The sequence below is a fragment of the Oncorhynchus masou genome, chromosome 11 (genome assembly GCF_036934945.1).
Source record: "Oncorhynchus masou masou isolate Uvic2021 chromosome 11, UVic_Omas_1.1, whole genome shotgun sequence".
In the NCBI taxonomy this organism is placed as follows: Eukaryota; Metazoa; Chordata; class Actinopteri; order Salmoniformes; family Salmonidae; genus Oncorhynchus; species Oncorhynchus masou.
In genome coordinates, this window is record NC_088222.1 from 43445466 (window position 1) to 43506413 (window position 60948).

Here is a 60948-nt window from a genome sequence, read left to right on the forward strand (position 1 = left end):
TACATACAAAGCATGTAGAGGTCTGTAATTTTTATCATAGTTACACTTCAACTGAAAATCACATTGTATGATTGTTAAGTAATTAATTTGCATGTTATTGCATGACATAAGTATTTGATACATCAGAAAAGCAGAACTTAATATTTGGTACAGAAACCTTTGTTTGCAATTACAGAGATCATACGTTTGCTGTAGTTCTTGACCAGGTTTGCACACACTGCAGCAGGGATTTTGGCCCACTTCTCCATACAGACCTTCTCCAGATCCTTCAGGTTTCGGGGCTGTCGCTGGGCAATACGGACTTTCAGCACCCTCCAAAGATTTTCTATTGGGTTCAGGTCTGGAGACTGGCTAGACCACTCCAGGACCTTGAGATGCTTCTTATGGAGCCACTCCTTAATTGCCCTGGCTGTGTGTTTCGGGCCGTTGTCATGCTGAAAGACCCAGCCACGACCCATCTTCAATGCTCTTACTGAGGGAAGGAGGTTGTTGGCCAAGATCTCGCGATACATGGCCCCATCCATCCTCCCCTCAATACGGTGCAGTCATCCTGTCCCCTTTGCAGAAAAGCATCCCAAAAGAATGATGTTTCCACCTCCATGCTTTACGGTTGGGATGGTGTTCTTGGGGTTGTACTCATCCGTCTTCTTCCTCCAAACACAGCGAGTGGAGTTTAGACCAAAAAGCTCTATTTTTGTCTCATCAGACCACATGACTTTCTCCCATTTCTCCTCTGGATCATACAGATGGTCATTGGCAAACTTCCGACGGGCCTGGACATGCGCTGGCTTGAGCATTGGGACCTTGTGTGCACTGCAGGATTTTAATCCATGACGGTGTAGTGTGTTACTAATGGTTTTCTTTGAGACTGTGGTCCCAGCTCTCTTCAGGTCATTGACCAGGTCCTGCCGTGTAGTTCTGGGCTGATCCCTCACCTTCTTCATGATCATTGATGCCCCACGAGGTGAGATCTTGCATGGAGCCCCAGACCGAGGGTGATTAACCGTCATCTTGAACTTCTTCCATTTTCTAATAATTGCGCCAACAGTTGTTGCCTTCTCACCAAGCTGCTTGCCTATTGTCCTGTAGCCCATCCCAGCCTTGTGCAGGTCTACAATTTATCCCTGATATCCTTACACAGCTCTCTGGTCTTGGCCATTATGGAGAGGTTGGAGTCTGTTTGATTGAGTTTGTGGACAGGTGTCCTTTATATGGGTAACGAGTTTAAACAGGTGCAGTAAATACAGGTAATGAGTGGAGAACTGGAGGGCTTCTTAAAGAAAAACGAACAGGTCTGTGAGAGCCGGAGTTCTTACTGTTTGGTAGGTGATCAAATACTTATGTCATGCAATAAAATGCAAATGAATTACTTAAAAATCATACAATGTGATTTTCTGGATTTTTGTTTTAGATACCGTCTCTCACAGTTGAAGTGTACCAATGATAAAAAGTACAGACCTCTACATGCTTTGTAAGTAGGAAAACCTGCAAAATCGGCAGTGTATCAAATACTTGTTCTCCCCACTGTACTTAAGATAGCCTATGTCCATAATGGAGGGAATGGTGAGTAACAAGGTTTTAAAATAGTTTTTTTACGATGGGACTTCCAGGTGTAAAAAAAGGTTTTGAAAGTGGTGATTTGATTGGTCATACACAGTCGTTGCTTTTAAAGAGAATATGCCCTCAGTCAATTTACCCAGCAAAGTAAGGGTGAAATAAAAAGTGGTGAATTTAACCTTTTAGTATTTATCTTGGAGGGCACAAAGCAGAAACAGTTTGAGGTCTGACTTTTTTAAAATAGCTAGCTGTTAAGGAGCCTCTAGCAGTCACATCTCTGTGAAGTCAAAAGCAATTCAGTCTCAATTGGATTGCAATTCCCAACACCTGTGTGACCTTCACATCCGGTTATGAATGCAAATAACTGTTTAGTCCAATAACCACTTCATGGCATTTGATGGCATTTGATGGAGTCTGCCATTTTCATCAAAATCTAATCATATTTTTGCTATCTTACCAAATGTCCCTATTTAATTTTTTCTATGTCAACATGGAGTTGGGTTTTTTCACAACTTGATCTTCCCTCTTTCCCTGCAGTCCCGAGTGCCCCTCCCAAAGCAGTCACCGTGGTTACAGTGAAGCTGAGCAACAGCTCCAGCATTAGTGTCTCCTGGGAGCCTCCCCCCGCCGAGATGCAGAATGGAATCATCCAGGAGTACAAGGTAGGATGACTGAACCAGAAACGACATATCATGATTGGATCAATCCAATGACAACCATCCATATGGGTGGTATTTACTTAGAAATAACATGGTAAAATAAAAAATATAATAATGATAGTTACATAATTACAATGATTTCTTTTGGATTCATTAAAACAAGTCATTGGAAATAAGGAGTAGCTATGAATTGTTTTACATTTTTTAAAGCAGGTACCAGAACGCACACATAGTTACCAAATATGTTTTTATTTACTAAATAACTAAATACCATGTAAACACCAGCTCAAACAGGACTGGAAAATAAATCGTGTCCATATTAGGACTGCCTCAAAGTCCCAACAGGCAGTGCTAAAATGGACACTGTAAATTTGACATCTTCCATCTCTTACACCAACTCACAATCCTCCAACCAACAATAACAGGTGTGGTGTGTAGGCAACGACACCCAGACCCGCTACCACATCAACACCACCGTAGATGGCACCTTCCTCTCCACTGTGCTCAAGGGGCTGCTGCCAGGCATTCTGTACCAGGTGGAGGTGGCAGCAGTGACCAGCGCCGGAGTGGGCACCCACAGCCAGCCTGTGTCCATCCTCATCAGTGAGTCCCCGCAGAACCACAAGCTAGCAGAATTAGTCATTTCAGTTCCGGCATATCAAGGATATAGTATAAGATTGAGCGGAACTGTAATAAGGGAAGCAAAAATGACTGAAATTATTGTTAAGTGTAACAGCAGCGTCATATTCACGTGTTAAGCATGCTTAGAGTCTGTGTACAACTTAGAATCAAATGTTGAGGCCAACAAGCATGATTCTAACTTTACATACAGTTCTGAGGTATGGAAGATTAAATGTTTTGCCATTCGTCATTTGGTTTATAACATATACCATTTTGTCATACACAGTACTCAAACCATGCAGTATTACTTGGAAAATGATGGTTATAATACAGTACTTACATGGCAAAAGTTGTCTGAAAATCGAAATATCTGAGAATCGAAATATCAATCAATCTCCTTACTTACTTGCCGCTCTCCCTCAGAGCTGCCAGCGGAGGCACCTTCAGTGCCCAGCGAGGACAGTGATGAAGGCAGCGTGAGCCTGGCCGAGCAGATCACTGATGTGGTGAAGCAGCCGGCGTTCATCGCTGGGATCGGCGGGGCCTGCTGGGTCATCCTCATGGGTTTCAGTGTGTGGATCTACTGCCGCCGCAAGAAGAGAAAGGAGCTGAGTCACTATACCGCATCGTTCAACTACACGCCTGCAGGTACTTAACACACTTTATTTTATGCACTCTTTATACAACACTTATCGTTACTTAACAGAGTCAGATGAACTTTTGGATACCAATTCTATGTCTCTGTGTCCAGTATGAAGGAAGGTCGAGGTTGTTTCCCGAACTAATGCCTGAACTTCTGTGGGTATCAGTGCAATGGAGCAGAATGTTCTCTTTTAAATTACACACAGTGAACGAGAATCACCTGCCTCCAACCAAATTCATTAGAATTCTTCTGAATTCTGAATAATTTAAGTCCAGGACATTTTTTATTTAATTTTACTTTGAAGTGAAGTTTCTTGGCCCTGTGCCATTATAAATCAATACACGTGTGAACACCAAAAGCTTTGTTAATAAATAAATAGTAACGTGCAAGGGTGCCAATATATTCGAGTGCAACTGTACCATATGACATTATGGCCACCACTCGTGCTTTACTGTATTTGACCTTTCCATTCACACCTGAATGCATATTTCCTTTTTTTTCTGCAGTTGGCTTTCCACATGGAGAGGCATCTGGACTCAATGGAAGGTAAGGATCCCTGTTTATGTTATTTCAAGGAGACTTTCCCATTCTTATTACTCGTCTTCTTTTAGTAAAGTGATGAGAACCAAGTTGTGGATTGGCATCAGGTATGATCATAGTGGTGTGTTTTTATTATGTTTAGGCCTGGCATGCTGGGTGGCAACATGGGCAACTACCCGTGGCTGGCAGACTCATGGCCCACCACCAACCTGGTCCATAGTGGCAAAGAGGCCGTCAACTGCTGCACCGCCAAACATGACACTGCAGAGAGATACTACAATGGTATGAGACACAGCATGATCCTGCTCACAGCAGTCAGTTTGTTTTGTACACATCCAGGGATTATCTCTACGATGCCTTTTGTGTAGTCTCAGGGAGAATTTCAATTGCATACTCCTCGCGTCCTCTCTTCTCTCTCCTTGCCTCCTTGTGAAAACCCATTGGAGAAGAAGGTCAGAGGGGAGGGACCTCTGGCTTTCTCGTCCAATAGGTTTGAGAAAACAATGTGGGAGGAGAGAGGACATGAGGAGTATGCAATTGAGATTTTCCTTCAGTCTTTGAAGAAGTCTCAAAGTATAGTTTCCATCATCTCATGTGATATCAACTTGTACGGCAGACTTGGGGCTGAATTCAAGCACTTCTGGAAAATCCAACAAGTTGAATTATTGTTAAATAAAATATATTTTGCCTTACCAAATAGTGTAACCTGCATATGTCATGGTAACTGTAGCTCACATAACAACTTTGACACTAACTCTGCAGTTAAATATCTAGAAATACCATAAATCAAATGACAAAATAGAATCTGACCTCGCACCTCTGACCCGCCCTCGGCACCAGAAGCGGGCATATCCAACTACCTGAACCAGACAGAGAAATACAGCACGGGCGATTCCACCGAAGGCCCTATCTACAGCACCATCGACCCCACCGCCGAGGACCTCCGCAGCTTTAACAGCCCCTACTCCTCCACCACGCCCTACGCCAGCACTCCAATCATGCCCTTCACCAACCAGGCACTCCAGGGGTCTCACAGCCCCACAGAGCAAGATGGCGGCCACTGGATCACCCAGCCCGCCGGACCTTCCTCCCAGTATGCCCAACCCGACCGCTGCAGGATGGACAGTGGTAAGACTACGTTTAAGATTGTGTTTCCCATGGTATGATTCAAGTTGGGGCACCACGAAACCCAAGCAACATTTACAAAAAAAGACCAAGTTAAATATAATAACTGGAGTCACTTTGACATTTTCGGAGCCATAGAACAGCATTAAGGTACCTACTAACTAGCAACGAGAGACGTAGCGGTAGCTAACCTACTGTAAATTGCTGTAACACTGATTCATCTGGAGGCGGAAGAAACGCATACCTGGTTAGCGGAGTAGAACACTTGAAAAAGAAAAGGAGAGCCGCACACTATAGGAGCTCAGATACAATAATTTAAAAACAACGTTTTCGACAGCCAAGCTGTCTTCAAATCAAATTGTGTTTATCACATGCGCCGAATACAATAGGTGTAGACCTTACAGTGAAATGCTTACTTACAAGCCCTTAACCAACAAGGCGAGGGTATAATGACAAACACTACGGGTCACTAGTTTATATAGAGTTTGAAAGGACACACACAGGTGTCTGTAATCATGGCCGGCTGTGGCGTTATTTCTTTGGTTGATTTACAAATGTTGTACAATGGATATCAAAAACAATAATCACAAGAATGGCTTCATATCAGACTTTACATTGAGACCAAAGGGAGCAAGGGTCTTTAAATTAAAGATTCAGACGACCACTCGTTTTCACAATATATTTTAAAGGTCAACCCCCTCTTCTAAGGAGGGTGACGTGTTCGATGCCGATATAGCGAAGGGATGAAATAGTGGTTTGCTTCCAAAAAGTGGGCTACAACTGGGTACCTTTTGTACCTTGTCAGGTCGGGGATTTGAACTTGCAACCTTTCGGTTACTAGTCCAATGCTCTAACCACTAGGCTACGCTGCCACCCCATGTAATGTTACTATGCCTATGTAGCCAAATTGTCTCTATGATTGCATGGAATAATGATTTTTTTACATGTTCTAATTATATCTGTAAATCAACCAATGAAATAAAGCCACAGCTGGCCATGATTACAGACACCTGTGTGTGTCCTTTCAAACTCTATGTAAATTAGTGACCCGCTGTGTTTGTCATTACACCCTGATGAAGACAGCTTGGCTGTCGAAACGTTGGTTATTACATTTTTGCATCTGAACTCTTTGAGTCTGTGGCTCTTCTTTTCTTTTTCAAGAACACTGATTCATGCCTCCAAAAATTACAAGGGAACCTTTAGTTATGTTTGTGACATACATGTATACCCTTTTCAAGTGTATTAACATGTATTTAGAGACCGTAGGACCAAGTAAAACATCTCTTTGTGTGTCTATGTGCAGGTAAACCCAAGCAGAAGTCCATGGGCAAGGCGGTGAAAACCCCCTCTATGAACTGGACTGAAGCACTGCCAGCGCCCCCCTCCTTTGGGGAGCTGGAGCAGTGTGTGGTGGAGGATTTGTCCATAGATGACCATGAGGACATGGAGCTAGGGTAAGCACACACACACACACACACACACACACACACACACACACACACACACACACACACACACACACACACACACACATACATATACATGACCATGTACACATGCACACACACACACTTATGCTGCTACCTGGCACAACACACACCGATGAGTACACCATCTTCTTGCTAACTTGAAGGAAATATTAATTGATTACGGTATGGTAGATCTCTTATATAACCTCTGAACACTCTTTGTAGGACCTGATGCGTCTCTGCTTGGCACTCAGGATTAAGGAGATAGATTAGGGGTAAGGCCCTGCAATAGACTAGTTTCCTGTCCAGAGGGTCTACTTGTAGATCAAGCAGCCTCATGCTACAGAAGCTGGAGCTCGTGCTCCTATGAGCCATTCAGGCTCGTGCAAGGCTACTTACTATACTGTCCTATAGACATATGGGCCTCTGACTTCCTCTTTTTCTCCTGGCCCTTGTTTCTGCACTCTCAGTCCCCACTAACACATAGTTCTAGGCCAGGGTTTTGTGTGGAGATTATTTATGTTAGCCTTACGTTGCCTCTCTGCCTGACAGGACAGACTCACCTTTGGTCTCTCTCTCTCTCTGTTGACCCCCTGCTAGCTCTGGACCTCAATGCACCTTTTCTTCCAGCTCCCTGCTCAACCACATTTCCGTCACACTGCAAAATGAATACACACCCACACTTTATAAACCACAATATTGTCGGTATTCATGGAGGTTTGGCAAGGGAACCATTCAGTTATCGCTCCTGCCAATCATTCCCCCAAATAGGCTAGGCTAGCAACTCAACTGAAGCAGGCATGAGGCTTACAAACTTCTATCTCTAACCATTTCTGAAAGCTACTGTGGATTATATTGGCTCTAGCCAAGACGCTAGCAAGCAGTTAGCAATTTAGCCACTATTCCCAAGTCTCAACCCTATCTCATTCATTGACCCTGTTAGCTAATAACATTAGCCTACTTTAGCCCGTTCCCCTTCTCATGTTCTACTCTCCGGGTCACCAGAACAAAATAATAATTCAGCAGTTTTCTCATGCACCACTCCACCTAGCCCCCTGCAGCTGTTAGAAGAGATTGGTGATGAACCTCAGTTAATGTCGTTAACCTTTGAGTTAGCCCCTGTGGCTAGCTGAGAGGAACGTTGGCCTTATAACAGCTAGCTAACTCCCTGGCCTTGCCCATTTCCTCCATGGTGTACACATACACACGTACACACACACACACACACACACACACACACACGACACGTACACATACACACACGACACGTACACATACACATACACACACACACACACACGCACACACCTATGACACATACACACACACATAGCACACCCACACAGGTGCAGGCACAGAGCCCTCTCTCCACACATACCTCTCTACCAAACACAAATGTATGAAAACACCCTTTAAGTGATTCCATGCACACCCTGCTCTTGCCAGACATGGCGCTCAGCAGACCCATAGGGAGGCTGTCTAACGGTGCTGTAGAGCAGTGGAAATCAATACGCTACAGACCAATGTTGTAAGCGTTATGAACTAAAGAGGGAGGGCCGCCATTGTGAATGTGTTATGATCGAGCTACCTACTGCTCCATAGCACCAACTGCACAAGCGGTGACTGTTTTATAATGCTCCAGGTAGAAGTTGCCCTTAGGCACAGATCTAGGAACAGTTTATCCTCCCCAATCCATTAAAAGGGATAATGCAAAACGGGCAATAGATCAGTGTTCCTAGGGGCCACGGCATCCTACTCTGTTTAAAGTGAACTCATGGAAAAAGTGACCCTCTCCTCCTTCCCAGGTCTGATGAGGAAGAGTGGTGCCCGCCCCTTCCAGACAGGACCTATCTGACCGAGGGTTGTGAGGATGGTCCCGCCCCTCCCCTCAGGGGTGGTGTCTCGTCCCCCACCACTTCCTACAGTCACCAGTCCACTGCTACTCTCACGCCATCGCCCCGAGAGGAGAGCCACCATCCACCCCACGACACAGCACACCTTCACCACCATGACGGGCAGCAGCTAGCACGGTATGACATGACAAATTCTAAAAGTCACATCATGTATGTACAGGTAGACACTGTAGCCATACTAATCGTGATAGCATTGAAGACTCTCTTTTTCAGATGAATGAGATGGTAATAACACAGATTAATAAAGCAATGAATGATTTGGTATGGTAATTGCCCAATGTCATTAACAACAGATAGCACAATACTTGCACAGTACTTGATATTTGCAGTAGAATCTCTCCCTCAAATGAACAAAACAATAGTTCAAACGTGTAACATAATAAAGGTATGGAATTGCTATTGCTAAGCACCCTCTCTTTTTTTGCCATTATGCAGTAGGTTACCTTGTGGTCCCGTCCCAGTGCCCCGGGCGCCCAGCCCTCCCCTCACCCAGTCCAACCCTAACCTCTCAGCCCAGCAGCACAGTGAGGACACCGAGGGGGGCACACCGCTCCGCAATGGCTCGAATCATCGCCGTGACTTCACTGAGGGGGAAACGCTGAGTGCCGACAATATCAGCTCCACCACACCTGGTCAGTGATGCTTACCGCTCTGCACAAACTCACACGAGTGAATGCACCACACACAGATGTGCTTTTACACATGGTAATCCTAATTGAATCACCTGTTGTTGCAGAAATGTTCCTTCACAGCAGGAAATGCAAACTTGTAGTGCAAACTTGTAGTGTATTCAAGGTTTAAAAAGGCTTCTAAACTGAGTAATTTCCACTTTAAAATATCATACTTGATTTGTCACAAAGAAAAATGTATCGACCCGTACAAAAAAATGCTATAATCCAGATAATAATTCACATTTCCTGTTGCTGCAGGATTATTTTCCTGGGTGAGATACTGGGTCAAATTAAGATACACTATCTGTACTTACATGCACGCACACACACATGCACGCGCGCACACACATCATTAACATAACATTATTTACATTTATGTTCAGTATGTAATTCTTAATACCTAAACAAAGAGCTGGAATTACATAAGACATTGCAATGTTGTTATTTGCAATGTTGTCCATGTACAGTGCTTCAAAGGACCCATAACCCCATGACCTATTAGTCATTTTTGATTTCTCTCTGGCTGACCTACAGTAAGAGCTCTGCCATCCCCAGCAGACATCACACAGGCTCCCCCTGGCCAGAAGCGAGTGAAAAAGAAGACCTCCAAGGGCGGCGCTTACAGAAGAGAGGTGCTGAACCAAGGAGGTTAGTGTTTCAAGTGTAATTAAATAAATGGCTCAGTAGAATAGAAGTATAACACAGGAAGACACCATTTATAGTCCAATATTTACACATGTATTGGGGAAGGGGTGATTGGCAGTCAAGTGTTTAAAATGTGGAGTTATTACCAATCAAAATAAGAGTGTGGTAGCAGCAGTTGTGAGGTGTGTGTAGCATGAATGTACACTACCGGTCAAAGGTTGTGACGCCTACTCATTCAAGGGTTTTTCTTTATTTTTTACTATTGTCTACTTTGTAGAATAATAGTGAAAACGTCAAAACTATGAAAAAACACATAGGGGATCATGTAGTAACCAAAAAAGTGTTCAACAAATCAAAATATATTTTAGATTTTAGATTCTTCAAATTATCCACCCTTTGTCTTGATAACAGCTTTGCACACTCTTCGCATTCTCTCAACCAGAAATATGAGGTAGTCACCTGGAATGCATTTAAATTAACAACTGTTCCTTGTTAAAAGTCCATTTCTTTCATTCTTAATGCGTTTGAGCCATGTGTTGTGACAAGGTAGGGGTGGTATACAACAGATATTTGGTAAAGACCAAGTCCATATTATGGCAAGAACAATACAAATAAGCAAAGAGAAACGACAGTCCATCATTACTTTTAAGACATGAAGGTCAGTCAATGCGGAAAATTTCAAACACTTTGAACTTTTCAAGTGCAGTCGCAAAAACCGTCAAGTGCAATGATGAAACTGGCTCTCATGAAGACCGCTGCAGAGGATAAGTTCATTAGAGTTATCTGCACTTCAGATTGCAGCCACATAACAGACACATGTCAGCAACAACTGTTCAGAGGAGACTGCGTGAATCAGGCCTTTATGGTTGAATTGCTGCAAAGAAACCACTACTAAACCACTACTAAGGACACCAATAAGAAGAGACTTGTTTAGGCCAAGAAACATGAGCAATGGACATTAGACCGGTGGAAATCTGAACTTTGGTCTGATGAGTCCAAATTTGAGATTTTTGGTTCCAACCGCTGGGTTTTTGTGAGACACAGAATAGATGAACGGATTATCTCTGCATGTATAGTTCCCACCGTGAAGCATGGAGGAGGTGTGGGGGTGCTTTGCTGGTGACACTGTCTGTGATTTATTTAGAATTCAAGGCACACTTAACCAGCTTGGCTAACACCGCATTCTGCAGCGATACACCATCCCATCTGGTTTGCGCTTAGTGGGACCATCATTTGTTTTTCAACAGGACAATGGCCCAAAACACACCTCCAGGCTGTGTAAGAGCTATTTGACCAAGTAGGAGAATTATGGAGTGCTGCATCAGATGACCTGGCCTCCACAATGACCCGACCTCAACCCAATTAAGATGGTTTGTGAAAAGTTGGACCGCAGAGTAAAGGAAAAGGAGCCAACAAGTGCTCAGTATATGTGGGAACTCCTTCAAGACTGTTAGAAAAGCATTCCTCATGAAGCTGGTTGAGAGAATGCCAAGAGTGTGCAAAGCTGTCATCAAGGCAAAAGGTGGCTACTTTGAAGAATCTAAAATCTAAAATATATTTTGATTTGTTTAACATTTTTTTGGTTGCTACATGATTCCATATGTGTTATTTCATGGTTTTATGTCTTCATTATTTTCCTACAATGTAGAAAATAGTAAAAATAAAGAAAAATCCTTGAATGAGTAGGTGTGTCCAAATGTTTGACTGGTACTTTATGTGTGTGTGTGGGGGGGTGGGGGTGGGTGTGTGTGTGAGTGAGTGCATGTTTGCTAAGGTGCAGTGGTCAGTCCAGTTTAGTGTTCAGCAATCTGATGGTATGTAGATAGAAGTGGTCTGGTATCAGACCTCATGCTCCGATACCGTCTGCCCCACGGTAAGGGAGTGAACATCTCGTGGTTGGGGTGTGTGTGCATATGTGTTTGGACGAATGAACAAACAAATCAATGAATGTGTGTTGGGCATGAGCATGTCTCTGTGTATGTAAAGCCTACATTATGTATGTTTGCCTATATGCTTATATGAACTGTTCTTCCATTGCAGTGTAACCCTAACCCTGTCTTCTCCTCCAGACCTCCCCCCTCCACCAGAGCCACCTCCTGAGAACGGAGCAGTTCGGGGCCCAGCAGGGACTGTAGAATGTGGCAACACGTCCTTGGAAAGAGAGGGGGGGCCCGGGACCTTGTCCTCCATGGAGAGGAAAGAAGGAGAGCGGAGCACTCCCAACAGGAAGGGATCGGGACAGCGACGCCTAGACGGTCAGTGGTGCAGATACTGAAATGTGGTGTTCACACACATGCTCAGTCTCATATTCACAACACACACACAAGCACAGCCAGAGCCTTTGCAGTAGACTATTAGTACTCGCACCCAAACACAGTCACTCATTCACCTGGAAAATACTCATTCACACAAATAATAATAATACATAAATCAATCATGCTCATGAACACGTTCTCTCACACACACTAACATATGAATACATTTCAATTCACAAATCCATCCATTCAAAACTCACGACTTAGTACTCCCTCCATCCTACAAGATCCTCTTATCAGTAGAATATAGCCATTTCTCTTTCTCTCCATTTCTAACATGTACATCTCTGATCCCTGACCCCCTAACTCTCCCCTCTCACCCAATCCCATCTCCTCCACAGATGAGGACCTGATCTCATATGGCAAACCCAGCTACCTGGCGGGGCGGGGGGGTCATATGTCCAGCAACTGCTCCACCACAGGAAGCTCCTCATCGCGGGGCTCCACAGGGTCACGAGGGGGTCACTGCCCGGGCCGGAAATGCAACGAGGAGCGGAGGTGATACAAGGTTTCTGGTTCTTGGCAGCCACAATATCTGCTGGTTTTCTCTTCTCTCTGGCATTTAGTTGAGCTATTCATAATCAGGGGTGCAAGAAGAGACACGACGGTTGTGGTAATAGTGGTAATAGATGGGGACCGTGGTGGGTTCTAGTTCTTGGGAGCTACAATGTCTACTGGTGTTCAGGGGTTATTTGGGGGCTGAGAAGAGATATACTACAGATGAGGTGACCTAGGGTAATGTCATGTTTTGTGTTTTAGCTAAGACCGGGATAGGCAACTCTTTAAAAAAAAATATATTGTAAATAGATTGTGGTTTCTGTCAATGTAATTGCCCGCATCATTTCCAATCCCCCATATATATATTTTTTTAAATATATTTTCCTTTATTATTGTCCCCTAACCCTATCATCCCTCAACTAATTGGAGTAAATGAATGGACAACAACACTTAGGCTTCTACTTCCAGCTTATACATACTATAGGCAACTCTTTGCCCACTGGTCTCTTTTTAAAAGTTAACGAGTGTCAGCTCAAGATCTTTCCCTGCAGCCACTGTATCTCACAAGGCCAAAAATGTTGCAGCCTTCGTAGACCATGTACTATGAAAATATATACATCAATTCATTCAAGTGTGCCCCTTTACCATGCGCTGGTCTTTGTCAATAAAACAAAGTACAGATCAGCATCCAGCAAATGAATTCCGTTTCTGTACACAGTTCAGAGCATATAACAGTATATAATAGCATATAATAGCATATAACAGTTCAATTGTTTATGGTTCAGTGCTCGTTTCATACGTGTGTAAATAATCATTCACTAGCATGGAAATGCTGACATGAGGGATAACTGAGCAAAACGACAAGCCCTGTCATGCTTATAGATATCTACTATTGCTGACAAATACTATATTTCGCTCTATAAAACACACACTCACAAATGATTTCTCTCGCCATAAAAAAACATGCATGCACGCACGCACACACACAGAACACAAAATCCCCTGCACAGTGTGGGATAATGTCAAACTCAGCCCCCCCTCCCCTCCCCACCCCACTCTCCCTCTGTAGTGCACTGAGGGTACAACTTCTTTGTGGGATCACTGCTTTAAGTGCACTCTGCGCAGGCTCCCTAGTGAAGGGGTAGAAGGCCTTTTAAGTGGGTACAAGCTGTGTAGTATGTCCCCCGGGCTAAAAAAGACTAGAAAAGAAACAACCACAACAACATTTTGACATCTTTTCAAAAATGACTTTAGTAGTCAAACTACTGTATAACCACTTACTGGTACATTACATTTACTCTGTGTGCCCATGGTGATTCCCAGTGGTAACTTACACTGTTCTACTCACTTTCAACTGCCACTGTTGCGACCATTGTACCTTGATCTAAACAGAAAATTGCTAATATTGTAGTATTAAGTATCTTAATGTTTGCCAAATACACAGCATCTACCAACCTATCACCACGTCTAGCTTTGTCATTCATTCAGCTGGGCTATGCTCAGTAGAGCTTCAGCCAATTTGTACTAGATGACCTCATTTATTAGGTGCAGAATTGGCTCTGTCGGTCCAGACACTGTCCTACAGATCTGCTGGTTCTCAGGCGATCGGTGACCCAACGATAGGTCGTTCCCCTTTGACCTGCACCCCCTGTGGACTACCCAGGAACTCACTCTGATGCCCCCCTCATCTCCACTTCCCTTCGTGCTCCACCAGGAACATTAAAGCCAGGGACTTACAATAGATGGGCTGTGTGTTTCACTGGGGAGACAGTTTCGTGTTACCCCTCTCCTGTCACGGTGCTGAGTGTTATCTTTCCATTTGGACAGAGCGGGTGAATTGGGGGCTTTGTTTGAATGGGGGGTAGGGGCAAGGGTCTTTACTTTCCTTTTGTGTTTTGTGTGACTCCCTCAGATCTTGACTTCCTTGTTTAACAGCCAATCCCTCAAATGATTAGTCAAGTAGTCTATGAAGGACGAACAAGAGCTGCTCCCATAGGGCGGTTGACTAGCGTTTTGGGTTACAGTGAGATAGAATGTTTCTAAAAAAAACTCTTCAGCTCTATGGTTATTAGTACACATTTGGGTTTTATTCCAACATTTTATAGTTTATAATTTAGCCACCTGGGTTGTTAAGCTCCTCTGATTTAGTTGTATAACTGGTTTCCGTTTTGAAAATGAATTGACAAATCAAATGTATTTTGTTGTATTTAAATCAAGTGATGTAGACGAACTTTGTGATTTATGAGAATCATCCTCAACACATGCTTTGTTAAGAGCTCCTACCTGTTATGGTTATGTGCAGATAATAAACAAGCCTTGTCTTTCGGCTTTTTGTTCCTTTTTTCACATCGTTTTCTTACATATTTGTCTGTCTTTTTCAGGAAATGAGATAAGTGGAGACAGGAACATTCTCACGTAGAAACAAAACACGTTCCTTTGATGCCTCCCATTTTATTTTTCTCCATCGACGCGAACAGCTACAAAATAAAGAATATGATCACATTCTAAGGAACAATGGAAGAAGAACGGACTTTCATTCTTTTTTTGCTATTATTATGATTATTTATGACTTGGGCTCATACCGCATTCATTTGTAAATAGCCATCTCTGTACTGTTTTTACGTGGGTTCTGGATACAGGGATAGAAAAAGTATATTGTATTTATAATGAAAAAAAGGTCCATTATTATAAACCGTTAATGTCTTGAATGTGCCAACCTCTTTTTGTAGAAATGCATACCGTTTCGAGAAGCATAAAGGCTATTGCACTTGTTGTGGCGGAGAAACAACAAAAAATATGGAGCACAATGTGTGTTGTCAGGCAGCCGGCCGGACAGATTAAACTGCAGGGTTTCGTCGTCCTCTCAGGACGCCTCTGCCTGTCTTCTCTGTCGTCTTTGGATCCCTATCGCCTGTCGTCCGATGAGAATGTCGTTCTTTTCTACGTTAGATTTTTTTTTTTTTTACAGAGAAAGCTTGTTGTGAAAAGATTGTAACCGTCACTTTTTGAGTGTTGCTGCAATTGTGCGATGACTTGCGTATTCTGTTAAAAAAAGACCTGTTCTGTCGACTAACTTTTTGGTAGTCTTGTTGTTTTGTAAAAATACAATAAAATAAATTTGTTGAACAATAAATACACTTTTTTACTTTACAGGGTGACTGCACTTCCTGATTTGGCCTCGTTTTGAAGATGGCGCAGTCATGTCTGCTAGCAGGAAAATGAGTCTTGTCATTGGGGGTGTGGTGTGACGTGGGTGGTTTGATGTGGGTGTGCTATGTCAGAGAGGAAGAGGCGAAGCGAGTGGGAGAACTGCTCCCAAAATGTAACACATACTGTAACAACAACTCAAATCAAATCAAATGTATTTGTCACATACACATGGTTAGCAGATGTTAATGCGAGTGTAGCGAAATGCTTGTGCTTCTAGTTCCGACAATGCAGTAATAACCAACAAGTAATCTAACTAACAATTCCTAAACTACTGTCTTATACACAGTGTAAGGGGATAAAGCATATGTACATAAGGATATATGAATGAGTGAGGGTACAGAGCGGCATAGGCAAGATACAGTAGATGGTATCGAGTACAGTATATACATATGAGATGAGTATGTAAACAATGTGGCATTTAAGTGGCTAGTGATACATGTATTACATAAAGATGCAGTAGATGATATAGAGTACAGTATATACATATACATATGAGATGAATGATGTAGGGTATGTAAACATTATATTAGGTAGCATTGTTTAAAGTGGCTAGTGATATATTTTACATAATTTCCATCAATTCCCATTATTAAAGTGGCTGGAGTTGAGTCAGTGTGTTGGCAGCAGCCACTCAATGTTATTGCCAATGTTGGCCTTGAGATAGAAGCTGTTTTTCAGTCTCTCGGTCCCAGCTTTGATGCACCTGTACTGACCTCGCCTTCTGGATGATAGCGGGGTGAACAGGCAGTGGCTCGTGTGGTTGTTGTCCTTGATGATCTTTATGGCCTTCCTGTGACATCGGGTGGTGTAGGTGTCCTGGAGGGCAGGTAGTTTACCCCCGGTGATGCGTTGTGCAGACCTCATTACCCTCTGGAGAGCCTTACGGTTGTGGGCGGAGCAGTTGCCGTACCAGGCGGTGATACAGCCCGCCAGGATGCTCTCGATTGTGCATCTGTAGAAGTTTGTGAGTGCTTTTGGTAACAAGCCAAATTTCTTCAGCCTCCTGAGGTTGAAGAGGCGCTGCTGCGCCTTCTTCACAATGCTGTCTGTGTGGGTGGACCAATTCAGTTTGTCTGTGATGTGTACGCCGAGGAACTTAAAACTTACTACCCTTTCCACTACTGTTCCATCGATGTGGATAGGGGGGTGTTCTCTCTGCTGTTTCCTGAAGTCCACAATCATCTCCTTAGTTTTGTTGACGTTGAGTGTAAGGTTATTTTCCTGACACCACACTCCGAGGGCCCTCACCTCCTCCCTGTAGGCCGTCTCGTTGTTGTTGGTAATCAAGCCTACCACTGTTGTGTCATCCGCAAACTTGATGATTGAGTTGGAGGCGTGCGTGGCCACGCAGTCGTGGGTGAACAGGGAGTACAGGAGATGGCACAGAACGCACCCTTGTGGGGCCCCAGTGTTGAGGATCAGCTGGGTGGAGATGTTGTTGCCTACCCTCACTACCTGGGGCGGCCCGTCAGGAAGTCCAGTACCCAGTTGCACAGGGCGGGGTCGAGACCCAGGGTCTCGAGCTTGGAGGGTACTATGGTATTAAATGCCGAGCTGTAGTCGATGAACAGCATTCTCACGTAGGTATTCCTCTTGTCCAGATGGGTTAGGGCAGTGTGCAGTGTGGTTGAGATTGCATCGTCTGTGGACCTATTTGGGCGGTAAGCAAATTGGAGTGGGTCTATGGTGTCAGGTAGGGTGGAGGTGATATGGTCCTTGACTAGTCTCTCAAAGCATTTCATGATGACGGAAGTGAGTGCTACGGGGAGGCGGTAGTCGTTTAGCTCAGTTACCTTAGCTTTCTTGGGAACAGGAACAATGGTGGCCCTCTTGAAGCATGTGGGAACAGCAGACTGGGATAGGGATTGGGATTGATTGAAAATGTCCGTAAACACAGCCACTTTAGCCACTTCATTAAAATAGTCAGAATTCATCTAAGATGAATCAGGAAATCTGTCATTTGTTTAGATGTTTCTTCTGAGGTCTTAGTCGCACAATTTCACATCCAGCTAAGGTCTTTAGTGCAGTATTTCTCAAGTAAAATGATTTGCCTGAAAAACTTGTCAGTGCACTTCATACAGTCTATCCAGTCAGGAAAGTCTGGCTGCACGCTTAGGACTGATTTATTGGCACAATAACATGTCTACATCTGCAAGCTGTCAAACTATCGCAAATACTGTAAAGCACAAGCTACATGCTGTTCATCAGTGCCGAAATCACTTTCTCGTTAGCTAACTTTGTGTTTGTCAATGAAGCTAGCAAGTGGTAGCTAGCAGGCACATTGAGCAGCTGGTCCACAATAAACTTACTAAGTCATTGGCGAGTGGCGACGTGTGTGCTTCAGTGCCATTTATTTGTTTACAACTTTCTCACTTTCTATTACCAGAGTGTGTCTGTCTGGCGGTGTTTCATAAGGAATCTGAGGTCTGAGGCACTGCTTAATGGGATGTCTGTCTCACTGTCTGCTGCTATGATTGAATAGAGCAAGCACAGCTGATAGAGCGCAATCAGCACAGCTGCTTCTCTTGTGTTAGTGGGCACTGCGCAAGTGGGCATGATCGTAATCCCAACCCTCCAGTAAATTGTGATAAACTCACAAAACTGTTTTGGATGAGACTGACTTATTATCCTATTTACACTTTGTTGTGAATTTTGACAGTATAATCTATGTTTTTGACTTATATTGATGCCGTATAAAACTACTATAAAACAGAAATTTTGGTTCTAATGGGCAGTTGAACTCTAAAGTGTTTCATAAGAATGTCTTCTAATACATGTTTACAGTGTACAACTATAATAAAACAAAATTAGACAGATCCAAATTTATAGTTAGTTAGATTTGGCACCAAGACCGAACAATTTCTCCAACTGCAGAAAAAGCTAGCTCTACACAACAGAGTATGTAGAATTGACACTCAACTTGAGGTAACTATGGAAACAAGTGACAAACTTTTGGTTAGGGGGAGAACTGTCAGGTGGAGTGAAAGTGTAAAAGCTGAAGTCGTGTTTTCATTATTTTCCTCCTGAAGCCTCTGACTATTCACAGTACATTCCACATGTTTGGCTCTGCACGGAGAAGCATGACATTGCCAATGTGAGAGGCCTTTGCCTAGAGTTCAGAGAGTGATTTTTTTTTAAACTCTCCTCTATCCACCTGAGACATCACCCACGACGCTGAGGTGCCTCATGTGCGCACACACACAAACACACACACACGCCATAGAGTGTCCTGCAAGTGCTACTGTCTTTGTGCCCCAGTAGTGAACTGAAAAAGGACAAAATGGGTTGTCTTTGCACTGTACTGTAGCCCACTGTTGTGCCCTTGAACAACGAGGCATGTTGCAGAGTTGACCAGTGTTTTGGGTCAAGCTGGATCAAGGAAAATTCATAAGGAAGTGGGGAAGGGACTACTCCCTGTGGAGCTCCAATGCATTCCTTTGTAGTTAATCAGGATGCACTACTACGTCACGTCACAAATACTACATGATACACATGCCCCGAATTAACATATTCAGACCAAATCATATACATATTACATCTGCACTCGACAGAGACAACACAAAATTGTGATGTACGACTGATATAAAAGTACTTCTACCTTACTAGTGTACTGACGTTCATGTACACCTAAACACTGCATCCACTGCGAGGACAAATATGCTGACATACTAGCTCACAGACCCTCTCGGCACCCTCGCACCTCACCCCACTTACCTCCCACCCTCATGGGCATCCTGGAAGACCCTTTACTCCCTTAAACTTCCAAGTCCTCCCCCCTCCCTCGCTCCTTTTCTCCCCTCTTGCCATAAATCATCCTGCTCATTCATTAGGCCAGTGTCAGGCTAGAAACGCCCACTAAAGAAAGAGAGGGGGAATAGTCTGAGAAAGAGAGGGAGATGGAGGGATGAGGAGGAGAATGGGGAGTTGGGGATGGGGTGGAGTGGGTCATTGAAATCCCTGTCCTGTCCAAAATGTCACATTCCAATTTCCATGTTAATGGCACAGCCGAGAAGAGATGTACGCTTTTGTCTTTTGGGAAGACGTTTTATATGCAAAAGGGGTCGCAAACAAAGCCGTATGCAGTCAAGAGGATATTTGAGCAGAGTTAAAGGTCAACTTTGTGAATGAAAAAACGGTCCAACTGTGCCTCTTTCTCAATTTTTACCATCCTGGTAATGCGTGCCGCAACTGACAAAGCTAGTTCATTTCCTAAGCTTGCCACAATAGCTAGCCAGTAACTCCTCCAGTATGTGTTGACTTAGTTTCACAGGATTTGTTTTTGGACAGAAGCTGTAGCGATCAGTAAGAAATGGCACTTTTGTAGCCAAATATCGCAATCACCCATTTTCTTTTAAGCATTTAATGGCCTGACATGATGGTGCACTGATCAGTTAAAACGTGATTTTTGTGTTTTTGCCCAAACCCGACTTAATAGAGATGGGTAGGTTGGACTGTCTTTGAAAACTGTGAGAATGTGGCAAGGTGTTAAGTCAAAACATAGTATATGAAAACTGGACGTATGTATGAATGTAAACGAGAAGAGATGAGAATAGTAGAAGAGAAGAGAAAGGGAGAAGAAAAGAGAAAATGAGAACAGAAGAGAAGAGAAAATGAGAAAGATGGAGGGACCCTTCTGTCTAATCTGGTCCAGACCAGATCTGGGTCACAGAGGGCCAACAGAAGGCAGGCTCTGATGGGGGGTCTGACCAATCCATTATAGGCTCTGATCACACAATGCATAGGAAAGACTACCAACCAAGGCCAAACACATCCAATATGACACCAGCCCACAGCACTGAGAGTATGTGTGTGAGTAAGAGAGAGAGTTATATATTATCTATCTCACTTGCTTTGGCAATGTTAACATATGTTTCCCATGCCAATAAAGCCCCTTGAATTTAATTGAATTGAGTGAGTATGTGTGTGAGATATATATATAGAGAGAACATGTGAGCTAGATATATATATAGAGAGAGAAAGAGACCATGTGAGTGAGATATATATATATAGAGAGAGAGAGAGAGAGAGAGAGAGAGCGTGTATGTGAGTGAGAGAGAACATGTGAGTGAGTGAGAGAGAGACTGAGGGTGTTTGAATAGTAAGGGGAAAGCAACCGACTGCAGAGGAAAGTCAAAGTGAATTTGGGGAAGGTGCATCTTTGACAGCCGAAAGTCAGACACTAAGGTGGTTTCCCAACAGCAAGGCTCAACTCAACATGGCAGTTGCCATTGTTAATATACGTTTGTCTTTATATTGTTGAAATAAACTGCTCCAACCGTTATATCACACGCCCAAACTGTAATCATATGTGTGTACAGTGCAAAGTATTCAGACCCCTTGACTTTTTCAACATTTTGTTACCTTACAGCCTTATTCTAAAATAGATTTTTTTTTTAAATCCCTCATCAATCTACACACAATACCCCATAATGACGAAGCAAAAACAGATTGTTAGAAACTGAAATATCACATTTACATAAGTATTCAGACCCTTTACGTAGTACTATCTTGCAGCACCATTGGCAGCAATTACAGCCTTGAGTCTTCTTGGGTATGACGCTACAAGCTTGGCACACCTGTATTTGGGCAGTGTCTCCCATCTTCTCTGCAGATCCTCTCAAGCTCTGTCAGGTTGGATGGGGAGCGTCGCTGCACAGTTATTTTCAGGTCTTTCCAGAAATGTACAATCTGGTTCAAGGCCTGGTTCTGGCTGAGCCACTCAAGGACATTCCGAGACTTGTCCCGAAGCCACTCCTGCGTTGTCTTGGCTGTGTGCTTAGGGTGGTTTTCATGTTGGAAGGTGAACGGTCGACCCAGTCTGAGGTCCTGAGTGCACTGGAGTAGGTGTTCATCAAGGATCTCTCTGTACCTTGCTTCGTTCATTTTCCCTCGATCCTGACTAGTCTCCCAGTCCCTGCCGCTAAAAAACATCCCCATAGCATGATTCTGCTACCACTATCATCGCCACACTGGCGGTCTTGAGTCATGAAGACAGTCAAATTCCACGTGACCATTTCGTCGTGGTAATTAGGCTTCTCCAAGCTCTGATGCTGCTGAAAGTCATTAGTAGCCTACCAAACTTGCTAACTGTCTGGTACTCAACACTCTATTGTCCCTCTAATCCTAATCAAAACACTCCAAGAGAGCTCATGTTGCTCAACATTTCAATAGGCTATGCAATTGTGCGAGAAAACAGAGTTATGGCCTCTACTGAAAAGAGGAGGATCAGCTTTCTGTAGGCTAAGCCTACAATATTTATTTTTCAACTTCCCTAATATTAAGCACATTGCTGATATTTACAACAGGAGTATAGTTTACCTGGCTGGCATGAGAAAAGAAACATGGGGAAAGCGTCCTTCATTCGCTATTTAAGTGCATAGATGACATGTATTTTTTCCGGCTGCCCTTGTTTCGATACAGGTGCATGATAATGGTCCATTCTAAATCAAAACAAATTTCACACTTATATAACTTAGTATATGTAAAGACAAGATGAAATCAAGTATAGTTTGATGGGTGACAATATTAGCCTATCACTTGTGAAGAATATATTATCACTTGTGAATGATGCCCAGCATAAGAAACGATGCCTTTTTTTCCTAAACTTTTTCAAATCATATTCGCACACCTCATGTAGCCTAGCCCATAGGCCTATATGTTTTAATAAGGTTTGTATCACAACAAAAGTGGCCAAATGCACATGAATCCGCTTTACAAGGGGTGTAGAGCCTAACTGGCACACATAAGCAGCATGTGAGTTTCAAGTTCGGGGAAGATCCTTTTCACCATAAAAATGTGCCTTTTATAATAAAAGCATTACATGCATAATCACATTTGTGGTCACTTTTGATAATGGTGTTTTCCCGCTAATGGAACATTTGCACTGATAGCCTACTGCCGTGTGGGCATTGCTGTGCTTATAATGTGAAGAAATAGTCTAATAGTTTATCAACATTTTAAGCTAAAGAGTCTGATCTGTTGCGTTAGCCTCATTTGCGTAAAAAAATGTTTGGATCTATCGCATCCCACAACTGTCCCAGACTATGTTTGGAATATTTATTTCTTGCACAGAATAGAATGTGTAAACTTCTGTACTATGGGGGATAGTAGATTGACATAGGTTAGTGCTTTTGTTGTTTGTTAGGCCTACTCATCTTGTTGGCTGACGAAAAGTAAATGTGGACAGTTCTTCCAAAATGTTCAATATGCACATCAGAATTGGATAAGGACACGCACAGTTTCGTCCCTGATGTGTCTGTCTTCACTTGTAGCCTGTGAGGAAGAGCCAATCAGGGGATGGAGGGCTGTGTGAGTGAGGTGAGAGGTGCAGGCAGCATTTTGGGAGAAAGGCTGCAAAAAGCATAGATGTATTATCAAGTGCTTCTCAAATTGTGTATGAGAGACTGGCGAAGTGTGTACAGCCAGCACAAAGAAAACTAAGCAGAGCTCATGCCTTTCAAGCGGCTTTTCTCAAATCATCATTAGAGTTGCATCATATAGCCTTACAATGTATTAAAAATCTAAACATATAGCCTAATGTTTGTAGAACAACTAACGTTACATTAATAACTCTAAATTAAGCATATAGTTCCTATTTCTTCGTTAACCACTCAACACAGAATAGTTGCATGTGTGCACTCTCTCAAGTCGTTTGGAGAAAATATCCTTTCTATTTTATTCAGCTTTGTTCAAATGTATTCTTCAAACTGTAAAATAATTTAAAACAATGCCACAGAATTGTAAGCAAATATTCTCTGTTAAATGAACTTGTGTAGCCCACAGCCAAGGACAACTCATAGTATGCTATTCTGTTCTTTCTTCATATCATGCTTCTTTAGACCTGTCTAAAATAAATCATGGATTTATTGTGAAGGTGTACGCAATATTACATGGATTTGTTAGACTTTTTAAAATGTAGATGTTCCAAAGGTCAGCATCAGTAACCTGTGTGGAAGACAAGAGATGCTAAATGTTTGTTTTTTAAAATGTTACCTTTATTTAACTAGACAAGTCAGTTAAGAACAAATTCTTATTTACAATGACAGCCTACCCCGGCAATGCTGGGCCAATTGTTCATGGATTTATTTATTTACTATGGGACTCCCAATCACAGCCGGATGTGATGCATCCTGGATTCAAACCAGGGACTGCAGTGACACCTCTATGCACTGAAATGCAGTGCCTTAGACCGCTGAGCCACTCAGGTGCCCAATTACAGTGAGACCGAACGTAATTTGCTTGACAATCACTGGCTGATGAAATTTCATGACCACCACAGCCCTAGCTGTCACCATGCATCCCCGTAGGGATGGTGCCAGGTTTCCTCCAGACATGACGCTTGGCATTCAGGCCAAAGATTTCAATCTTGGTTTGTTCAGACCAGATAATCTTGTTTCTCATGGTCTTAGAGTCCTTCAGGTGACTTTTGACAAACTCCAAGCGGGCTGTCATGTGCTTTTTACTGAGGAGTGGCTTCCGTCTGGCCACTCTACCATAAATGCCTGATTGGTGGAGTGCTGCAAACATGGTTGTCTTTCTGGAAGGTTCTCCTATCTCCACAGATGGAGCACTGTCAGAATGACCATCGGGTTCTTGGTCCCCTCCCTGACCAAGGCCCTATTCCACTGATTGCTCAGTTTGGCCGGGCGGACAGCTCTAGGAAAAGTCTTGTGGTGGTTCCAAACTTCTTCCATTTAAGAATGATGGAGGCCACTGTGTTCTTGGGGACCTTCAATGCTGCAGAACATTTTTGGCACCCTTCCTCAGATCTGTGCCTCGACACAATCCTGTCTTGGAGCTTAACAGACAATTCCTTCGACCTCATAGCTTGGTTTTTGCTCTGACAGGCACTATTAACTGTGGGAGCTTATATAGACAGTTGTGTGCCTTTCCAAATAATGTAACCTCTATGGGATCGGTGTCCCTAAACGGGACAATTGTTGCTCAATATATGATCATTTGACTAGAATGACGTAAACAACAGCCAACTTCCCGGGACACATCTTATATGGGCAAAAAGCTGAAATTCTTGTTAATCTAACTGCACTGTCCAATTTACAGTATTACCATAGCATTTTTGTATGTTCTCTATAGTTATGTACTTGAAAATGTATACATTGACCAATTCAGCACATTTGGGAAAACTCCTGGCAGACTTGATACAAAATATTGTGTAGTGATGTAAGACTTCACTGGATCAGCCGGAAACCTTGCACAGACACTGCTGCGATCTAGTGGATAACCTCTAAATGTAAGGCATTTCAAAGATGTTGAAAAAGAAATAGAAAAAGCATGTTTTGTTTTTTTGTATTATCTTTCACCAGATCTAATATGTTTTATTCTCCTACATTCATTTCACAATTCCACTAACTTCAAAGTGTTTCCTTTCAAATGGTATCAATAATATGCATATCCTTGCTTCAAGTCCTGAGCTACAGGCGGTTAGATATGCATATGTCATTTTAGGCAGAAATTGAAAAAAAAGGTTCAATCCTTAAGAGGAATTTACCACAGGTGGACTCCAATCAAGTTGTAGAAACATCTCAAGGATGATCAATGGAAACATGATGCACCTGAGCTCAATTTGTAGTGTCATAGCAAAGGTTCTGAATACTTATATAAATAAGGTATTTCAGTTTTTATTCAATACATTGGCAAAAATCTCTAAACCTGTTTTCGCTTTGTCATTATGGGGTATTGTGTGTAGATTGAGGGGAAAAATATCATTGAATCTATTTTAGAATATGGCTGTAACGTAACAACATGTGGACAAAGAGATGGGGTCTGAATACTTTCCGAGTACACTGTATGTACAGGTAACAGTCAAAATAATGGAAACACTTGAGTGAATGAGGAATACAACATATTTTGTAAGCAGGTGCTTCCACAAAGGTGTGGTTCCTGAGTTATATAAGCATTTAACATCCCATCATGTTTACGGCCCTACTACACTACACCCATCGGGGGTCCGGCATTCCCATCAGCCATTGAGGGAAAGCTTCCTTTGAAATCAGTGAACGTTGCTATACTCCCCGTGTTGCGTTCGTGTTGCGTCACTTCCAATGGCAAGAATTGCCAACAGTGCTTAATTTGAGCCGGATCCTGCAGATACTGGAACCAGCACCTCTAAGATTAGACTTAGTTCGTTCCAGCACCTATTTTCCCACTCTGGTACCTTTCGCGGCATAATTGTTTCACTGTTCGCACTAAACATTCGAATAAAAGCGATCAGCCTTAAATTAAGTTGCCTCATTATTTTTCCCGCTCACCAGAAAGGCCATGTAAAAGCGTGGTGATCTGTGTACTCATCCCATCATGCCACAATGATTCCAGACCTGCTCTCTTATTTGTACGTAGAGGTTATGGGGAGTGCCAGTGGGTTAAGTAACTGATCTTGACACATGTGTTGGTAGTGGTGGTCAGCTAATGAAGAGGTCCCTATGTAATCATGCCATGTAGCCTGAATTTGAAATGTGGTTAAACCAAATTAAAAATTGATAAAAGGCAATTGAGTTTGGGGGGGTGGGGGGCAGTGCATCCACCGACAAGCAGGTGCAATTTGCAGTTCAAAGAGAAAGCAAATGTATAAACCAATGGCTTGTCATACAGAATTCACAAGGCAAAAGACACCAAGGTTATAGTTAACAATACAAAAAATAGACTTTACAGCCAGTCTTATGAATAGCCTTAGGAGGCTAAATGTCACAGCCACTTGCTCGCTCATGGCTTTGAGCAAGAAATGGGCTGTCAGGAGTTAAATGGACTTGACATGGGGAGAGTCATTGTGGGAGGTTTTGAAAACGAAGGTGGGAACGTTTTCCTTTCACGAATTTGTTCTGTATTGTGAAGTTAATCTGAATATGTGCTTCATATGATCAAATAGGTGGCCTATATATTCTCATATGTGTTCTGCTGTATTACATTGATTTATTTTATTTGAAATTATATTTTGATATTTGTTCTACTGCTACATTGTCTTGAAAATGACATGAAATGCAGGTCTTGTAAGCCCCACAGCTGAGTATGTGTGTATATGCATATGACGGGTGTTCTCAGTGTCATCTAAAAGGCTTTCAATGAATCAGCACCTTGGCGAATACTGTCCATTTCCCCACAGTAGATAGTATGCTCCTTGGCTGTTTACTCTGTCTGCTACATTGTGGTTTGTCACAAATTAAGCACGTCAGCCATCGAGGTTCAACTCTCGATGGCTGACGCGCATTCATTCTATCTTGTGAATTGAAGTCATGAGACTAAAGTTGATTTTGGTTGCGGATGGCCTCGACTATACACCACTGGTTATTTTACTAAGATTTATGAAGTCAAGAGGCAGAAACTCTAGCTAGCTACATTGACTATGTTCAATGTAAACAAAAGCAAGTTGTGTCATTTGAGGATCGTTTAGTTCAACCACGAGCAACACTTGAATAAGTACTTGTGAAAAACTGGACCAAAGCTTTTGTACTTACACATAATGAATGAATATGATACAGTAGGGGGAAATAGAAAAATATGCTCTTCCCCTCTACTGCTCTCCACTCTCCACACGCTCTGTGTAGCTGGTCGACATCAAATCAAACTTTATTTGTCACGCGCCGAATACAACAAGTGTAGACCTTACCGTGAAACACTTACTGACAAGCCCTTAACCAACAGTGCAGTTCAAGAAGAGTTAAGAACATATTTACCAAATAAACCAAAGTAAAAATGAATAAAAAAGTAGCACAATAAAATAACAAGGCTATATACAGGGGGTACCGGTACTGAGTCAGTGTGCGGGGGTACAGCTGATGTCATGGGGCGGCAGGGTAGCCTAGTGGTTAGAGCATTGGGCTAGTAACCAGAAGGTTGAAAGTTCAAATCCCGAGCTGACAAGGTACAAATCTGTCGTTCTGCCCCTGAACAGGCAGTTAACCCACTGTTCCTAGGCCGTCATTGAAAATAAGAATTTGTTCTTAACTGACTTGCCTAGTTAAATAAAGGTAAAATAAAAATTTGTACATGTAGATAGGAGTGAATATCACATTGAAGCGTTGATGGTAACACAACGTGTATAGTGTTAGGGTCAGGTATAAAAATGCTGTGCATGCCATTGTTTTGGCTACCATGGCTATCCCCCATAGGATGACAATTCCCCCATCCACAGGGCATCAGTCACAAGATCTCAACCTAATGGAACCCTTATGGGAGATTCTGGAGCGGTGCAACGAGAAAGTGTTTTCCACCACCATCAACAAACCACCAAATTATAGAATTTCTTGAGGAAAAAATAGTGTTGCATCCCTCCAAGAGTTCCAGACACTTGGCAAATCTATGCCAAAGTGCATTGAAGCAGTTCTGGCTTATGGTGGCCCAAAGCCATATGTCGATGTTTCCTTTATTTTGGCAATTACCTGTACATTGTACATTTCATCAGTGTGAGAGGGAGAGAGACTCGAATATCACATTTATTTATATATATCCACAGTGTACATGGCAAAGTTGGTTCCTCTTTCAGTAATGTCTTTTGGTCACATTCGCGTTGGGTCAAGCAAACACTTTAGTAAAGTGTAGACTTTACTGTGAAATGATTACTTACAAGCACTTTCCCAACAAACAGAGTTAAAAAGTAAGACAAATTAGCCAAAAATAAAAAAAGGAAATAGTAACAAAATAACAATAACGAGACTACATACAAGGAGTACCGCTACCGAGTCAATGTACAGGGCTACGAGGTAGGTGAGGTAATTGAGATATGTAAAAGTGACTAGGCAATCAGGATAGATAATAAACTGAGGAGCAGCAGCGTATGTGAAAGAGTGTCTATATCGGAGTATGTGTGTGTGTAGAATCAATATGCATGTGTGTGTACGTTTTCTATGTGTGAGCGTATGTAGTGGGTGTGTGTCACAGGAGGTTGGTGGCACCTTAGTTGGGGAGGACATACTCATAGTAATGGCTGGAACAAAATAAATAAAAAATGGTATCTAACTCATCAAACGTGGTCTCCATGTGTTTGATACCATTCCATTAACTCCATTCCAGCCATTATTATGAGCCGTCCTCCCCTAAACAGCCTCCTGTGTTGTGTATGTTGGCGTGTCAGTATAGTGTGTGGGTAGATTTCAGTGAGTGTGCATAGAGCCGGTGCAAGAGAATCAGTGCAAATAAATAGGGGGTCAATGCAAATAGTCAGGGCAGCCATTTGATGAACCGTTCCGCAGTCGTATGTCTTGTGCGCTCCGTCACTGCTCGCCGTGCAGTAGCAGAGAGAACAGTCTATGGACTTGGGTGGCTGGAGACTTCTTCTGACACCGCCTGATACAGATGTCCTGGATGGCACGGAGCTCAGGTCCAGTAGCGTACTGGGCCATACGCACTAGCTTCTGTAGCGGCATGTGGTCAGATGCCAAACAGTTGCCATACCAGGCGGTGATGTCAAGATGCTCCACATGGTGTAGCTGTAGAACGTTTGAGGATCTGAGGGCCCATGCAAAATCTCCCACAAAATCTTCTCAGTAGGAAGATTCGTCGTCGTACCCTCTTCACAACTGTGTTGGTGTGTTTGGACCATGATGAGTCCTTAGCGATGTGGACGTCGAGGAACTTGAAGCTCTCGACCCACTCCCCTACACCCCTGTCGATATGAATGGAGGTAAAGAGCAACTGCAGAAACTTGCAATTGACTGCAGTCAAAACTTCATGACCTTTGATCACATGATTTTTGTGAAGTTCATGCATTGGACACCGCAAGGGGTTGGTGGCACCTTAATTGGGGAGGACAGGCTTGTGGTAATGGCTGGAGCGGAATAGGTGGAATGGTATCAAATACATCAAACACATGGTTTCAATGCTGGTTTCCATGCTCCGTTCCAGCCAGTTATGAGCCGTCCTCCCATCAGCAGCCTCCACTGGTGGACATGTAGGTGCAAGTTAGACCATTTTTAACCCAATAATGCGACACACTTTGAGTGATCCGCTCAAACCCTCACAGCGTGTGTGTGTGTCTGCGCGTGAATGTGGAAGGGTGTGTGATGAAGGGGGTAAGCTGGTAACTTACATCGTATTGACATACATGGCAGAGTGGATATGCCCATGTGGGCAAAATGGATTTCCAGGTTCCAGGTTAATGAAATAATTGTCACTGTTCAGTGTGCAATTTTCAATTGCAATTTTTACCTCTGCCAACATGGTTCTGGGCATACTTTGAAATCAAGGAATTCCACATAAAAGCTTTTCAGTTGAAACCTATTCAGCTAAGCAGCATTGCCTTTTCCAGAGAGGTGGAATGTAAGAAAATGGCTTGCCATTAAATATTATTGTCAAAAAATCCAGGCATATCTAAATGGCCAACCCAGTCCAAATACAGGAGGAAGCATTGAATTACTTCTCTCTAATTAAAAGCAAGTTCTACTCCCTAGAGATAGCAGCGACCAAAATGCATAATCCCCCTCGTGAAATGGCAGCTATGACGTTAAAAAAAAGAAACATTTAAAATAAAATAAAAGCTCTCGAGGGGGGTGAATAAAACACGGGTCAAAGCAGACCTGGGTTCAAATACTATTTGAAATAATTTCAGGCGGTGTTTGATTGAGCCGGAAGGGAAGCAACAGAATACACCCAAGTGTAAACCTCACATTTGTCACTCCAGGCAGGCTAAAGCAAATTAAGTATTTTAAAGATTTAAAATAGTATTTGAACCCAGGTCTACTTGGCAGATATTGGGGCATAGCTTCTGTTTCTGTGCTCTCTCTCCAGGCCAATGTGGGTCAGTGGATTACCAACAGGCTATAAAAAGCTGCCATCTTGGCATGGGTCTAACGTAGTGATACAGATCCCTCTAGTACTATTTATGTGTGTAGGGGGATGGTGTGTGTGTGTGTGGGAGCTGGTGTTGGCTTTTCATGTTGAGCATATGGCCGTGGGGTAGTGAACACTGTGAGATAAGGGCTAAATCTTCTGGACGTGTAGCCTACACAAACGAGGCAAGATGAGGACACTGTTGTGTAATGTCATTTCTATCTGTTTGTTCATGGTGAATGTGGAATAACACTATGTAACAACTCAATACAAACTAATGGAGTAACCTGTGGCCAAGGAAGCCATTGACCAAACTAACATTTACAGACACATATCCGCACACACACACACACACACACACACACACACACACACACACACACACACACACACACACACACACACACACACACACACACACACACTTGACCAAATATGAGGAGAGGCAATACAGTGATCCGAGACCAGAGTGGACATGACGCATCAAGAGATTGATTTCCTTTTGTTTGATTTTCTATGATTATAGAAGACTAACAGGTTGTCCTGCTGTTGTTCATCCTCTACAAGTACATGAATTGTTGAAAGTGCCACTGGATTACACATTTCATTAAAAAGGTTTAGTGTCACATTTGGATTGAGCGGGATGTAGTTGGAGTCAGATACCAGTTGGTTTATTTTTTGTGTGTGCAGGAGATCATCTTGAGCCACAGGATGAGATTAGTAGTCTCAAAGTATCAATAATTTAGTTTGGTTGCCAGTCTGTTTTTGCTTTAGAAAAATGTTGGTAGTCTTGCCAAACAACTCTCAGGAAAGGTACTGTACCTAGGCTAATGTCCACTGTTATTTTAGAAAGACCTCCTAGAATAAGAATTCATAACTAAGAACTTACCAGACTGAGACTTTATATGTTTTATTATCAATAAGGCCACAGTAGAAGATATTGGGTTAGTTAAGCTTCAAATGATAAGTAATGCATGAAAATGTATATAAAAGGAAGAATTATACCTCATCTCAGGTGAGACATATTAGTCCAGTCCTACTGAACCTATTCTTATAAAAGGAAGACCTTTACAGCGTGTGAAAAACATATTCTACTTATTGCTCAACGTGCACATTTCAGCAGGTACATAGGGCCAAATCCTAACTTCAGACACATAGGATATTTACACAAGTCATGTATTGATGACAAGGGGAGATTTGCGAAAACGTTTAGTCCAGCACACACATCTGAAGTTGATGATTCAGCCCTCAATGTTAAGTTTCATGTTAAAAGGACGAGAAATGAAACAAAATCTGAAACAAAACATAACTACATCTTCCAAATTCTAGTCAACCAACAAATGGTTAGCGCTCATAAAAAAAATGGTATAGAGACAAAAGCACATTCAATAATAAAATAATAAAAACAGAATAAAACGGTCTTGTGTGAACAAAGTATCATTAAAAGAAAAGAAGCAGAGAATGGGTTGGAAAGTCAGCGTTCATGGTTCTTTAAATTAAATCAGTCGTAGATATTTACATTCTTTTGCAAGTAAATGGTCTGTACAAATTCACTCCGGAAGTTTTCAATTTGCTGTAATTAATATGAAACCAGACTGAATGCTGCGCTCACCAGTGTGCATTCAGTCTGTTTTAACCAGGCTAGTAGGATCATAGCGCATGGAAGATTCTGGAAGACAAAAATAGTGCTGTAGTACAGTAACAGTGCCACTAAAAAGCACAACACTCTCTAAATATTTGTTTTGGAACAACCTATGACATGACAGATTTTTGACTGAAACTTGTTTTAGCACTGCGGTTCATCTCTTGGAAAGCCCAACCCAGGTCATATGAGAACACAAAACAGTGGACACACCATAGAAGATGTCCATTCTAGGAATTTTATTTTCATAGGCGAGACTGCCCTGAGGTATTGTGGGAAACCTAGTTGAGGTAACCAATAGTGGTCTGGACAGGAGATGTTGAATGGTCATTTCAACCCCAGTTACACTTCTACTGATGACTTGTAAAGCACTCACAGAGAAACAAAGACCACTTAAAAAATAATGAACAAAACCCATGTCGAAACGTAATCGTTTTTTCTCATGTTTTTCATACTTAACAAATCAAGAGTAAATACAATCCATGTCTTGGCATTGAAATGGATTTGACCAAAAATCATCATCAAACAGATCATCGGTGTGGGGTCGTCCTCACCCCCCCTCGTCCTTCACCCCTACTCCCTCCGGTGGCTCGGCGGTTGTCATAGTGAAGATCGTCACGGCAACGCCCCCAGGTGTTGCAAGCGGGGGCTGCTGCCTGAGAGGGGTACTGTGCACGGTACTGCGCCTCCATCTCCTCCACCCAAGCTGTGCTCCAGTCCCAAACGGGCATGGGGTCCAGCTCCCCGAAACACTCCTCTTCTTCCCCTCGAGATGGAGGGAACAGGGCACTGAGGGGCGATGCCGGGGGAGAGAAGTCTGGAGAGGAGACAATAGAACACAACTCGAGTTAACACACACACACTGATACATGACACCATGTCACACCATCGGACATCACGATAGAGATACTATATATTACAAAATACATGAGATATGACACCATGTTACAAAGAGAGATATGACAATTGACACCGTGACACAAAGAGATATGATATGACAACTGACGTCATGATAACAGAAGAAACACATTTTTACAGTGCCAGAAAGTCTCTTTGTACAATATCAACAGTAAAAAAAAAAAACAGATGCACAATCACCCTGCCAACTTCTTCATTGGAATTGTCCCCTTGGCCAGTAATTAAAGAGGAAAATGACTTTTAAAGTGGAAAATTACATTGACGTGAATGGCACCCTATTCCCAACAACAGATTCAGCCGTGGGCCGAATTTGTCTTATGCGGATGGTCGGGGGGCCCGGGAATATATTTACAAATACTTAGTAGACTGCAAATTGAGCACAATAAGCCCAAACAGATATAATATTTGACTAAAACAATTTCAAACCTTGCTTACATTTGGATATGATCATTTCTTCTCTCTATTATGCATGGGAATTCTTGGGAACAGATTTACAAAATTTAAATAATTTTGTAGCTGATTTCCTGGTGTTTTTACAGTCTTTTGTCCAAAAAAACCCCAAAAAACATTTTATATATTTTTTTCTCAGAAAACTTGGGAGGCCAAATAAAAGCACCCGCAGGCCGCCAGTTGGGGAACCCTGACCTACATAGTGCACTACTTTTAACCGGAGCTGTATGTGCCCTGGTCAAAAGCAGTGCACTATATAGGGAAGGGGTATCCAAATATTACCCTATGAGGTCTGGAGCCTACTGGTTTTCTGTTCTACCTGACAATCAATTGCATCCACCTGGGACAGTCCAATTCAGATTTTGTTTTTATCACTAATTGGTCATTTGACCAATCAGATCAGCTCTGAAAAAGGTCTGATGTGATTGGTCAAAAGAACAATAAATGGAAAAAATATCAGAATTGGGCTGCCTGTGTAAACACAGCCCTGATGTCCCAGGTCTAAATGAGTCCCTGATTTAGAGGGGAAGAATAAATAAATATGTCTGCATTTACACAGGCAGACCAATTGCAATACTTTTTCGACTAATTGGTATTTTTCAGCGCTGATCTGATTGGTCAACAGACCAAATACTGAAAATAAACAGACCAAATAAATCATAAGGAATAAGGTTTGAAGTGCGTGTCCTATATCTAGGAGATATAATACATCTCAGAAAATATATATTGTTTTGACATATTTTGGCACAAAAGTACTTCCATATTTCCATAAATTATTCAATCTGGTACCAGGTAACCGTCAGATGAGTCCCGGGACACTTGTGGGGGTCACAGAGCAAAACGGAGACACCATCGTGTTTCTGAGTCTTTCCATAGTGGTGTCATAATAGTTTGTAGCCCAAACCTTTCGGACGCAACAGACGTTTTCATGAGACCAATTTTATTGATTTTTTTGTTATTTTTTTAAGAACAATTGGGCAAATCGAGTAAAGTTGAATCGGACATCTGCACATTTGGAAAAAGGACAGAGTTATTGATTAAGTAACAGTCTGAGAATGCTGGCTCGCTAGCCCCTTTAATTTGCTGAGAGATCTTAAGTAATCACCTATTGCCATCCCCCGAATCCTGAGCTAACCCCCTGCCCAACACACGCACGCACGCACACACACACACACACACACACACACACACACACACACACACACACACACACACACACACACACACACACTTTCTCTTTACATTGTGTGTGTCTGTGAGATACACTCTCAACTCAATCACATTTAACTGTCCCATAGGTCAGCTTCAGGGGCCACACAAGCACGGACAATTCCCACATGTAGCCCATCTATGCATCCTCGAATACAAGACCACTGCTTAAATCTAGGTAAGGCTACATCCCCAATGGATACAGAGCATGCCGATAAGCCACACAAATGGAAACTGGTGACACCTGATTATGGGTCAACTCCATTTCTCCACCAGATACTGGAATACACTGTAATTCCATTTATTAGTTGTAAAATACTATGGACAACGTTAAATTAATGAATAATACCTAACCCTGACGTAGCCTGACACATCCATCCAGAAATCTTCATACACAAGTATGTGATGACCAAACTATAGAGGCTAGTGGAATCAGATTAAATGACTGATGTAAATCTGACTCCAAGGCACCATTTTAAGATTGTCTTGTAATAGTGCACCATCTAGTGCCAGTTGGTGGAAAGACATCTGAAGGAATAACATACATCAATAACCTGTCTAAAGTATGATGATTGGCTACATTTGGGCAACCATATTAAAACATGCATTAACATTTTAATGATGTTTATCCAGCAGCCTTGCCTGAGAAGGAAGCTTCACTCATGGACTCGGCGGCCACAGTGGCGAGCACGCGGGCAAAGTTGGAGTCGTTCATGAAGGAGCCATCCGACGAGCTGATGAAGCTGTTGCGGTTGCTGTACGCCATGTTTCCCTCTGACACCGAGCCCCAGCCGTTCCACAGCGAACCCTCCCATTCGCTGCAGAGCGACGAGGGCGTGCTCTGAAACCGGGCCCGCCGGGGGCCCATTGGCTCCTGTTCGTCAGTCATCCCGTCCTCCAGTTGGTCGGAGGGGAGGGGCCCATAGATATAGCCCAGGGTGGGAGTGGGGGAAAAGGTGCGAGATAGGGAGGAAGCGGGAGGATTCTCCATCGTGGTGCTGGAAACACGAAGTGAGGTAAGAAAGAGGTGAATAAAGTAAAAACTCACACCACCTGTAAAGCAATACTGTAGCAACAACATAATTATTATTGTTATATCAAATATTTTACTGATAAAGAGACTAGCTACTGGCTTTGGAAAAAAGTCAGATTAAATATTACTGACAATATTTTTGGTTGTCTAAGTTTAAAAGCCCTTATCAATTGACGTAGTGGAATAGATAGCGTGAAAGCCCTTCAATCAATGACTCTGACAGTAAACCTCTCGCCCTCCCTCAGTCGCCACCCCTAGGTTTCTATGGCAACCATACCTGTGCTTCTCAGCCCTGGGGCTGAGCTCCAGGTACTGGGTGACTTCCTGTGAGGTCATCGTTGCATCCTGCTCCTCATCCAATGACATGCAGTAGGAGGCAGTGGACAGGCGGCTATAGGAGGGGCAGCCAGTGGTGTTGGTGTTAGTGTTGGTGGGGGGGCCGTGGTGACCAGACGCAGCACACACAGACTGAAGAGACCCGGCATCTACAGTCAGCTTAGTGGACCTGCTGGACCTACTTGTGATGAATAAAAGTCCGATGGTAATTTCCAATAATTAAAAATAAATTCATGAGACATTGATAAGTGACATTCTTCAAGAATCAATAGGTATATCATTAGAGTGAGTGGGTCTTTAAGCCAAAAATATTAGCTTGATATTATTGATATTGTGGATCTGTCTCAGTCTGTACGTTCGTCACGCTTTGTTGCCTAAATGTACTATAGTTACAAGATATTCTAATTTTGTTTCTAACAAAGGTGCTATTCCTTGCAAGAGAATAGTCATACTGTAACTAGAATTGAGCCGTTTCCTTTGTTTAAACTGTGGTTACGTGTCATTCATGGGCAAGTAAATTGGCATTTGATTGCTGGGTGTTGGTTGCCGTTCTCTGAGCCGTGTCGAGGCCCTGTCGTCGGGGCTAAGAGCAGGGAGGAAGTACAATCATTTTCTCCAGCAGTAGACAGGAAACCATAGGGTTTTACTATAATGGCCAACCAAATGGAGGGAAGCAGAGCGCAGTGGCTCATTAGAGAGTGGGGAATGGGAGAAGTTATGGATAAATTGGTGTCAGGAAGTAGTCAACAGGATGTTCCTCACCCTTCCTCTGAGGTGAGGCTGTGTGTGTCAGTGGTGTCGCCCATGGGCAGCGGGAGTGGCAGCATGTCCACCAGCTGCGCTGAGGCAGAGTAGTGCAGGAGGCGGGGTGACTCCAGGTGCTTGAAGCACTCTGAGCGCCCACCTGGAGGAAAAATACACACAGGCACCAAGGTTAACACAACAAAAACAATACTGTCAAGGACAGTGGTTCTGACTGTACCATCCATTCCTGGAGGAACCCCCAGGGGTGCACATATTTGTTCTAGCCCAACACGAACACACCTGATTGAAGATAACTAATTACGAAGCCCTTGATAAGATCAATTAGGTGTGCTGGGGTAGAACAAAAAGGTAAACACCCTGCGGGGCAGTGAATACACTGGTTAATTGTTCCTGAGCATTAAACTCCTTTAGGGTATGAGTGGTATAAGAACACAGTACAGTACCTGGTGGGAGGTGGCTGAGCCTCTGTTTGTAAGGCATTCCCCTCATAGCCAACGCCTGGCTCCTCGACGACAACAGGGGGGCGCTGTTCACCGCATGGAGATCTGGGAAAAGAGACAAAGTCTGTGACTTAAAAGTAACTACAGATCGACATTCACCAATAGCAAGGACATCAAAACCATGCAAGGAAGACACCATATTGACAATCACCTTGCTTGTAATTATTTTCCCACGACTCCTTGAGCACGCCCATCTTGGGCTGCGAGGGCAAGGCCTGTTTCCATGGCAATGCCTGGCCACCCTGGACAAGCGTGGTCTTGACAACTGTGGCAGGCTGGGAGATGCACACCGTCGCTGCGCAGTCCTGCGAGGAGGTGGTGGTGTGGCAGTGGGGCCGCTTGGGGCATCGGGCAGGGCTGTTGAAGGTCTTGAGGCCATTACCCGTCAGGTCCACGTAGAACGTCCCGTAGACACCGCAGCTGTCGGGCACAATGGGGACAGCCACGTCCAGAGAGCTGGGGTCCTTCTTGGCTGTGATGGGCAACGCTGGGAATAAGAAGATGACCACTATTTGTCCCCCATGATGATGTTAAATGTTGTGCGTCCACTTGTGTGGCTGGAATTGTATTTTTAAGTTGTCAAATTATATCTATCGATCTAAGATTGGAGAAATTCTGAGGCAGAATGGATCAAGTGTATTGCTTACGTAGCAGAGGTTCTGAGCTTCCATGATGAATAGCAGAGTTAGTTGTATAATCAACTGGTCCAGAACCAGTCACAGTAAGAAATGCGGTAGGAGGAACTTAAATTTTTTTTTTTAACCTTTACTTAACTAGGCAAGTCAGTTAAGAACAAAGTCTTATTTACAATGACGGCCTATCAAAAGGCCTCCAAGGGGGCTGGGATTAAAAATAAAATATAAATATTAGACAAAACACACATCACGACGAGAGAGACACCACAACACTACATAAAGAGAGACCTAAGACAATAACACAGCACGGCAGCAACACATGACAACACTGCACGGTAGCAACACAACATGACAAAAACATGGTAGAACTTATTCTAGACCAGCTTTAAAGCAGAACTCACTAGTCCTTCTGAAGCCGGGGTTCTCCTGGCTCTGAGCCCACAGTCCCTGGTACTTCTCGTCACTCAGGGTTGGTCTCCACACACCCGAGATCCACGGAGAGTCTGGGGCCGCCATTCTGTAGAGACACAGATCAATCAATCAGTCAGCCAATAATGTAATTGGTGTGGTTAAAATATCAAAACTAGGAGGCACATATAGTGGATCAGATCATATTACACATGAGCAAACACAAAGTGTACAAAACATTAGGAATTACCTTCCTCCTTTTGCTCAGAACAGCCTCCTATGAAAAGCCAACTGACATTTACTCCTGAGGTGCTGACCTGTTGCACCCTCTACAACCACTGTGATTATTATTATCATCTGAACCTGTTATGAACATTTGAACATCTTGGCCATGTTCTGTTCTAATCTCCACCCGCCACAGCCAGAAGAGGACTGGCCGCCCCTCATAGCCTGGTTGGTTCCTCTCTAGGTTTCTTCCTAGGCTCCGGCCTTTCTAGGGAGTTTTTCCTAGCCACCGTGCTTCTCCACCTGAATTGCTTGCTCTTTGGGGTTTTAAGCTGGGTTTCTGTACAGCACTTTGTGACATCAGCTCATGTAAGGAGGCCTTTATGAATAAATGTAATTGAATTTGTTGAGGCATGGGCTCTACAAGCTGTCAAAAGTATTCCACAGGGATGCCCATGTTGACTCCAATGCTTCCCACAGTTGTCAAGTTGTCTGGATGTCCTCCGGGTGGTGGAACATTCTTGATACACAGGAAACTGTTGGCTGTAAAAAAAACAGCAGTATTGCAGTTCTTGACACAAAACGGTGCGCCTGGCACCTACTACCATACCCTGTTCAAAGGCACTTAAATATTTTGTCTTTCCCATTCTCCCTCTGAATGGCCCACATACACAATCCGTCTCAATTGTTTAAAGGCTTAAAAATCCTTATTTGACCTGTCTCCTCCCATTCATCTGGTTGAAGTGGATTTAACAAGTGACATCAATAAGGGATATAGCTTACACCTGGTCAGTCCGTCAGGGAAAAAGTGTTCCTAATGTTTTGTCCACTTTGGGTTTAACGAAACAAAAGGTAGTGAAATTGTCAATGAGCCACACTGTTCGTCTTCCACCTACCTGTGTTTTATGATGAGGTCCTCACTGGCCAACCTGTACAAACCTGCAAAATCCAGAGTCATAGTAACTTTATAGTCTCGTTGATTTCCCAATGAGGGAACACACCTTATACAGGAACACTGGAGATGACAATGTTAATTCCATCCTTGATATAATTTATCACATGAGAATTTGACCTTGAATGATGAGTCCAGATCAACCTATGGAATGCATGCCCACTACAATACAACCCTGTGAGGGGTGAAATCTTCAGTTACACATCAAATAACCAGAACCTCTTGTTTTAGCTAAACATAAAACCTGATTAGCTGCTAAAGCTAATTATGTACCCATAATGGCACAGTGGACTAGCGTACCATGACATATCCATGCTCCAAATATCCTATGCCAAGCTAATACTAAAGATACAACATATAAGCTATCTCCCAATTCCTGCCCAGACAGACCTTTAGCCTTGATGTGGCTTCGTCCCAGGTGGTCGCCAGGCCGGGTGTGGCGGCGGTACAGGCAGACGGCTGTTATCACCAGGATGCACCACAGGAGGGCGCCAACACTCCCAATGAACACTGGGCCCCTCAGCAAGGCCAGGACCTGAGTGAGGTCCCTACTGGGGCTGTCCGACTGGGGGGCCCCAGACCTCTGGGAGTCTGGAATAGGGAGAGACGGGAAAGTCAAAAACAAGACAAAAATGAACACATGAGAGAGAGAGAGAGAGAGAGAGAGGTTTCAGGCTCTGTTGTGTGGGGGTTTATATAATATTTTAGATTCTTCAAAGTAGCGACCCTTTGCCTTGATGACAGCTTTGCACACTCTTGGCATTCTCTTAACCAGCTTCACCTGGAATGCGTTTCAAACATGAAGAAACGTTCAAAGTTCTTTTCCGGATTTACTGACCTTCATGTCTTAAATTAATGATCGACTGTCATCTCTCTTTGCTTATTTGAGCTGTTCATGCTATAATATGTACTTGGTCTTTTACCAAATAGGGATATCTTCTGTATACCACCCTTACGATGTCACAACACAACTGGCTCAAAAGCAATATTGGCTCAAAAGCAATAAGAAGAAAAGAAATTCCACACATTAACTTTTAACAAGGCACACCTGTTAATTGAAATGCATTCCAGGTGACTACCTCATGAAGCTGGTAGAATGAGAGAATGCCAAGACTGTGCAAAGCTGTCATCAAGGCAAAGGGTCGCTAATTTGAAGAATATAAAATAGATTTTGATTTGTATAATTGTTTTTTGGTTACTACATGATTCCATATGTGTTATTTTGTAGTTTTGATGTCTTCACTATTATTCTACAATGTAGAAAATAATACAAATAAAGAAAAACCCTTGAATGAGTAGGTGTGTCCAAACTTTTGACAGGTACTGTGTCCAAATGTTCCCTTAAAAATCAACAAATAAAACACTGAAATATCACATTTACATAAGTATTCAGACCCTTTACTCAGTATTTGTTGAATCACCTTTACAACAATTACAGCCTTGAGTCTTCTTGGGTATGACTCTACTGTATTTGGGGAGTGTCTCCCATTCTTCTCTTCAGATCCCTTCAATCTCTGTCAGGTTGGATGTCAGGTTGGATGAGGAGCGTCGCTGCACACATCTCTCAGAGATGTTAAATCGGGTGCAAGTACAGGCTCTGGCGGGGCCACTCAAAGATATTCAGAGACTTGTCCCGAAGCCACTCCAGAGTTGTCTTGGCTGTGTGTTTAAGGTCATTGTTCTGTTGGAAGGTAAACTTTTGCCCCAGTCTGACGTCCTGAGTGCTCTGGAGCAGGTTTTCATCAAGGATCTCTGTACTTTGCTCCGTTCATCTTTCACTCGATCCTGACTAGTCCCCCAGTCCTTGCTGCTGAAAAACATCCCCACAGCATGATTCTGCCACCACCATGCTTCACCGTAGGGATGTTGCCAGGATTCCTTCAGATGTGACGATTGGCATTCTGATCAAAGAGTTCAATCTTGGTTTCATCAGATCAGTGCATCTTGTTTCTCATAGTATGAGAGTCCTTTAGGTGCCTTTTCAAACTCCAAGTGGGCTGTCATGTGCCTTTTACTGAGGAGTGGCTTCCGTCTGGCCATCCTACCATAAAGGCCTGATTAGTGGAGTGCTGCAGAGATGGGAGAACCTTCCAGAAGGACAACCACCTCCACAGAGGAACTCTGTCAGAGTGACCATTGGGTTCTTGGTCACCTCCCTGACCAAGGCCCTTCTCCCCCGAATGCTCAGTTTAGCCTGGAGGCCAGCTCTAGGAAGAGTCTTGTTGGTTCCAAACTTCTTCCATTTAAGAATGATGGCCACTGTGTTCTTGGGACCTTCAATGCTGCAGGCATTTTTTGGTACCCTTCCCCAGATCTGTGCCTCGACACAATCCTGTCTCGGACTCTACGAACAATTACTTCAACCTCTTGCTTGGTTTCAGAACCTTTTGCGTTCGGTTGACCATAGATAACCGTTGCATGTTGTCACTGACCTATGACCACTCTATGGGGGTCACTCTGCACCCCGACGCCAGCTCCATTGACCGTTGCCACCCGGACCCAGTACTGTTTCCCTGGGTACAGAGGGCTTATTTCCAGACTGTAGGTCCCACCGCCCACTGTCCAGTTCAGGTACTGCTGCTCTTCCGACTGCACACACCACACCTGGATAGGACACACGGACACACACCCAGAGATCAAAGAGGGAACCAGGGAAGCGTTACACTTTGTGTGTGTGTGTGCTTTCAGGTGATTGATTCATTCTTCAGCAGGAGTAATAGGCAACTCTGGTCCTGGAGAGCTGGCTTTTGTACCAGTTCAGCACAGCTTTGATTAAACTTATCATGGTCTTCTTCCAGAAGTTAAACCACTTCTATCAAGACTGATTAGTTGAATCAGGTATTTCACACTTGAACAAAAGCCTGCAGGCCAGGGTTGCATAGGACAACCTGTCAATACAATGTCTCATTAGAATATGTGAATGTATTATGTCAGGTACTGAATATAGAGAAAAAAACTCACACTGGAATTTCTTACATTCTCACAAATGTTTCATAAAACACATTGTGGAGCATACAAGAATGTCAGTGTGCTTGAGCAACTTCTTCAAGCACAGATACAAGAAGGTAAAAGGGATTTTTAGTCATCTTGTTCTTACCTGGTATCCCTTGATGATGCCGTTGTGAGATTCATGGGGGGGAGGCTTCCAGGTCACATGGACCGTGTCATTATGGTCAGGGGTCATCGTTATGGAGATGGCCTGAGGTGGGGCACTAGGCACTGTGGGAGGATGGAGTGTCATCAAAATAACAAGACGTAAAAACCACAGACACACAACCCATCTTGATTCAAAATATCGTTTTTAATCTTCATAGTACAAAATAGCACTAAAGTTGGACTACTCCTGAGCTACAGTATCCAAAGAAACACCTAGATTTTCATAAATGTTTCTTTTGAGTTGATAACAGCCAACTCTAACCGTTTTGAACCCTTACCTGTCTCAGGTACACCTAGGTGCCTGGTGTTGCTCTCCCGGCCGTACAGGCTGCTTCCGTAGGGACGCACTTTGAACTCATACTTGTAGCCCCTCTTGAGCGGGCCGACCAGTGTTTGGAAGTTTGGTAGTACAACCCTCTTAGCCGCCCAGTCCGAACTGGCGGGCAGGAGAGAGCGATAGAGGACCTCGAAACCATCCAGGTAGTGTGGCTGGGTTGGGAAAGACTGGAGCTGAAAGGAACAAAACAAAAGGAAAGCCACAGTTAAAAGATATGCCTTTCTGGAGTAGAAACTCAAAAAAGACATCCTTAAATCCGCATTATTTGAATGTTCTCTGTGACATGAAAATAATGTTCTGAACAAATGTGAAAAATGACACACCTCAATCTTAGTTCAGCAAAAGGTTAATACCTAACAGTTTTCATAATAATACATGCGCCTTCATGTGACGTCTGATCTCCGTACCTTCCACTGCACTTGGGACATGTTGGAGTTTGGAGTCAGCACCGTCACATTCTCCAGAGCCACGCGCAGGGCCGACAACTCTCTGTGAAGGTCCCTCTGTCTGGTACTTGAGGCTTCTGTGAAGTAGGGAGAAAAATCTTCAGAGAAAATAATATTTTCTGTTCATAAATAGAAGTTCCCTACTGGCACTGAAATTGACACAAAACTGGCACTGAAATTGACACTAAACTCCATATACATTTCCATAGTGATCCTAAAAACGGTTTACGTTAGAACCACACTCAATTCCGCCGCCAATTCACGGACGCCATAAAAAACTATTGTGCCTAATATGGTTTTTGTTGTGCATTCCAGTTTCCTGTGTTCCCTTCGGAGAAATAGATATAGACTCAGCAAAAAAATAAATGTCCTCTCACTGTCAACTGCATTTATTTTCAGGGTAAATATTGTAAATAATATGTGTAAATATTTGTATGAACATAACAAGATTCAACAGCTGAGACATAAACTGAACAAGTTCCACTGAACAAGTTCCACAGACTAACAGAAATGGAATAATGTTCCTGAACAAAGGGGGTCAAAACCAAAAGTAACAGTCAGTATCTGGTGTGGCCACCAGCTGCAATAAGTACTCTAGAGCATCTCCTCCTCATGGACTGCACTAGATTTGCTAGTTCTTGCTGTGAGATGTTACCCCACTCTTCCACCAAGGCACCTGCAAGTTGCCGGACATTTCTGGGGGGAATGGCCCTAGCACTCACCTTCTGATCCAACAGGTCCCAGACGTGCTCAATGGGATTGAGATCTGGGCTCTTCGCTGGCCATGGCAGAACACTGACATTCCTGTCTTGCAGGAAATCACACACAGAGCGAGCGGTATGGCTGGTGGCATTGTCATGCTGGAGGGTCAAGTCAGGATGAGCCTGCAGGAAGGGTACCACATGAGGGAGTAGGATGTCTGCCCTGAAACTCACAGTGTTGAGATTGCCTGCAATGACCAAGAGCTCAGTCCGATGATGCTGTGACACCGCCCCAGACCATGACAGACCCTCCACCTCCAAATCGATCCCGCTCTAGAGTACAAGCCTCGGAGTAACGCTCATTCCTTTGACGATAAACGTGAATCCGACCATCACCCCTGGTGAGACAAAACAGCAACTCATCAGTGAAGAGCACTTTTTGCCAGTCCTGTCTGGTCCAGCGACGGTGTGTTTGTGCCAATAGGCGATGTTGTTGCCGGTGATATTTGGTAAGGACCTGCCTTACAACAGGCCTACAATCCCTCAGTACAGCCTCTCTCAGGCAATTGTGGACAGTATGAGCACTGATGGAGGGATTGTGCATTCCTGGTGTAACTCAGGCAGTTGTTGTTGCCATCCTGTACCTGTCCCGCAGGTGTGATGTTTGGATGTACCCATCCTGTGCAGGTGTTACACATGGTCTGCCACTGAGAGGACGATCAGCTGTCCGTCCTGTCTCACTGTAGCGCTGTCTTAGGCGTCTCACAGTACGGACATTGCAATGTATTGCCCTGGCCACATCTGCAGTCCTCATGCCTCCTTGCAGCATGCCTAAGGCACGTTCACGCAGATGAGAAGGGACCCTGGGCAGTAGAAAGGCCTCTTTAGTGAGCTAAGTTTTCATAACTGTGACCTTAATTGCCTACCGTCTGTAAGCTGTTAGTGTCTTAACGACCATTCCACAGGTGCATGTTCATTAATTGTTTATGGTTCATTGAACAAGCATGGGAAACAGTGTTCAAAACCTTTACAATGAAGATCTGCGAAGTTATTTGGATTTTTACGAATTATCTTTGAAAGACAGGGTCCTGAAAAAGGGCCGTTTCTTTTCTTGCTGAGTTGATTACATTTAGCTGTAAAGAAATAGGGAACGATAGGATAAACTTTCACCGAGGCGAAACTGGCTTAGACACACAGTCCTGCTGTACACAACATAAACACTGTACATTACATATTCAACCAATACACAACACATAAACGTAGCGTTGAGGGCCCAAGCTAAGAGCTCTTACCCTCCACCACTAGCTGTGCACTGGCGGTGACCACCCCCACATCGTTGACAGCTGTGCAGGTGTACCTCCCAGAATCCAGTGACGTCACATAGTGGATCTGGAGGCTCTGGTCAGGATTCACTAGATACCTACAGACATGACACAGAAATCAGTACAACATTCACTCTAGCAACTGCATGCAATTATTAGAAATCAAAGAATGACATATTATTGAACAGTATACTAAGTATTGCCTTTCATGACATATGTACTGACTGTGCTGTGGAGTAGCTGAGAGATTGTTTTTGTTTTTTAAATGTTACATATACACCTCATGTCAATGACAGTTTTTAGTCCAATGTTCAGTTAATGGACAAAGCTTTTTTAGTTGAATGCAAGAATCAGACCTGCCATTGGGCAGAGGGCCCTGCTCACGGATCCACTCCACAGCAGGCATGGGGTCTCCTTTAGCCTCGCAGTAGAACTGGGCAGACTCCCCCGTCCCCACCGACACATCCTGAGGCTTCAGCACCAACACTGGCTTGGCTGGGGATTGAGAAAGCACGGACAAATGTGAAAAGTATGGTTAGTCATATCATACCTCTATGCATACAATTCCATGCTATCCCTTTTGTCAATAGCAAACATTCTTAGCAGCATGACATACCTTTTCCACAATGTTGTGCAAACCCAAACTGTACTGTGCTGACTCAGTTCTTTTTACATTGTCATTTCCAGCAACAAATCAAATCTTATTTGTCACATACACATGGTTAGCAGATGTTAATGCGAGTGTAGCGAAATGCTTGTGCTTCTAGTTCCGACAATGCAGTAATAACCAACGAGTAATCTAACCTAACAATTTCACAACAGCTACCTTATACACACAAGTGTAAAGGGATGAAGAATATGTACATAAAGATATATGAATGAGTGATGATACAGAACGGCATAGGCAATGGTGGATGCATAATCAGGCCAGCGCAGTACAGCTTGGCTCAGTAGTGTGAAAAGGTTATTGCTAAAACACTGATGTACTGTATATGGGGTCAGAGTTTATCTTACCTAGGACAGAAAGGCGGGCAGCCCTGCTCACTCTTACTCCCACTGTGTTGGAAGCCACACAGATGTACACGCCAGAGTCATTCTTCTGGGCTGGGGCAATGATCAACCTCCCATTCAGCGCCTATAGGTCACATGGGTAGCAATCACATATAGTAAAAAATAAAAAGTTTCTTGCAGAGGATAAATAGTCTTGTACAAGCCTTGGCTTGTGTGAGCCGAAACGGCTCATAGGAGCAGGAGCCTATCTCCTGTTTCTGTAGAGTGAACATCTTGATGTACAAGTACACCCCCTGGACGGGACGATAGTCTATCACAGGGCCTTACCCCCAATCTGTCTCCTTAATGCTGAGTGCCAAACAGAGACGCATTGGGTCCCATTTTTTGTCTTTGGTATGACTCAGCCAGGGATTGAACTCTCAACAGTCAAATCTCAGGGCTGACCCTCTAGCCAGAAGGCCAACGAATATGCCATTGCAGAGGATAAATGATCATCATTTTTGGTCGAAGATGATAGGTCCTCTTTTATTAATGAAGAAGGAAAATGAATGAAGCAGCCTGTGGTTTTAATCAAACTTTTGTACAACAATGCCCTCTATTGGTAAAAGGATGATACCACATTGGGATTGGAGAAATAAGTAATCAAACAAAACAGTACATTTCAGCTCCTGCCACCTCTGAGAATTAACTAAAATTAGATAAATTCATTCAAATATGGAAAAAGCTACATGTTTTGAAAATACATTTTCTGCAATGAGATGCAGACTGACAACTGTCCCAGTGTTAATTTCCAATTTCCAAATCATACAAACCCCCTAAAAAGCATGTAGCTATGTTTAAGGAGGTCTCACAGTGTAATGCGGGTCAGTGTTGTTGATGGGGACCCCGTCTTTCCTCCAGGTGACGTTGGGTTCGGGGTGTCCCACCGGCGGGCTGCAGTTCATCACCACCACCTCCTCAACAGCCACCTCCACATCACCGGGCTGCACCCGGAAGTCTTCACCGAGAGCTGGAAGAAGACATGACAGAAGAGGTCCATTCATAACCAGTGAGTCTGAGACAAGCTGGTGCACAATGCCATAACAGTACATTGTATGAAAACGTCAAAGTTAGTCTACAAGCCTGAAGTTCATAAACATTGCCTGGGAAACGTGCCGAGCACAACACACATCACTGCGTGCTTGAATTGTCTTCACAAATGAGAGTTTTGACCACCAAAAACAAGCAAGGCTTACAATAACCTCATCTAATGATTTTTTTTAAACAAAACCATTACCATACATCACACAGCTCCAAATAATCAGATATTCTTTACACGGAATACATAGTGCCTTTGTCCCGTGTCGCCCCATCAACAACCACATACAGTACCAGTCAAAAGTTTGAACACACCTACTCATTCAAGGATTTTTCTTTATTTTTACTATTTTATTATTTTACTATTTTATTTTACTATTTTATTATTTTACTATTTTATTATTTTTACTATTTTCTACATTGTAAAATAAACTATGAAATAACATATGGAATCATGTAGTAACCAAAAAAAGTGTACATTCACCTACTCTGAATCTCACAAAGTCACCAGACCAAAGGACATATTTCCACCTGTCTAAAGTCCATTGCTCGTGTTAATGAACTTATCCTCTGCAGCGGTTAACTCTGGGTCTTCCTTCACTGTGGCGGTCCTCATACCGCTTGATGCCAGTTTCATTATAGCGCTTGATGGTTTTTGTGACTGCACTTGAAGACTCTTTAAAAGTTATTGAAATTTTCCAGATTGACTGACCTTCATGTCTTAAAGTAATTATGGACTGTTGTTTCTTTTTGCTTATTTGTGCTGTTCTTTCCATAATATGGTCTTTTACCAAATAGGGCTATCTTCTATATACGACCTCTACCTTGTCACAACACAACTGATTGACTCAAACGCATTAAGAGGAACGAAATTCAACAAATAAACTTTTAACAAGGCACACCTGTTAATTGAAATGCATTCCAGGTGACTACCTCATGAAGCTGGTTGAGAGAATGCCAAGAGTGTGCAAAGCTGTCCAAGGCAAAGCCTGGCTACTTTGAAGAATCTCAAATATAAATAAAATATATTTTGATTTGTTTCACACTTTTTTGGTTACTACATGATTGCATATGTGTTATTTCATAGTTTTGATGTCTTCACTATCATTCTATAATGTAGAAAATAGTAAAAATAAAGAAAAATCCTTGAATGAGTAGGTGTGTCCAAACTTTTGACTGGTACTGTACATTCCTCAGAGGTCCTAAACAATTCATGGAGCAAACTTGACCTATCTACAGTGACAAAACCACAAGTACATGACAGACAAGCCTGACCTCTTGACAGGAACAAGTCATGTTTACTCAATCATTAAAAGTAACTGTGAACCATTTAGGTTGAAGGTCTAAGGAGCTTCCTCCAACTATATCCAAAAGGACAGAAACAATGGCCTTTCACCTTGAATGTATAAATTACAACATGTTTAGGATGCCTGTTTAAATCTTCACTGATACCATTACATTGCAACACCAAATGGAATCATGAGACAAAACATTTTGGGACATACAATGGTCTAGTGCCATAAAGTACTAGTAGAATATCTCCAATCTTTTGTTCAGCAAAATATTAAGGAATGATCTGAAGCTGGAATTCTTTAAAATGTAGATACGTGTATTCTTCAACTTAATAATTAGCCGGAAATTAACTTAGTCCAACTCTTGAATTAACAGTGATGCATGGTTTATTGCTGTTTAGGCTACTTGTCCTAACCAATACAACTATACTGACAAAGGTCATGATTGCACAATTATCTTAATGAAACTAACCCAGATAAATAAAGGTTCATTTCTAAATATACCACGATCCTTCTGCTACTGTTCTCTAAAGTACTGTTGATCTGCCAACTGAATCTAAATGAAGTACCACTGTCTATTGTCCCAATGGCTCCACCACCAAATGTACTGCTCCAGGGAAGTTCCCCCAACAAGTCAATCAGCCACTAATTATACCATCCAGCTCAGGAATCCAGTGGTCTCTGGGTGACCCTGTTTTGGGTGCAAACAGAGGCTGGGGGTCAGGGGTCATTTAACAGTGTTTGTCCTGGAGAGGGGGTATTCATTGACATTGGACCCCCTTACTTATTCTCTGTAATCACAAAGACAATCTCGCTCTCTCTTCCTCTGGAGCAGGATTCTGTGGGTCTGTGGAAACTGGGGGCATCCCGTTGACCTCAAAGATCATATATCAGCTTGATATAATGTTAAAGATCAGCATGGAGGTAGAGAGGAAGTGAATGGGACAGGATGTAGGAGCCACAAAGAGCCATACAACCAAGACAATAGAATGTATTCTAAGGCCACAGTTTCACATCCATCTGGCATAGGGTCACAGTCTTGGTCCTGGAAACCAGCCTTGTGTGGTTTTGGTTCCATCTCAGTATTAGCACACCTGATTCAGCTAATCAATATCTTGAGTGGTTTATTAGTTACCGCACACTGCGGAGACTGATACATAGTCTCTTCACTCACATGATCCATAACAGTGTGATGGTACCTCTCTTCATCATAGTGTGCAATTATTTTTGCATGGTATCTTGGCATTTACAGTGCCTTCAGAAAGTATTCATACCCCTTGACACATTTTTTGGCAATTTATTTTTTTTTAAAATACAGGAATCGCTAATTTATTCAAGTATTCACACTCCTGAGATGTCAGAATCACCTTTGGCAGTGATAATGATCAGTCTTTCTGGGTAAATCTAAGAGCTTTGCACACCTGGGGCCTCATTTGACAATATTGGGAGGAACTATTCTAAAATACAACTTACGAAAGGAATTTAGAATGTTAATACGCATAGAAAATGTTTGAGTTATCAAACAATCCTATGAGTGCACACCGGTAGGAGATCACCATCGATAAATACCAATTGTTCTCAGCCTCAGTGCACGACCATGGCTATTTGCATTTCGAAATGTCCCTAATTAACCATATATGGTCAAAATCATCCCTTTAAAGCATGTGGGGAAAATAAAATGGCGTACCATGACATACAACCCAGCAAACCAAAAAATCGTAGAAAAATATACTTTTCCAAGAATGAAATACAGGTGCTAGTGTCAGAGATTGAGTACAACCAATATATTATATTTGGTTCGCTCAGTTGTGGCTTGACCAGTAAAAATTCAAACATAGCAACATAGAGAGGACCATTGAGCCAATTAGTTACATTAGCAATGGCAAATATACTTCAAACGAGCAGGCAACACTCATCAATAAGCCATCCATCCTCAACAGCTCCTTCCTGTAGGCGTAGAGGCCAACATAGCTGTTCTGCAGAATGAATGAGTTGTGCGTATCACCTGGCCACCACATTCAGCAGCGTCTTTTGCTCACCACATAACCTATCGCCTGCACATTAAGAGTGGAAACCTTTTCTGTTGACATAGCTGAAATTGTTTTAGGATGGCGCTTTTATGGTCATGTGGGTGCGTTCTATTGCTCCGTTCCTATTTGGGAACCCATTGTTGGCAAAAAAAAAAAAAAAAAAAAACTCTCGACTTCAACCTGTTGTGTGATGGTGTATGAAAATTGCATGTTACAGTTCGTTTTGCTGATGTTTTGTATCCAAAACATCGAGGGCTGTGAGCAGTGGCGGTTCTAGCTTGTATGGCTCCCTGGGCGAACGACCCCCCCCCCCGCCAACAAACAAAAAGGCACCATTCTGCACTAACTCATTTTTATCCTGACATTTGGAACAACAAATAAATAATCGTAACATTTAAAACAAAATAAATATAAAAATATATTCAAAAATAAGACTCAAAAACATCAAAAAGAAGTAACAAAGACACATAAAAACACATTGTAGTATATAAATACAAATAAAAAAGATAATCAAATTATTACACTACTACCCTATAGCTAACAAACACACATAACACTAAATTGCACAAATCCTATATCACGCAAATAGAATAACACACTTATAAAGAGAACATGATTATTACACTACTGCACTTCAAACAAGAAACACAAACTAAATTGCTCAACTGCCATCTAAACGCTGACCTTTCTTGCCTTCCTTGATGCAAAGTCTTCAATTACATTGTCATAAGACAACTGCTCAGCAATTGCATGGTTAATACTGATGACAGCAAGGCTACTAAGGCATGCCTGTGACATTGTGGACCTCAGGTAGGATTTGATGAACTTTAGCTTTGAAAAGGGCCTCTCTGCTTGAGCTAAGGTGGCTGGAAGAGCAAGACAAATTCTGAGAACAGTCCACAAATTTGGATACATTTGGACTGGTTTTATATTATTATATTATATTAACGATTTCACACAAACCAGAACAAAATGCAACAATATGTCTGTGAAACTATATATTCAAAGTATTGTGAATGAATTGTGGTTTATTTGGTAGCATTTCGTAGTGTGACTGATTTTACTAATTGCATTAGTACTGTACAAAGTTAGAGGTGCGCTATTTGATAGATTTCCCCCGCTCTCCCTACCTCGGGCTTTCAGTGGGGAGACCTGAGGTCAACCTACTCCCGCCCCCCTCCCCATCTCGTACTTCTGAGTGGGAGAACTTACCAGGCAGTAGCCCGTCTATCTCACAAACTAGAATCAGGGCGCCCACTCCGACAAGGTTAATTGACCCACAGTCCCACAAGGTGACATGATATCATTGACGTGACGTGCAAATGAGCGATGGAAAACCAATCGAGTCAAATGTCACCATTACACATTTTTGGGTGAGGGCGCCCCGTGCCGCCCCCGGCGGCTGCCCATGTTGCCTATACCTAAATCCGCTACTGGTTGTGAGATGCCGATCGGCAAGCTCCCGCTGAAAAGTGCATATTGCCAAAAACCCGAGGGTGGATAGCACTTGGATTTGCACTGGAATGGCATGCGTTTGTCTTTTTAAAGTAGGTCTTAAATCCTCGCAAATTGCTTCATCAGATAATTTCCCAAAACCAATCTGTACTTTCTGCCAAAAACAATCCCACCTGTCTCTATAAACGCGCTTTCTACGAAATGCAGCGTGCCAAATCTTCAAATAGAGTGAGATCAGCCTAGTGCGACTTACCATTATGTCAATCTTTTATAGTATTTCAACAATGGTTTCACTTTCACACGTGCCTCTAATTTAACAAATTACTGTATTTTATAAGAACTATTATTGGGGCAAATGCACTAATGTACTCAAGTTATATGACTGTCAAGATATGTTTCATGAATTCACAATGGAAATACAACTATTATTACTCTCAATTTTTTTTAAATGTTCAACATATATTTTCCCCATTCTACGCTTGACAAGAAGTTCCCTTATTCCACCACTTGTCATTGAGCATTATGCATGGTCATAGCTGTGCGTAAAGTTACTAACACTCTTAAGCACACATGCATATTGACAAAACTCACACTTTACGTGGAACGCATGGTTTATGCACAGATGTGCCTACACATGACTGATAAATGAGGCCCCTGGATTGTACAATATTTGCACATTGTTCTTTTAAAAATTCTTCAAGCTCTGTCGAATTGGCTGCTGATTATTGCTGGACAACCATTTTCAAGTCTTGCCATAGATTTTCAAGCCAATTTAAGTAAAAATATTAACCAGGCCACTCAGGAACATCCAATGTTGCCTTGGTAAGCAACTCTAGTGTATATTTGGCCTTGTGTTTTAGGTTATTGTCCTGCTGAAAGGTGAATTTGTCTCCCAGTGTCTGTTGGAAAGCAGACAACCAGGTTTCACTCTAGGATTTTGCCTGTGCTTAGCTCTATTTGGTTTCTTTTTATCCTAAAAAACTCCCTAGTCCTTGCTGATGACAAGCATTCCCATAACATGATGCATCCACCACCACCTGCTTGAAAATATGAAGAGTGGTACTCAGTGATGTGTTGTATTTTCCCCAAACATAACGCTTTGAATTCAGAACATAGAGTTCATTTATTTGCCATGTCTTTTGCAGATTTACTAGTGCCTTATTGCAAACAGAATGCATGTTTGGAATATTTGTATTTTGTACAGGCTTCTTTTCACTATCGTTTAGGGTAGCATTTCTGGAGTAACTACAATGTAGTTGATCCATCCTCAGTTTTCTCCTATCACAGACATTCAACTCTGTAACTGTTTTAAAGTCTCCGTTGGCTCATGGTGAAATCCTTGAGTGCTTTCCTTTCTCTCAGGAAACGGAGTTAGGAAGGATGCCCGTATCTTTGTAGTGACTGGGTGTATATATACACCATCCAAAGTGTAATTAATAACTTCACCGTGCTCTAAGATAAGGGATATTCAATGTCTGCTTTTAATTTTTCACATATACCAATAGGTGCCCCTTCTTTACGAGGTATTGGAAAACTTCCCTGGTCTTTGCGGTTGAATCTGTGTTTGAAATGTACTGCTCGCCTGGGGGACCTTACAGATGTATATGTGGGTTACAGAGATGAGGTAGTCGTTCAAAAATTATGTTAAACACTATTACTGCACACAGAGTGAGTCCATGCAACTTATTATGGGACTTGTTAAGCAAATTGTTTACATCTGAACGTATTTAGGCTTGCCATAACAAAGGGGTTGAATACTTATTGACTCAAGATATTTCAGCTTTTCATGTTTTATTAATTTGTAAAAACTTCTAAAAACATAATTCCACTTTGACATTATGGGGTATTGTGTGTAGGCCAGTGACACAAAATCTAAATTTAATCAATTTTAAATTCAGGCTGTAACACAACAAAATGTGGAAAAAGTCAAGGGGTGTGAATACTTTCTGAAGGCATTGTATGACAAGATAAATGCATGTCCATCTAGTTTGAAAGACTTCCCCACAGTCTTACCTGCAATATAGAGGGAGGCATTGCGGCTGGTGGCCTTGCCTGCGCTGTTCTTTGCCACGCACGCATACACACCCTCGTGTGACTGACTCCGCCTCCCAAGGACCACGCTGAGGAAGAACAGGCTGCCCTCTGACAGAACGATGGGTCGCGATTGGCTGTCCAGCTTGTCCATCTCCAGGGGCTGGCCATTGCGGAGCCACTCGATGGAGGGCTCGGGTGTGCCTTCGGCACGGCAGGAGAGGGTGGCAGGGCTGCCTACCTTGACCACCACGTCTGAGGGATGGTGGACGATCAGCGGGGTTACCTCCACTACCTCCGCCCTCAGCCTGGAACCTGGAGGGAACAAAAACAGTGGATGGAGGAAAGATGGAGAAAATAAGGTTCTGTCAAATAGGTTCTGTCTAAATAGTTCATTCACAGAAGCTCTGGCAATAGTTTATTACTATTACTATGCATACTATTCATTTAGCAATGAATGGGGTGAGGAGGACGGGATCGGGCGTATTCAGGCTGGTATGGCCGTAAGCCATGGAACAAGAGTTGGATAGACTATTTCAACTTCATGGTACTCAAAAAAACTAACTTTGCATTAATATCCCTTGGGACCTGATAGTAGGAAAGGAATGTACTGATTCATACACCCATTCTAGTAATATCACAAACAAACACAAGTCATGGATGACCTTCCATTCCTAACTCACGTAACGGGAGGCCCTGTACAATCTGATCTTGGGTCAGTGTTTTAGGCTACATACGTCAACAAGCATCTCCTTTGGGAGTCTCGCCAATGCTTTTCATGCCATAAGCAACTCCCACCTTCAAAAACAAGTTCTACTGTGTTGGAGAGCAACAATGTAGTGCAGTATGACTCAAAGGCTAATGACAGATGGAGAGGTTGTGAGGACAAAGTGGGCAAAGTGGTCTCAAACAAAGTCTGCCTGAAGTAGTCTGAAGTGTGTGGTCCTCATTTAAAGTGGAACAAGGGTATACTTAAGAGTCAGTAATAGTGGGCTTTTACAGTAGAGACACCACACCCAGAGAGTGGCCCCTAGTTCAGGGTCAGCTCACACACTTAAGTAAAAGCATCCACCACAAACAAGCATAGACACCGGCTACCAACAAACAATGCCTATTCTTAGGACAGCAGCATTGGAATTCCATTGTTCGGCCCCTGGTAATGGATGACTCCAAGTTGGAGGAAATGGGGGGATTCTGCTGTACTTCCTGTATGGGACAGGAAGCTAAACCAGTCGCAAGGCCGTTTGCCCCCACCCACACACACTAAACAATAGAACAAAATTCCTTCACGCAAACACAATCAAGAGGGCTCAAAGGGAAATCTGTCACCTGTGCACTGAGTGCGTGGCTGTGGACCCCTGCTATTATTGCCCCGGCGACAATGCCCTTATTGAGTGGCAATGTCAAAACACTATTGATGCTAAGGCTTACACTGGCACTATGTACTATTGGATAAAAATTGGACTCTGGCCATTGAGCTGTGGTAGGCTATATATGGTTGTGTTGATTTTGATAATGAACATTGTAGCTGGAACAGTTATCTGATGGATGCTTTCATCATGTACGAGATGACATGCTTTCAAAGACTGTCAAGATTATTTTGATAGGATTTCAGATGTGTTACAATCAGCTAATCTTAACACTAGGCTCGCCATAGGTCTACCCCTGATTGCGAGGTAAGACATTTTTGTCAGTGGCTTGCAAAGTTTACATTGTTTCAGACAAAGCTATTTCCTGAGGGAGAGCCCACACTTAAGTCATGAAATGATTTTGAAAAATTGAAAGCAGTTTCAATTAAATATTTGGAAATTATGCATATTATTTACAAAACCTTTAAATGTAGACTAATACTATATTCTAAATGGTCACTTCCGTAAAGATTGGAATAACAATAGCCTAGTACTGTGTCAAACAGATGGACTGACTCAGGGGGGGGGGCTGTAGGCTACATCAACTGTTCATTATTTACTGAACAACAAAGTGCCATTGAAAAGTAGGAACATTATTTGAAGTAAGCAGGGGACACAAACAACCATCACAAACAGGAGAGAACTCTATTTGCTATGTATCACATATGGCTAAAGCCTGGTGTTAAAAAGCTTAGCCTATCAATAAACAAACGGTGTCTGATACCACTAGAAACTTATTTTGAGAATGAGCTCCATTCCTTCAACTAGGCCTCACAAACCAGGCCACAATAACAGAGCCATTGGAAAAAAAGGGTGGAAATATAGGCAGGGGAAACTTTTATAATGAACTTTATTTACTCAAATTGCTAGCAATAATTAAATAAACTATAAAAGCTGATATGTTTACCATATGCCTACAGTACATTACATGTATCATATACAAATAACAGCCTTACCTGCAAGGTTTCCAAGAGCTGCGAAAACTACCAACATTCTTATAAACACCTGTTCCGTCATTTTATGTTAGGTCACCAAGGTATGTAAACAAATCGTTATCGCATCGTTCACCTATCTGGTGAATATTACTTCACTTGAGGTGGCGCGTTTCCTGTTTTACGCTCAAATCCAAATTCCATTTGAGGAGGTTTCTTCTCCAGATTGATTAAGATTTTCCAGATAATTCCATTAGTGTTTCGTTTGCCATTCCATCACACATTGATTACCACCTTATCTAAATCCAAGAGAGCACCAATGCAATTAGCAACAGTCCCAAGTGACTACCATGCGAATAGAAGAGTTAGGCAAAGTGACAACAAGTCACCGCCTAAAAAATGCGCCACTCCCCCGTTTTAACTCCCAGTCTGAAAATGTGTCTTTCGTCGCATGAGTAGCTTAAGCCACCTTTTTAATCACCAACACATCAAGCACTGCCGCATAGTCTACACAGGATATAGGCTATTGTGGTTTACTTTGAACATACATCGTTTCCTCAAATGCAACACTTTTTCATAGAATAATAAGATCATTTGCATCTGGGGTACGTTGAAGCCTGTTTACATGTATTTCAATGTTCCCTCATTTGAAGTGCCAATTTGAGGTTATCACTTCGGGTAGCCCACAGCAATGTTGATCCTCATAAGCTATATTGGTTGCCTTTATATTTGGTTGCCTGCATTCTTTGAATGATTATACACTGAGTGTACAAAACATTAGGAACACCTTCATAATATTCAGGTGCACCCACTTTTGCTCTCAGAACCTCATGGACTCTACAAGGTGTCGAAAGCGTTCCAAAGGAATGCTGGCCCATGTTGATGCCAATGCTTCCCACAGTTGTGCCAAGTTGGCTGGATGTCCTTTGGGTGGTAGACCATTCTTGATACACACGGAAACTGTTGAGTGTGAAAACCCAGAAGCGTTGCAGTTCTTGATACACTCAAACCAGTGTGTCTGGCATCTACCACCATACACTTTTCAAAGGCACTTCAACATTTTGTCTTGCCCATTCACCCTCTGAAGGCACGCATACACAATCCATGTCTCGAGGCTTAAAAATCCTTCGTTGACCTGTCTCCTCCCCTTCATCTACACTGATTTGAAGTAGATTTAACAGGCGACATTAATATTTAACAGGCGACATTAATATTACACTCCCGTGTAATACAGCCATAAATGTGGAATGGTCGTCTTTTTTTTGTTGAAAACAATTTGTAGCAGCAGTTCTGTCAACACTGCATGGAACGACAGAAAATGAGGAGGCTCCCATGCTTCTAAACAATACATGGAAATGACTTAATCTCATGTTTCATGAACTGGTGACATTCTACAGCTCTTGCAGTCATATCTCATGGTTAATCATGGTGGAATTTCATCTGAAAATAAGATATGCTAGGAATTGTTTTGTAGATAGAAGCGATCACAATAACATCTGCTTATGTCAATAGCCTTTTTCAACTGATTTAAATGACTTATTTGAATGACTTGCTCTAGCCTACAGATGCATGCAGAGTAGGCCTTAAGAATAACAGATGCATTCTGATGTTTTCTTTCAGCGTTTAGAGTTTTAATTGAGACATTTTAATTGAACCAACATGGATACATCTCTCCTTTACACCCTTCTACAAAGACACTCAGATGTCATCACCTAGTGATACATTACAGCAGAGACAAGGAGGCCCGGCTAGAGCATAGCTGTGAGGAGAAAAGAAAAACGACTTTAGGAGCTAATAGATGCTGATCCCAATTACCCCAAATCCTGTAAAAACAGGGCTCCCGGAGGGAGATGGCGAGAAGAGAAAGGGATAACTACCAATGGAAGTCCATTTCCTCCAACAAACACATAAATAAAGTGTTGTTTATTGAACTGGCCATTGTTTCGGTCTAAAAAGGCCCAGTTGAGGTGACGGACGCTTATATTGATCCAACAACTCGGGTTAGATGGCCCCGGCCAGCTTCCAGACATGTTCAAAAGGTTTAGAGAGGCTGAAGAAGGAAGGCTCGCTCTAACCACATGGCATGGAAATGATGTTGGGTTAAATATGTGCTGAAGGATGGCTTCAAAAAATGTACCCAGTAGGTATTTTATAAACGCGAAGAAGTTCTGTTTGAACTGTTTGAGGCACAATTGTTCCGAAAGACAAGTTGAAAGAAGAATGCCATAGAACAAACTTATTGGCTGCAGTTAATGAGGTCTTCAACAATTTTGATGCCAATTCAGGAACAAGAGTAAACTGACCCAAGTCGACTCATACTGGTTTTCTATCAATCGTCCAATACATTTTTCTGTGTGTTTACCATCTTAAAGATGTCACGCATTGGTCCACACACTGGGACACATGCTGAGTGCAATGTCTCTCATAACAGCTTGGGGCAGGCATAGCTGTCTCACACTACAAAGAAAAATACACTTCATATGCAAATGACAAGCTTGCATAATTCATATAGAACTGATCATTTATGTATTTTACTTTTCATAAGTAGTTAATTGGATACAAAATATGTATGGGACCAACATTCTTTAGACTTTGATTGCAAACTTGGTGATGTCATTCTGTACTATTTTTTGATACGCCGACAGTCGATCAGATATACATTACCTAATCAGTAATGCATTATCAATAAGACGCCTAATTGCAGGAAAGCATTACTAATTCATGATATAGCCTAACTCCACAACTTCTATACTGCAATGAACTGCACCAAAGATGGATATAGTGGAACATGGAGAACCGTCTGAACTAATAGCATTAGCACTCCACAACACTATTGAGCTCATCAATCCTTCTTTACTATGGTACAGGTTTCCCTCAAAAGACATTTGAGCAAGGTCAGGGGGGAAGGAAGGGTGGTGCTTACCTTTTCTCCGGTGTGGCCTGTCCCTATGAGGCCGATGCTCCAATCGATGACGGACATGATCCTTATGATCCTTGACCTGTGTCTTTGACCCCTCGGCCAATCCCGGCTCAGGTAGACAGGTGCATTGGCACTGAAGTGACCCTTCCGCCCAGGTATAGAGCCAGGTCGCCCAGAGCAGACACATTCCAACCTGCATCTTCTAGCCTCTGCGTCTTCCCTATCTGGATGACAGCTCTACGCCAAAGCTCCGTGCCTAGCGCACAATCTCTGCCCCTGGTAGAGCCCCAACAGGCACATCTCAGCTAGTCTCTCCCCAGACAACTCTTAGACCTCCCTGCATTAAATTATTTGGAGATTGTTATAAAGAATGTTTTTTCTTTATATTCCTTGCACCCTGGCTTTTGTGCTCCCCTTCCTTCTCTCCCTCCCTCTTTCTTTTTTTGCCTCTCTCCTTGCTCTCTCACTCCTCTTTCTCTGTGCCTCTTTTTTCGGGGGGGGGGGGAGAAATATGTTGGGGGGGGGAACAATGATTGAAAAACAAGTTCAGGCCCCATACTGGGAGAGGAGCGAAGAGAAGGGGACCAAAGGGTCCTGTCTCCTCCAACAGCATATGTGTCATTCGTTCTGCACGGAGCAGGGGGACAGAAAACAAGGCCTGGAGGGGGAGGAGAAAGGGAAGAGAGTTTGGGGCAGGGGGAGGATACAGAGAAGCCTGTTTTACCAAAGCTTGATCAGTTCCATTAATCAAGTGTCTACCAGCTGACTGATCAAGTCCAGCACGATACCACTTTCTCCACTCCGCAACATCAAAGGGATTGGATATGCATCACGCCTCCCCACCCATTGGTTTGTGTTCTGAGATCATTTTTTCAAGGGAGACTGACTAAAGTAGGCAGGCGGTATCTGTTACGGTGTGCCCCCCTTTCCTGCCCATAGCGCTTTAGACCAAGGATTGGAGAGGGAGTGTTTCAGACCCTCTCTGAAAACTCTAAATGCATCAATGCAAGAAAGGGTAAGCCTTTGTTGGAGGATATTCATGCTTTTCCAACAAGGAATATTACAATATGCCATGAAAAGCCAAATGCAAGATGGAACAAAACTAGACATCA

At 42.8% G+C, this 60948-nt stretch overlaps 2 protein-coding genes across 5 annotated transcripts in view; one reads left to right on the plus strand and one right to left on the minus strand.

The window, feature by feature from the left end:
* The window catches only part of LOC135548727 (roundabout homolog 2-like), a 132498-nt gene extending 116692 nt beyond the window's left edge, over positions 1–15806 (plus strand). Inside the window, exons 15-27 of the mRNA XM_064978593.1 lie at positions 2095–2219; positions 2642–2819; positions 3261–3485; positions 3987–4026; positions 4163–4302; positions 4861–5148; positions 6449–6599; positions 8420–8644; positions 8963–9159; positions 9733–9846; positions 11913–12098; positions 12500–12656; positions 15038–15806. Of these exons, the coding sequence (XP_064834665.1) occupies positions 2095–2219; positions 2642–2819; positions 3261–3485; positions 3987–4026; positions 4163–4302; positions 4861–5148; positions 6449–6599; positions 8420–8644; positions 8963–9159; positions 9733–9846; positions 11913–12098; positions 12500–12656; positions 15038–15044 (2033 nt within the window). The 3' untranslated portion in view covers positions 15045–15806. The remainder of the gene's footprint in view (positions 1–2094; positions 2220–2641; positions 2820–3260; positions 3486–3986; positions 4027–4162; positions 4303–4860; positions 5149–6448; positions 6600–8419; positions 8645–8962; positions 9160–9732; positions 9847–11912; positions 12099–12499; positions 12657–15037) is intronic.
* A 15732-nt stretch (positions 15807–31538) lies between these two features.
* LOC135548728 (roundabout homolog 1-like) lies at positions 31539–60229 on the minus strand. 4 transcript variants are annotated; one of them, XM_064978596.1, is made up of 19 exons: positions 59840–60229; positions 54558–54890; positions 47542–47699; positions 46694–46814; positions 46036–46174; positions 45650–45777; positions 43618–43733; positions 43152–43383; positions 42815–42936; positions 42150–42321; positions 40108–40308; positions 39662–39704; positions 38534–38649; positions 37649–37984; positions 37441–37542; positions 36995–37136; positions 36174–36287; positions 35506–35861; positions 31539–33103 (listed from the first exon to the last, which is right to left on the minus strand). In XM_064978596.1, the coding sequence occupies exons 1-19, from the start codon at positions 60033–60035 to the stop codon at positions 32817–32819; spliced, it is 3414 nt and encodes a 1137-aa protein (XP_064834668.1). In that variant the 5' UTR covers positions 60036–60229; the 3' UTR covers positions 31539–32816. The 4 variants fall into 4 exon arrangements, with proteins under 4 accessions (XP_064834668.1, XP_064834666.1, XP_064834667.1 ...); XM_064978594.1 differs by having other exon boundaries at positions 36174–36413; XM_064978595.1 differs by having other exon boundaries at positions 36174–36410; positions 59840–60228.
* Positions 60230–60948: the final 719 nt, after the last annotated feature.

Bases quoted from the DNA above. Each gene is read 5' to 3' on its own strand.
- LOC135548728 (XM_064978594.1), bottom strand. From the start codon at position 60,035: ATGCAGGTTGGAATGTGTCTGCTCTGGGCGACCTGGCTCTATACCTGG. The intron at 54,891-59,839 runs GTAAGCACCACC...TGTTCCCTCCAG, and splicing joins CAGGCCACACCGGAGAAAAG to GTTCCAGGCTGAGGGCGGAG. The intron at 40,309-42,149 runs GTCAGTGACAAC...TCCCTATTCCAG, and splicing joins CCCCCATAGAGTGGTCATAG to ACTCCCAGAGGTCTGGGGCC.